This window comes from Piliocolobus tephrosceles, chromosome 9 (genome assembly GCF_002776525.5).
Source record: "Piliocolobus tephrosceles isolate RC106 chromosome 9, ASM277652v3, whole genome shotgun sequence".
Classification (NCBI taxonomy): Eukaryota; Metazoa; Chordata; class Mammalia; order Primates; family Cercopithecidae; genus Piliocolobus; species Piliocolobus tephrosceles.
In genome coordinates this window covers 119,574,715-119,646,123 of record NC_045442.1, presented here as the reverse complement: position 1 = coordinate 119,646,123, position 71,409 = coordinate 119,574,715, and the positions used below count along the sequence as shown (strand labels likewise).

The 71,409-nt window shown below is 46.6% G+C and overlaps 1 protein-coding gene across 1 annotated transcript; it reads left to right on the top strand.

Annotated features, from left to right (window-relative positions):
- Positions 1 to 20,513: 20,513 nt before the first annotated feature.
- On the top strand, positions 20,514 to 68,322 carry PROSER2 (proline and serine rich 2). The gene is made up of 4 exons (XM_023223256.2): positions 20,514 to 20,597; positions 49,051 to 49,269; positions 64,327 to 64,579; positions 66,947 to 68,322. Exons 2-4 carry the CDS (start codon positions 49,132 to 49,134, stop codon positions 67,861 to 67,863), a joined length of 1,308 nt encoding a protein of 435 aa, XP_023079024.2. The 5' UTR covers positions 20,514 to 20,597; positions 49,051 to 49,131; the 3' UTR covers positions 67,864 to 68,322.
- Positions 68,323 to 71,409: the final 3,087 nt, after the last annotated feature.

Sequence of the window (71,409 nt, the reverse complement as noted above, 5' to 3'; positions counted from 1 at the left end):
CTGCCCCCCGCAACACCCCACCCTGTTCCTCACCCACCACCCTCGACACTGGGCTTTTCTCAGAGTCCAGAAAGCGCAGGGCACCCTATGCACGCGATCACCTGCCCTTGGCGGCCGCCGCAAGCTGGAGTGTCCCTTCCCCCTTTTCCTCTCTGACGCCTGCAGAACCAGGAGGGAGCAGTTATCCAGGACGCCTTCTTCACATCGGGGCCCTCCTAAAAAACAGTTTCCACAGTTTCCCAGACACACCCTTTGCTAACCCATGCTCTCTCCCTTTCCCCATGCAAGAAAAGAATGAGACCTCCTTTTCTGGAAATTTCTAAAAATAAGTGAGAAGTGCATCTATTAGAGCTGGAGAACTGCCCAGAGAAACGTCTCCGCCAACCAGTGCTGTCCGCTGCCCCACTCAGTCCCGCGCTGAGTGGTCTGAGTGGCACTGGTCATCTCAACAGGGTGGACCGGCCACCAGCCATACCCCTAGGTCAGGACGGCCCTGGGCACTTTGACATTTTCCCCACCCCGCTAAAATTAAGATTGAGCTGCCCTGGGAATAGGGCCCATGTGCTGTGCTCGCAGGGACCCGTGGGTTGTGCTGTCTTCTCTGAGATGTGAATGCTCTGGGCCATCTGGAGTGTTCCTTGAGTTTCCGTGAGCCCCGTTGGGGAGCAACCTAGTCGGGCGTGGTGGTGCATGCCTGTCATCCCAGCTACTTGGGAGGCTGAGGCAGGAAGATCACTTGAGCCCAGGAGTTTGGGGCTGAAATAAGCTATGATCACACCACTACACTCCAGCCTGGGTGAAAGTGCGACCCTGTCTCAAATACAGGCATATATACCTACATGCATACATACATAGATAAGCAATACCAGCAGAGTGCAGGGGCGTGCGCTTGTCATCCCAGCTACTCAAGAGGCTGAAGCTGGAGGTTCACTTGAGCCCAGGAGGTCAAGGCTGCAGTGAGCTATGATCGCACCACTGCACTCCAGCCTGGGTGACAGCACAAGTCCCTGTCTTTAAAACCATTATTTTAAGAAAGAGAGAAAGAAGGAGGCATGAGAAATAGTTGGGGACACTTGAAAACCTTCATGAAAAAACTGAAGTTGAAGCTGAGCTTCAAGGACCAGCCAGATTTTTACCAGGGTAGGGGACAACCCAAGCAAAGATGCGGGACCGGGAAGTACAGAAAGTGTTCAGGAAACAACAGAACTGCAAATATTAAAGCAAGAGAAACAGCAAGGGACTAGGGGGCAGTGGTCATTTGGGGGCCAGGTAGAAGAATACAGCACTGGAGGGGCTGAATTTGGGAAGCCATTGAGTGTTTTTCAGTAGGACTTGACTGGGAGGGGTTTCTCAGGCACCCCAACACCTAGAAACGGGCTCAATTCCTACTTTCCCACTTACTAGCAACAAAGGAATGGAGTCATTATTACGGCTGCAACGTGTCCCTGAAATTCACATATGCCAAGCCTCCCAGACCTTTTCCACTAATGAAGGAAAAAGAACTCAACAGCCTCATCAGCAGTAATTGACTTCAGAGCCTTAATGTGAGCAGCATCAGAAGTTTCCACGTTGAGCCTCCCGCGAATAAAGCTTGACAAACTGCCCTCTTTCCTTCTCAAATGTGCTAAACAACAAATCAAACCTCGGGGTGAAGGACAGGTCACAGCTCTGCCCCTCTCTGAAATTCAGAAGCTGCTCCAGCAGGATTAAAGGAACCTGGGCTTCCCACTTCGACCTCTCAGCTTCTGCTCTCTCCCAGTGTGGCTTTTATTGTGAGAACTGGGTCATCACAAAACCATCTGGAAATGCCTGCCAAGAAGGCTCCTGCTCCAGAGTACCTGCAGCAAGCCCAGGTGAAATGAAGGCCTTGGAGATAGCACACAATGCGGTCTGCAGATAGTGATCAGACCCTGGAGAGGGTGGTCAGGCTAGTGCTGAAATGTCACACTGCCCTGGCGCATGCCCATCCTCCTGTTTCAGTTACGAGATACTTTTTCACTTATTTAAAGATATCTGGCCAATGCCACCCTACAACATCTCTTCGACGGGCAAGAAAAGGAAGCCTATAGGTTTACAAAATATATTTAAATATTTTCCCCCGATCCAATGTTGATGGCTTTTTTCAAATAACTGAAAACTATTTTGCTAAAAAAAAAAAAAAAAAAATCATAGTGTTATTCCACCAGTGCCTTGTTTTGTTTTGTTTTATTTGAGAAGGAGTCTCACTCTGCCACCCAGGCTGGAGTGCAATGGCATGATCTCAGCTCACTGACCTTCCACCACCTGGGGTCAAGCGATTCTCCTGCCTCAGCCTCCCAAGTAGCTGGGATTACAGGTGCCCGCCACCATGCCCAGCTAATTTTTGTATTTTTAGTAGAGACATGGTTTCACTGTGTTGGCCAGGTTGGTCTCGAACTCCTGACCTCAGATGATCTGCCTGCCTCAGCCTCCCAAAGTGCTGGGATTACAGGTGTGAGCACTGTGCCCAGCTGATTTTTCTAGGGGGGTGGGGGATGGAGTCTCGCTCTGTCGCCCAGGCTGGGGTGCAGTGGTGTGACCTCAGCTCACCGCAACCTCCACCTCCCAGGTTCAAGTGACTCTGCCTCAGCCTTCCAAGTAGCTGGGGTTTCAGGCACGCGCCACCACACCTGGATAATTTTGTATTTTTGGTAGAGACAGGGTCTCAGCATGTTGGCCAGGCTGGTCTCAAACTCCTGACCTCAGGTGATCTACCTGTCTTGGCCTCCCAAAGTGCTGAAATTACAGGCATGAGCCACCATGCCTGGCCTGTCTTATTTTGATAATACACTGCTTTCATAGCAACCCTACCTACCCTACCTGTCAGTACTGCTAAATGTGGAAAAGTCTTTATTTTTTCTTTTTTATAGACAGGGTCACGTTCTGTTGCCCAGGCTGGAGTGCACTGATGTGATTATAGCTCCCTGAAGCCCCCATCTACTAGGCTCAAGCCATTCTCCCACCTCAGCCTCCCAAGTAGCTGTGACTCCAGGGACATGCCATAACACCCAACTAATTTTTAAACTTTTTGTAAAGACTTCATCTCAATATGTTGCCCAGGTTGGTTTCAACCTCCCAGCCTCAAGCGATCCTCCTGCCCCAGCCTCCTGAAGTGCTGAATTACAGGCATGAGCCACTATACCTGGACTGAAAAGGTGTTTTATTGAAAAAAACTACAGACTAGGGGCCGGGCACAGTGGCTCACGCCTATAATCCCAACACCTTAGGAGGCCGAGGCGGGCAGATTACCTGAGGTCGGGAGTTCAAGACTAGCCTGACCAACATGGAGAAACCCCATCTCTACTAAAAATACATAAAATTAGCCAGGTGTGGTGGCGCATGCCTGTAATCCCAGCTACTTGGGAGGCTGAGGCAGGAGAATCGCTTGAACCTGGGCGGCGTAGGTTGTGGTGAGCCGAGATCATGCCATTGCACTCCAGCCTGGGCAACAAGAATGAAACTCCATCTCAAAAAGGAAAAAAAAAAAAAAAGCTACAGACTGGGATCAGGAACTTTCTCCTGAAGGTCAAAACCTTCTCCTGGTTCTCCTGGGTCTTTAGTTTCTCCTTTTGAAAGTGGGATATATAATGTTTTATTTTGAGACCCAAGTTTGAAAATACTCTAGATCCAGAGCTACAGATTATAGCTAATTTTGTTGTTGTTGTTGTTGTTGTTGTTGTTGTTGTTGTTGTTGTTGAGACAGGGTCTCATTCTGACCCTCAGGGTGGAGTGCAGTGGTGTGATCACAGCTCACTGCAACCTCACCCTTCTGGGCTCAAGTGATCCTCCCACCTCAGTCTCCCAAGTAGCTGGGACCACAGGCATGCACCACCACGCCCGACTAATTTTTTTTTTGTATTTTTTGGTAGAGATAGAGTTTTGCCGTGTTGTCTGGGCTGGTCTTGAACTCCTGGACTCAAGCCATCCTTCCACCTTGGCCACCCAAAGTGGTGGCATTACAGGTATGAGCCACCACACCCAGCCTAGAGCTACAGATTATAGCTAAGCTTAAACAACAGAAAGAAGCATTCCTTCAGAGTTGTGTGTAACCTGCATTTCCTTCTCCTCCTTCTCCTCCTCCTGGTCCTCTTCCTCCTCCTCCTCCTTCTCCTCCTTCTCCTTCTTCTCCTTCTTGACTGAGTTCGCTCTTGTCACCCAGGCTGGAGTGCAATGGCACAATCTCAGCTCACTGCAACCTCCACCTCCTAGATTCAAGCAATTCTCCTGCCTCAGCCTCTGAAGTAGCTGGGATTACAGGTGCCCGCCACCATGTCCAGCTAATTTTTGTAAATTTAGTAGAGACAGGGTTTCACTATGTTGGCCAGGCTGGTCTCAAACTCCTGACCTCAGGTGATTCACCTCCCTCGGCCTCCCAAATTGCTGTGATTACAGGCATGAGCCACCACGCCCAGCTGTAACCTGAATACCAAAGGAGCTCACTATTGAAAGATACCTTTTAGCAAATGCATTTATGAAATGAAGAATTATTTTGACCTCTTAGAAACACTTCAAACCTTTGTGTTTTCTTAGAACAACTTTTTTTTTTTTTGAGATGGAGTCTCGCTTTATTGCCCAGGCTGGAGTGCAGTGGCGTGATCTCGGCTCACTGCAAGCTCCACCTCCCAGGTTCACACCATTCTCCTGCCTCAGCCTCCAGAGTAGCTGGGACGACAGGCGCCCGCTGCCATGCCCGGCTAGTTTTTTGTATTTTTAGTAGAGACGGGGTTTCACTCTGTTAGCCAGGATGGTCTCGATCTCCTTGACCTCGTGGTCTGCCCACCTTGGCCTCCCAAAGTGCTGGGATTACAAGCGTGAGCCACCACGCCTGGCCAGAACAACTTTTAATGCAATGTAAGCTAGAATGACTTCTTCATTCTGTAATTCTACTTATTAAATTAGATGACTTCTTGCTCATATATCATAGTGTGTGTTAGCGTCAGATCTTAATTGCTTAGGCTGTTCAATTGCTGAATCTAACCAGACCTGTTCCTCTTTGGAGCTTGTAAACACTTCTTCCCAGGAGAGGAAGGAGAACAGAAAGTCAATGAAAATTAGAGTTAATTTTGTTATCATTAGTAGACTTGGGAAACAGACTGATGAAAGATGAAGCTCAAACCTATTATGGAATTATGTCTGTGTATCAATTATCCCTGCTCTCCTGACATAGTTGCTTGAAAATGGGCATATGGAAAAACCCCACTGACAATAATTATTCCCCCAGCATAATACACAGTTTACAAGGATGGCCCATCTGCTCTGCCTGGGGGTGTCAGAGAGAGGAGCAGCCTGTATCCTGTGGCCAGGTCGGCCTCTCACCTGTATGGCCTTGACTTTCCTCTTTGTCACTTCTGACAGTTCTAGCTAAAGGCTTCCAAAGAAGACGGAAGAACGACGTGACAATGTGCAAAATAACGACGTCTGTGTAGTATGAATCGCATGGTGTGATCTCTTTTTGGCTTCTGAGTTTTGCTTGGATGTAGGGCTTTTGTCTGTCTCTGGCAGAGATGATGCTTTAATCTATGTCCGCTGTGCCCGTGGCATTCTTCTGTTTGGGGTTTCGTTGATATATGGAAGCACCGAATCTTTTCATATGCCTAAAACAGCACTTTGTGGTTGGCATTTAGTAATTCTTTATGGGTACTTGAGAAAGATTTTGATGCATTCCATCAAACGCTTAATGGATTTTTATGAAGTTTTCAACCTTTTGCTAGGAAACACAGCTTCTATTTTGTTATTATTCTCCCTGTAGCCCTCCCTCTTCATATCTATCAGGTCTCTCTACTTAGATGAATATTTAATAAGGTGAGATTTCCACATTTCTAATGAGATTTCCACATTACTCATGTTTATTACAATTCCTTAAACTCTCATAAAGGTTGTGCTTTTCCCCAATACTAATTTAATAACCTTGAAAATGGTCAACAATGTGAGCACAAGTCCCTTAGTTGGCTTTATAGAGAGCAAATTCATGGAAGAGGTCCTGCTACACCAGGCAACCAGAAACTCGGGAACAGCAGCCCCAGTGAAAAGGAGACAGCAGTAGACCTAGAATGATCACTCTGCCACTTACTACATGAGTGAGATAGAGCAAAACATTGAATCCTTTTGAGCCTCAGTTTCCTCATCTGTGCAATGGGAATAACACCACAATGAAACGTGTGTGAATCAGTTTTGGAGGCTATGAAATGGTATACAGATATAAGATGATATTATTTATACACCTGAAATATGAGAAAGAGGGTGTCTAGGCTTTTTAAAGAGCTTAAGGAAGAGGACGGGGCAGAGGCTGAGACAGAAGATGATGAGTCAAAGGGAAGGTGAGGACCCAGCACTTTGTAATAGTAAACATATTTACCTGATGAGTTCTCTCACATATATGGAGACTGAGCACCTAATGCCACAGGGCAATGGCATGCACATGAATTTTTTTTTTTTTTTTTTTTTTTTTTTTGAGACTGAGTCTTGCTCTATCACCTAGGCTGGAGTACAGTGACATGATCTTGGCTCACTGCAACCTCCACCTCCTGGTTTCAAGTGATTCTCATGCCTCAGCCTCCCGAGTAGCTGGGATTACAGGCGCCCACCACCACGCCCACCTAATTTTGTATTTTTAGTAGAGATGGGTTTCACCATGTTAGCCGGGCTGGTCTCAAACTCCTGACCTCAAGTGATCCACCTGCCTTGGCCTCCCTAAGTGCTGAAATTACAGGCATGGACCACTGCACCCGGCCATGTACGTGAATATATAATTCAAGCATCTCCATGATCTCCAACTTTTTTTTTTCTTTTGAGATGGAGTGTTGCTCTGTCGCCCAGGCTGGAGTGCAGTGGCGCGATCTCAGCTCACTGCAAGCTCTGCCTCCCGGGTTTACGCCATTCTCCTGCCTCAGCCTCCTGAGCAGCTGCGACCACAGGCACCTGCCACCTCACCCGGCTAATTTTTTGTATTTTTAGTAGAGATGGGGTTTTACCGTGCTAGCCAGGATGGTCTTGATCTCCTGCCCTCATGATCTGCCCACCTCGGCCTCCCAAAGTACTGGGATTACAAGTGTGAGCCACCGTCCCCAGCTGATCTCCAACTTCTTGAGGTCACTATTTTATTTAACATCAAAATAAAATGCCTTAAGTAGTTATAATAGGAGTGTCTAGAACACTCACTCCTGTTTCTTTAACATATTCAAGAGCAAGGGGGTTTGCTTTGGTTGTTGTTGTTGTTGTTGTTGAGACAGGGTCTCCATCTGTCACCAAGGCTGGAGTGCAATGGCACAAACATGGCTCACTGCAGCCTCAACCTCCCAAGCTCAAGTGATCCTTCCACCTCAGCCTCCCAAGTAGCTGGGGCTACAGGTGCATGCCACCACGCCCAGCTTATTTTTGTAATTTTTGTTAGAGGCGAGGTTTCACCACATTGCCCAGGCTGGTCTCAAATTCCTGAGCTCATGCAATCCACCCACCTTGGCCTCTCAAGGTGCTGGGATTACAGGAATGAGCCACCACATCCAGTTGGCTTTGTTTTCTTACTCATAATCACCAACATCTTTGCATTCCTCCAAACCATCACACTCAGCTCTATTTCAGCCTCCACGTGCTTTCCTGGAAATGATAGGATGTGACCTACGACCTGCTAGCACCAGGCTGGTGTCAGTGAAGCTCTGGGAGTGCTGAGTGACCACACGATTTGAAAACACTTCAAAGTGAACGCCCGACATCATCACTCTGTTAACGTCCAGGTCATTTCCCACATAGAGAACGCTTTATTTCCACGTCTCTCCATACATAGATCCTGGTCTCCTATCACATTGCCACGTAGCCCTCCCTCCCCTTCCCCCCGTAGACCCTTCTGTTTCCGTCTTCAGGGCCCCAGTCCCCCTGTGAGACTCACGTGGATCACTCCTGTTTCTGCATCAGGCAGTGATTTACCTCCTTTTTTTGTTTATACTCTTCCCTCTCAAGCACTCCGAAAAGAGAACCTGGCCTTTCACAATCAAACAGAGGTGATGGATGGATGAATGCATTTAATAAGTGAGATGCCCAGCAGATGGTTTGAAACAAGGTTCCCGAGTGGAACCAGAGTCAGTGCTCAGCTTGTTAAACAAAACAAATGATGCCCAGTGGTGGTGATTTCTCAGGTCATCATCATCGAGGTAATATTTGAGGCCAGGGTGATGAATCTTTTGCCGAAGGAGAGCTGTCTGAACCCTGGGCTGAAGATTCAATTTTGGGAAAAATACTTACATTTAATGGATCGTCCAAAACAGCCAGATGCCTGAGAAGTGGATAAGATGTACGAGAATACAGCTTTAGAATCGTGGTGGGAATAGAACCAAGACACCAAGCGTTTAGAAAATAAATGAGAGATGAGATAGTGAAGGCAATAAATAGATTTGGCCGGCTACAATCTCATGTGAACCATTTTGAAAGTTAGTAAGCATTTTAAGAAAAGCCAAGGAGGAAAAAAAACTCTCTTTTACTTATTGCTTTATATTCCCGTAACTGGTTTATTCAGGACTCTCAACTTAATGGGGTATAAACATGAAATGGTTTTATTGCCGTCAGTATCTGTCCCCAGTGCTTCTTCGTTGCATTTCCATTTTCCACAGAGTGGCAGTACATCAGTGATCAGATGGGCCAGATTGAATAATTTTCCTAACATCTAACATTTTTTACTTAACAATCAAATTAAATTATACTAGCCTAATAACGAGTCTCATTTTTATAGCTAAGATTCAGTCCTTTTTTTTTTTTTTTTTTTTTTTGAGATGAAGTCTCACTCTGTCACTCAGGCTGAAGTGCATGGTGCAATCTTAGCTTACTGCAACCTCTGCCTCCCGGGTTCAAGCAATTCTCCTGCCTCAGCCTCCCCAGTAGCTGGGATTACAGGTGCCTGCCACCATGCCTAATTTTGTATTTTTAGTAGAAACGGAGTTTCACCATGTTGGTCAGGCTGGTCCTGACCTCAAGTGATCCACCTGCCTCAGCCTCCCAAAGTGCTGAGATTCCAGGCGTGAGTCAATGTGCCTGGCCCCTACTTATTTTTTTAAAAAAAGGAAAATAACAAATGTTGGCAAAGAAGTGGAGAAGCTGGGACCTTCATACATTGCTGGTGGGAATATCTATCAGATAGTACACCCACTGTGGAAGACAGTATGGTGGTTCCCAAAAAGTTCAACATAGAATTCTTACAGAATTAGCATTGAATTCAGCAATTCTGCTTCTGGGTGAATACCCCAAACCACTGAAAGCAGGGACTCAAACAGATATTTGCACACTTGTGTTCATAGCAGCATTATTCGCAATACCAAAAGGTGGCCACAACTGCAATGTCCATTGGCAGAAGAATGGATAAACAAAAGGAGATCTCTACAGACAGTGGGATCGTATTCAGCTTTAAAACATGAGATCCTGCTCCATGTTACAGTGTGAATGAACCTTGAAGACATTAGGCTAAGTGAAGAAGCCAGTCACAGGCCAGGTGCGGGAGCTCACGCCTGTAATCCCAGCACTTTGGGAGGCCAAGGCGGGCGGATCACCTGAGGTCGGGAGTTCAAGACCAGCCCGGCCAACATAGAGAAACCCCGTCTCTACTAAAAATACAAAAATCAGCAGGGCGTGGTGGCAGGCACCTGTAATCCCAGCTACTCGGGAGGCTGAGGCAGGAGAATTGCTTGAACCCAGGAGGCCCAGGTTGCAGTGAGCCAAAATTGTGCCACTGCACTCCAGTCTGGGGAACAGAGCGAGACTCTGTCTCAAAAAAGGAAAAAGGCAGAAGAAAAAGCAGCCAGTCACAAAAGGATAAGTTGCCTAAAATAGGCAAATTCATAGACAAAGTAGAATGGTGGATGTCAGGGGCTGTCAGAGGGGAGAATGGGGAGTTAGTGTTTAAGGGTGCAGAGCCTCAGCTGGGGAAGTTGGAAAAGTCCTAGTGGTGGCGATGGTCGCACACCATTGTGAATGCGCTCAATGCCACTGAATTGTATCCTGAAACGTGGGTAAAATAGTATATTCCATGTTATGTGTATTTTACCACAATAAAACAAATTTTAAAGATTCAGTCCTAGGCATTTGAGAGCTTCCATCTCAAACTCAACTGCCCGCCCATCAGCCCCTCACCTTCTCGCTCTGCCCCTCCCAACAGAACTTTCTGTGCTGTTCCATGTAGAGCCCTGGGAAGTGAAGGATCCCCTTCCGTTTCCTTGGAGAGACTTGGAGAACTGGGGTGGGTAGAGCTGTGCCATCCTCTTCCCAGACTCACTGAGCTTCCAGCCCTTCAGACCTCAAAGGAACAGATCACTCCGTGAACTTCACAGCCTGGAGACGGGCACAAGTCTTACAGGTCTGCCCCTAACCTCAGTGGGAGAGGGACAGAACCAGATATGGCACCATCTTCCTAGATCCCAGAGCATTCGCGCTGAACGTCTCTTACCAGGACCGGCTCTGTGTGACCTGGGAACATCTGTACCATCTGCATCTTAGCAAGAGTTCAGCTGGAGAGAGATGCTGGAGCCCCATCTTGCTGAACTCTTTGTGAGTTATTGTCTCAGGACACAGCTCCTTACCTAGATTCAGGGACTGAAGGGACCCCTTCTCCTTTGTGATAGGAAGAATTCTAAGAGAGTCTTCATGATCCCCACTCCCCACCCTGGTATAATCATATAATCCTTCCCCTTGAGTGTGGAAGGAGCCTGTGAATATCCGTAATGGATTTCACTTCCATGATAATATTACATCACCTGGCCAAGGAATAGCAAGGATGTGAAGTCCTATTCAGCTGACTGTGTGACCGTCAGAAGGGAGATTGCCCTGGGTAGATGGACAAGGAGGAATACCTCCTTCTCGGCTCCTGTCACCAGGAACACTGACTGGACCTCCACACGGCTTAGGACCCAAAAACCTCCTTAGTGTGGAAATGGGGGTGGGGTTGGGGTGTCATTGGTGGTAGAGTCAGTTCAGGCCTGTAGATCTCAGGAAGCCCTGAGATGCCATAAGCTCCTGGTGACATCTTGAACTTGGACTGTAAGAGCTAATGAGAACCTTTGGCCCTGAGGTTTGGACCTGTGTTGCAATTTTAGGACAACGGGAAAAATCCCACTTCACATTTTATGATAGACAGTGGATGGCAGAATTTGGTGTGTTTCTCCTTTCTTTTCCTGTTGTAGTTCTCTGTAGGAAGAGTTTTTTTGTTTTGTTTTTGTTTTTGTTTTTTAATCCTACTTACCAATTTAGAAATTGAAATAAAATATGTTAAGTGTTTCCAGGAATTGTCAGTGAGGGTCCTCCATCCTCCCCTCCACCAACATTGCAACCCGGAAATACAACGGAGACCGCGTGCCTGAGAGCCCGCTCAGTCTAAGGGCCCCTCCCCAGAACCCCGCGTTGGATCTGAAAGGCTCAGGGACACAGCTGGGTCTGCTGCCACACTAAGCGGGCAGCTCTCCTGCTGCTGACTCCTGTATCCTGTCCCTGCAAGTGGGATAAAGAGCTCAATTCAGAATTCAGAATTCAGAATTCAGAATTCAGGAAATGAACACCCTTCAGTTCAGGGGCAGATGGGAAAGGAAGTGATGAGTCACCACTGAATTCATCGCATGGGAAGATTAGAAATCTGGTATTATTAAACACCCGAACTGAAAAGGCTCGACAACAATCAACTTCACAGAAGGGTAACACCAGCTCCCAGCATGCACCAGGTCCTCTCCATACGGTGCCCATCTTCCCTGTCCAATGGGCGCCTCCTGTGTCGGTAACACGAACAGGACTGGGTCTCAGGGGGGATCCCTGCTGTTACCTGGCACTCACCTGAGGCCAATGTCACTCATATTCAAATCTCCTGAAAACAAAGTTCACCCGCAAAGCACTCAGGGGGAATGTAGGTTTTACTGGAGATTTGGCGGGAAGCTGGAGGTTAAAGGATGCCTTACCTAGGAAACTTCCTGAAGCTCTTCTTTAAAAGAAAGCCTCGGCCAAGCGCGGTGGCTCACGCCTGTAATCCCAGCAGTCTAGGAGGCTGAGGTGGGTGGATCACTTGAGGTCAGGAGTTCAAGACTAGCCTGGCCAACATGGTGAAACCTCGTCTCTACTAAAAATACAAAAATTAGCCAGGCATAGTAGTGCACGCCCATAACCCCAGCTACTCAGGAGGCTGAGGCAGGAGAATTGCTCCAACCCAGGAGGCAGAGGTTGCAGTGAGCCAAGATCGCACCACTGCACTCCAGCCTGGGGGACAGACTGAGACTCCATCTCAATCAACCAATCAATCAATAAAAGCAAGCCTCACTTTCAGCAGCTGCCTTACCTTGGTCTCCCCAGATACTGCAGGGTTCCCAAGCCAGTCTCAACATCCTGCCAGAGTGGCCTGCTCCATCTGCAAACCGAAAACTAGCCAGAGGTCAGCAGAAGCAAAACATGTTGTCCTCAGCAATATTTTAACTCCAGTCACTTCTCAGGTTTATCTTTAGGGAAATCATCTTACCTGTTGCTTCATTTGCAGAATCACTTACATTCTATCTGTGGATTAATTCATTGTTAGCCATGAATGGCTTCCCATCTGATTCTTGCCTGTACCCCCAACCCCTCCTGGACTATAAGTTCCATGCAGGCAAGAGAGTTTATCTCTGCTGCTCATGGTGGCATCTCTCGGACCTAACGCACAAATATCACAGAACAGACCGCAATTTTTTTTTTATTTTAAGAGTCTCACTCTTGTTATCTAGGCTCGGGTGCAGTGGCACGATCTTAGCTCACTGCAACCTCTGATTCCTGGGTTCAAGTGATTCTCCTGCCTCAGCCTCCCAAGTAGCTGGAATTACAGGCGTGCACCACCATGCCCAGCTTTTTTTTTTTTTTTTTTTTTAAATTACAGACAGGGTTTCACCACGTTGGCCAGGCTGATTTCGAACTCCTGGCCTCAAGTGATCCACCCACCTTGGCCTCCCAGAGTGCTAGATTACAGTCATGAGCCACCATGCCTGTCCTCACAAATCATTTTTGAATAAAGAATAAATGGGTGCCATATACCCTTGGTCCTGTCTGGATCTCAGTCACTTGCAGTTCCTGAAGTTTCCACAAACAACACTTGTTTCTTACCAGAGACCATTGGGAGACCCGCTTCTCTTTCAGAACCCTTATCATCGACCTTAGACATCACTCACTGTTTTCTCCCACAGTCAAACTAAACAAGAAATGTGTTTCTCTTTCAAAATATCGGCCTGGAATATGGACAAGGCGGCACATCACTCCTTTGTTGTGTGTGTGAAACTAGTTTATCTTTTCACAGCTTTTCTCTAAACTTGTCACCAAAAAGTCTCCAGGTCGTAATTTCCTCATCTGTAGAAATAGAATAACTTTTTAACTTTCTTTTTTTGGTTTGTTCTTTGAGACGGAGTCTTGCTCTGGCTCTGTCGCCCAGGCTGGAGTGCAGTGGCGCGATCTCGGCTCACTGCAACCTCCACCTCCTGGGTTCAAGTGACTCTTCTGCTTCAACCTCCAGAGTAGCTGGGATTATAGCGCCTGGCTGATTTTTGTATTTTTAGTAGGAATGGGGTTTCTCCATGTTGGCCAGGCTGGTCCCAAACTCCTGACCTCAGGTTATCCTCCTGCCTCGGCCTCCTAAAGTGCTAGGATTATAGGCGTGAACCACTTTACCTGGTTTTTTATTTTTATTTTTTTATCAGGAAACTTCACTAATGAGTTATCCCTGAGATGCATCAATCTCCTCTTCCTTCCATACACCTACTAAATATTTATTGAAAGTTTGTGGCTGGGCATGGTGCCACTTGCCTGTAATCCTAGCTGTTCAGGAGACTGAGGTGGGAGGACCACCTAAGCCCAGCGGACAGAGGCTGCAGTGAGCCATGATCCCCCCACTGTACTCCAGCTTGGGGCACAGAGTGAGACTTCGCCTAAAAAAAAACAAAAAAAAAGTTTGCTATAAGCCAGATTCTGTGTTGTGCACACTGGCATTTATTGTCTCATCTAAAAAAATGAAATATATTAGTGTTTGTTCATTATAAAAATAATATGAAGCTGGAGTGGTGGCTCACGCCTATAATCCCAGCACTTTGGGAGGCCAAGGTGGACGGATTGCCTGAGGTCAGGAGTTCAAGACTAGCTTGACTAACATGGTGAAACCCTGTCTCTACTAAACATACAAAATTAGCTGGGTGTGGTGGCGCATGCCTGTAATCCCAGCTACTTGGGAGGCTGAGGCAAGAGAATTGCTGGAATCCAGGGGGCAGAGGTTGCAGTGAGCTGAGATCACACCATTGCCAGCCAGCCTGGGCAACAAGAGCAGAACTGTGTCAAAAAACAAAAAAAGAATATGAAGTCACAATAGGAAGTCTGAAACATACACAATGCTATAAATAAGAATTACACATAATTACATCCAGAAAGAGTAACTGTTATCCTTGTAAGATATTTCTGTCTGGGCTTTCTGTATATACATGCGTTTTCCATAGCTGAAGTAATAATTTACATACAATTTTGTAATGTTCTTTTTTCTCTCTTAATAATACATTTAGGTTTTTTCCTGTAGTTCATAAAAAATTCCTTTTTTTTTTTTTTTTTTCCGACAGAGTTTCACTCTGTTGCCCAGGCTGGAGTGCAGTGGTGCAATCTCAGCTCACTGCAACCTCCTACCTCCCAGGTTCTAGAGTTTTTCCTGTCCTAGCCTCCTGAGTAACTGGGACTACAGGCACCTGCCACCATACCTGGCTAAATTTTGTATTTTTACCAGAGATGGGGTTTCACCATGTTGGCCAGGCTGGGCTTGAACTCCTGACCTCAGGTGATCTGCCCACCTCAGCCTCCCAAAGTGCTGGGATTACAGGCATGAGCCACCATGCCCAGCCAAAATTCCTCATTTTAACAGCTGCATAATATTTATTTAAACTTCTCCCTAATCTGGGATATTTTGGTTTGTCTCTAATTTCCTGACAGTATAGAAAATGGAGACAGTGTATATATATCTTTATGCATAAATCTTTGTGATCATTTTTTATTTTTTCCATAGAAGCCCTAGATATGGAATTATAGAGCCAAAACATAAACATTTTAAGCTCTTGAAATATTTTACAAAATTGCTTTTCAGTAAAGTTATATCAACTTATGTTCCCACTAATTGTATGTAAAATTACCCACTGGAGCCGGGCACGGTGGCTCATGCCTGTAATCCTAGCACTTTGGGAGGCCAAGGTGGGCGAATCACGAGGTCAGGAGATTGAAACCATCCTGGCTAACATGGTGAAACCCCGTCTCTACTAAAAATACAAAAAATTAGCCAGGCGTCGTGGCACGTGCCTGTAGTCCCAGCTACTCGGGAGGCTGAGGTAGGAGAATAGCTTGAACTTGAGAGGCGGAGGTTGCAGTGAGCCAAGATCATGCCACTGCACTCCAGCCTGGGCGACAGAGAAAGACTCCATCTAAAAATAAATAAATAAAAAGAAATAAAATTGCCCATTGGCTAGGCATTGTGGCTCACATCTGTAATCCTAGCACTTTGGGAGGCCGAGGCAGGCGAATCGCTTGAGGTTAGGAGTTCAAGACCAGCCTAGCCAACATGATGAAACCCCATCTCTACTAAAAATACAAAAAATTAGCCGGGCATGGTGGTGCATGCCTGTAGTCCCAGCTACTTGGGAAGGTGAGACAGAAGAATCACTTGAACCTGGGAGGCCGAGGTTGTAGTGAGCTGAGATGGCACTATTGCACTGCAGCCTTGGGCGACAGAGCAAGACTCCATCTCTAAATAAATAAATAAATAGAATTGCCCATTTCTTTGCACTCCTGCCAGCATTGAATATTAGAACCTAAAATATATTTTCTAATTTATAAGGTGAAAATATTGTATATTATTTAACATTTTTATTTTTGAAATTACTAGGTAACTGAAACCCCTTAAAATATAATAACCCACACTTACACAGATATACACATGGCTAATTACTAACCACTTTAATTTTCTCTTTGAGGAAATTTCCCCACAGAGTTATTAGGGTTTTCTTATCAATCTATGTGTGCTCCTGAAGATGAAAGTAACTCTTGGATTTATTATGCAGAGTTTTATCGTTTCAGATTTTTTTTGTCTTTTAGGATTCTGTTTGCAATATTTTTAGTTACCAAAATTTGTTAAATTTTATGCAACCCAGTCTAATGGTCATTCCCTTTCTTAGTATTCCATTTCTTTTCTTTGCTCACCTTGAGATCACATAAATATTTGCCTATATGTTCCCCTAACTTTAAAATTCTTTTTTTTGTTTGTTTGTTTGTTTGAGACAGAGTCTCTCTGTACGTCCAAGCTGGAGTGCAGTGGTGCGATCACAGCTCACTGCAGCCTCAACCCCCTCAGGCTTAGGTGATCATCCCATCTCAGCCTTGTGAGCTGCTGAGACTACAGGCATGCACTACCACACTGGCTAATTTTTGTATTTTTTGTAGAGACGGGGGTCTCACTATGTTGCCCAAGCTGGTCTTGAATTTCTGGGCTCAAGCAATCCTCCTGCCTCAGCCTCCCAAAGTGCTGGGATTACAGGCGCGAGACACCCCGCTCAACCTTAAAATTATTTAATGTAGCTAGAACATCTTTCAGCATATAATGATAGGTAAGGGCTTAACTTGATTATCTTTTCAAATTACTACATTTCTTACCTCCATTTATTGAGACTCCATCTCTTTTCCATTTATTTTTGATGACTTTTATCACATATGAAAATGTACACTAGCTTTTCCTGGGTTATATTGTTCTATTATGATACATTTCATCAGTATAGCCTTAGACTATGTTTCAATAATAAGTGAGTCAATTTCCCATATTTTTCTTCATTTTCTTAATTTTGTTAACTTTTCTCACCTATTATTTGTTCAATTTGTTCAGATACACTTTAAAATACTTTTATTTTGGTCTTATAGGGTAGGTGTTAATAGCCTCATTATATGGATGAGGAACTGAGGCTCAAAAAGGATAAACAGCTTAAGGTAATAACAAATCATGTCTTTTACATCTCCCTTGTCAGATCCAAACTGCTGTCGACTTTTTAGTAAAGTTACGAAATTTTCTTACTTTTCTTTTTCCTTTCCTGCCTGCCTCCCTCTAGTGGTCATGATATATATTACAATATATTACAGTTTCTGAAGTCAATTTTTTTTTTTTTTTTTGAGATGGAGTCTCGCTCTGTTGCCCAGGCTGGAGTGCAGTGGCACAATCTCTGCTCACTGCAAGCTCCGCCTCCCGGGTTCACGCCATTCTCCTGCCTCAGCCTCCGGAGTAGCTGGGACTACAGGTGCCCACCACCACGCCCGGCTAATTTTTTGTATTTTTAGTAGAGAAGGGGTTTCACCGTGTTAGCCAGGATGGTCTCGATCTCCTGACCTCGTGATCCGCCCGCTTGGGCCTCCCAAAGTGCTGGGATTATAGGCGTGAGCCACTGCGCCCGGCCCTGAAGTCAATTTTATACAGTAATTAATATACTCCTTTATAACATAAAAAGACCTAGCTTATTTTTTAGCTCACTTTAAAATTCTTAACCTACATAAAGTTCATTAATATTTCTTTCATATTTGGGGGTTATGTATTATCAGGATTTTCTGAGCAAAGACCAGCCTCAGAAAACATTTATGAAAAAGTCAAGTGACATTACAGTGAAATTTTAAAAATTTCATAGGTTTTAAAACTGTAACAGTACAAAGACCCTCCAGATATTTCTTTATTCATTTCTTTTCCTATGGACATTATCTAAGTACTTTCACAAATAACTATCTTTATTTAGTTATTTTTGAGACAGTCCCTGTCACCTAGTCTGGAGTGCAGTGGCGCAATCTCGGCTCACTGCAACCTCCACCTCCTGGGTTCAAGCAACTCTCCTAACTCAGCCTCCTGAGGAGCTGGTATTACAGGCATGTGCCACCATGCCCAGCTAATTTTTGTATTTTTGATAGAGATGGGATTTCGCCGTGTTGGCCAGGCTGGTCTCAAACTCCTGACCTCGGGCGATCCGCTTACCTTGGCCTCTCCAAAGTGATGGGATTACAGGCATGAGCCACCGTGCCTGGCCAAATAACCATCTTTAAATTTCCCCTGTAAACTATTTCTTTTCCTCTGACCTGGCTTCACTGTCCTTTCTCACTTTTTGTCCCTTTGTGCGTTCAGTTATCACAAAGGTGCCTAGGCCAGGGGAGCATCGGGGCGGTAGGGCAGCCTGAGTTAACTTTCTGGCCAGGTCTGTGCCAGGCCACCCGAGGGCCACCTGATCATGATTCCGACAAAGATTTAGGACATGCTAGCAGGGGCTGGCCTCACGTCCCTAACTGCCTGTTGGTTGAAGCCTTCTCAGTCTCATTTTCTTCCTTGTTCATTTTCTGCTATTTTTCTGCCTTTTTCTTTTCCCCTTCTTCCTTTCTAACCCCATCATCCTTCAATCTCATCCTTCTCATTTCTTTTTCACCTGTGAAAAAAGGCACCATAAAAGTTTAACCAAGCAAAAAGAATAATAAAAAAAAGAAAAATAATTATAGGAAGCATTTATCAACATTTATCATTTATCATTTACCATTTACCAAATTATCATTATTTATCATTTACCAAAACCAAGGGAAAAAAATTTTTTTTCTCTTGATCTGATTTCCTTAAAGGGCCAGGTGTGGTGGCTCATGCTTTTAATCCCAGCAGTTTGAGCAGCCCAGGGGAGAGGATCGCTTGAGCCCAGAAGTTTAAGACTACTGTGGGAGTGAGACCCTATCTCTACAAAAAGAAAAATAAAAAATCAGCCAGGCATAATGGTTCGTGCCTGTAGTCCCAGCTTGGGAGGCTGAGGCAGGAGAATCACTTCAGCCCAGGAGTTGGAGGCTGCAGTAAGCTACAATCTCGCCACTGCACTCTAGTCTGGGCAACAGAATAAGGCCCTGTCTCAAAAAGTAAAATAAAATAAATTCCTTAAAGACAGCAGCTGCCATATTACCTGTCACCTATAGGTGGGTGTTTAATATTACCATTTATTATGTCACTTCATGACGAATGCGTTCATATTTAACACAACATGAGACAAAAATGTGAGAAGGAAAATAGAAGAACATAACCAGAAAGCTTAGGTTTATTATTCACTGAGGATTAAGGACTGTCAGAGTTGATTGTCTCCTGGATTTTGTTCAGAAAGAGATGATAATAATACTGACCCAATTAAGTAGCATGTTGGGTAGATTAAAGTGCTTTGTAAACATTAATTAAAGATGCAGGGAGTTAGGTGAGGCCAATGTGTTATTAGAGGAAAAGTTTTCTTCCCTTTAATCAGGTATCTCTTTCTGGGGAGGGCAAAGAAATGACCTCAGGACTAAGGCATTGGGGCTCAACCCTGAGTGGGGCCAGTGACTCAGTCATTCTGTGCAACCACTTCCTTCTTAGTTTTCTGTAAAATGGGAGTCAACACAAACATTTTGGGAATCTAGATTGTTTTAACATTTGCCATTTGAGTATGTAACAAACCCTACAATTAATACAACCCCATAACCCTTGCTTTCTCCCTGCCTACTGAATTAAACCCAGTAACATTAACTTCCATCAACTTACAAAAGCCTTCCACAACCAGCTATTAACCTTGGGAGATATTTCCACGGTGATAGCCTGAAGAAGAAAATGCAATGAGCCATGGGGTCAAAAATTTTCCCATGAGTTTCTTCAGCTGTCTGAACCTCAGCTTTCCTGCTCTGTAAAATGGGGTTAAGAAACCAGAAAAACATTTTAAGGATTAGATGAAATAATGTATTTGGTGTATGCACATTAAATGCTGTGTCTGAGGCTACAGGTATGCAATAAATTGCATCAGCATTATTAAGTATAAAATAGCCTCTCCAAGCTGATGATAATAAAAAAGAAAAGAAAAAATTAAAGGCCAAGTGCAGTGGCTCAGGCCTGTAATCCCAGCACTTTGGGAGGCTGAAGTGAGAGGATCGCTTGAGCCCAGGAGTACGAGACCAGCCTGGGCAATATAATGAGACCCCCACCCATCTCTACAAAAAATTTTAAAATTAGCTGGGTGTGGTGGCGTGCACCTGTGCTACCAGCTACTTGGGAGGCTGAGCTGGGAGGATCACTTGAGCTTGGGAGGTTGAGGTTGCAGTAAGCCAAGATCGCACAACGTGCACTCCAGCCTGGGCAACACAGCAAGACCCTGTCTCAAGAAAAATTAGGTTAAATTAATGTCCCATCTCTTGCAAGTTTCAAACACACATCCCTATTGCTTTTCTCTGCCTGGGTCGCTCGGCGATGGGGTTGGGGATTTTCACGGTGATGTCCCCCAACTCTAACTTCACACCTTGACTGAGGGCACCCGGGAGGCGGCCGCGGGGTCCCGCAACGCAGCGGGGCCTGGCCCTTTAAGCGCCGCGGGGGCGCGCAGTGCGTGCCTGAGGCTCGCGAGTCCCTGCGGCGCGAGCGCGCGGTGGGCGGTGGAGCGCGCACGGGTGGGCGCGCACAGGGGAGAGCTGGCGGCGGGGCGGCCCGGGACAATCTGCGCCGGACGGGCGGCGGCGTGAGGGCTCCGGGTCGCTGGCGGCGTGGACACCTGAGTCCCGGAGTAGGGGTCTCCCACGAGGTGAGTGCGGCCCTAGGACTCCGGGCAGGGCTGGAGCGACGGGAGGGCGTCCTGGCGGCGGTGGCGGCGCTGGGGTCTGGCTGGGACGCCGGCGGGTCGGGCAGAGAGGGGGCGCCGGACCCTGCCTTGCGCGCTCCTCGCTCCTACTAGGGGAGCCTGGCGCCGCCGCAGAGGCCACCCGGTGCCCGAACCCTGACCCCGGGGCGTCGCTGCCTCCTCGGGGACCTCTGAGTCGGGGCGCGGCGGGGAGCGCGCTGGGTTCCGAGTCTGGGGCTGTCCTGGGGGCGCAGGGGTGGAGGCGGGTTTCCCAGCCTTGGGCGCAGAGCGTCCCCGCTGTCCCCAACGCCTGTCCCCCAGCCCGGGACCCCTGTCCCTTGCGCTGTGGGACCCCCGTGCGGCCTCGCGGAGAGGGTGCGGGTCCGACACGGCGGGCGGAGCCACCTGTTCCACCCGGGCCCCCAGGTCCTGGAATCACGCGGGAATGTGCAGGGTCTGCCCAACCCAGCCGGCGGGAGGGACTGAAATAGAGGAGAAAATGTGACCCGTGTGATGAAATTGAACAAAAGGCAATAAAATAAACTCCAGTATTTCTCCAAGGCTTTGAAAGTTTCCCAGTATTGTTTTACCGAGTCTAAATTTAAGCATCTAGTTGTTTCGTGTATTTTTTTTCCTTAACCGCAGGAACTAACCTCAGAAAACTTTTAACTCTTTACCAGAACCTAGTGCGTGCAGAGCAGAAAAGTTAAAAGTGAGTGAAGGAAAATGACTGTGCGTGTCTTTTTCCACCCTAAACAGAGTAAAACGTTCAGATCTGTAGGAATAAGGTTCTATCTGGCTCCAATTTTAACGGAGAACATTTTTAAAAATCTGTATTTCTGAAAGGTATCAAAAGACCAAACCAGGCATATGTGGAAACTTGAGGAAAATGCTCATAGGAGAAAACATTATTAAAAATACTTTTCTACGTTATTTTTAAAAAACACTACATAAAAGTGTCCCAGCATGCACTAAAAAGTTTGCCCTCCAAGTTCTGTGTCTGAATTTTACTGGTTGTTTTTCTAGGTGGAGGAGGTATTTTCGTTCATGAAGCCAATGTGGAAATACAAACAAATGCCCTATTGACTTGGGATTGGGTGGGAAGGATGGAAGTTGTCTAAAATCTTTCTTGCCAAAGTTGACAGCGTATGTATGGAATCTTGTGTGTTTTCTTGTCCAGACTAGTAATAGCCATTTTAATACGATTGGATTATATCCCTTGGTAACAGCACTTCAGATGAGCTTTCTTTGAAAATTTTAGATACTGATGACTTAAAAGTAACATATTTTCTCCATTACTAGAAATCAGAAATCCAAAATTAGAGTGATAGTGGAGCGAAAGCTGGAAAGAGGAGCGATGCTTTTAGGAAAGTTTGAGCGTGTTTGAATCTGTGGTTGCTGGGGGAGGGGGTGTCACGGTGGGGGGGATTTGCTCGTTAATTCATTCAAGAATATTTGTAGACTGACCACTTACAGCGCGCAGAGCCGTGACTGGTCATCCAGCATACAGTCATTTCTAGATAACAGCCACATGGCCCAAACTGATTAAAACCAGATCAAGCAAGCCTTCATCAGCAGCTGAAGAGATACCTGGCCTTGGTTCCAAAGTTCTCAGACACCTGAGGCGCCCAGAGTTGGCACTGTGTGTTGATTTGGAAGATCATCTCGGATAACTCCAGGAGTGGAGCCTGGAAACCTGAAGAGGGAGAGAGGAAGGGCCTGGGTAGAGCAGAGCTGAGAACAGGGGAGCCTCTAGAACTAGAAGTTCAAGTGCATCTTATCTGCAGTGTTGTGGGACAGCTGCCAGTGGCACAGAGGCCGTTCGGGAGGTGCCAGGGGAATCCTAGGAGCATCCCAGAACCCGAGCTCTTTCCTTTGACGGTGAAGGCCATCACTGCGTGTCACCTTCCTTTGCACTTGGTGGCTTCCTAGCTGCCTATGTGCTCTGAGAAGAGGGCCTTGCAACTCCGCCCCTGATAGACTGCAGCCATCCCCGCTCCACTCTGAGGGGTCTCCTGGCCACCATAGGAAAGCCTGTGTTCACGGAGGCGCTGCCCTCTGCACGGGTTATGTCCAACCAGTGGCAACAACAGCCTCTGTCTGCGGAACCCACAGTGAAGCTGCCCCTGTGCATGATGCCCTTGTCCCCTTTCTAGACTGGCAGCATTCATCTTGAAAACCAAGAGTCTTTTAAGAAAGTTGGTGCTGGGCTTCTAATCTGTGCATTCGGGATGGGCAGGAAAGGATCATGTGGGGAGAGCATTCTGCCTTGTTAGACGCGGATGGGAGAGCTCTTCGTGAACGTGTGTCTTCGGACTGGGTATTGCCAGAGACTCTAGCACTGTGAAGACTTGATGCTGTTTGTCTTTTTTATTATAGTCAAATACATAGAACATAAAAGTTACCACTTTAAAGTGCACAAATCATTGGCATTAAGTACATTCCATTCCCAGTGTTAGGCAATCATCACCACTGTTGAGTTCCAGAACTTTCTCATCCCTCCAAAAGGAAACACATTAAGCAGACGATTCCCATTCCCTCTCCCAACCCCTGGCAACCACTGATCTCCTTCTGTCTTGGTAGACTTGCACCTTCTGGATGTTTATACACGTGGAATCTTAAAATCTGTGGCCTCTTGTGTCTGGTGTCTTTGACTTAGCACAATGTTTTCAAGGTCCGTCCATGTCGGGGCGTGCACCGTTGCTTCCCTCCTTTTGATGGCTGAATAATGTTCCATTGTGTGGACAGATCGCATTCTATTCGCCCATTCGTCAGATGAATGACTTTGGGTTCTTCCCACCTTTTGGCTATTGTGAATAGTACTGCTATGAACCGTTGTGTACAAGTTTCTGTTTGAACACCTGTTGTCAATTCTTTTGGGTCTATATCTGAAAGTAGAATTCCCCGGGTCATATGGTAATTCTGTGATTCACTTGCTGAGGAGCTGCCAACTGTCTTCGATAGCAGCTGTGCCATTTTGTGTCCCCACTAGCAATGTGTGAAGGTTCCAGTTTCTCGACATCCTTGTCAACCGCTTGTTATTTCCCCCCACCTTTTTATTTTTTTATTTATTTATTTTTATTTTTATTTATTTATTTATTTTTGAGACGGAGTGTCACTCTGTCACCCAGGCTGGAGTGCAGTGGTGCGATCTCGGCTCACTGCAAGCTCCACCTCCCAGGTTCACGCCATTCTCCCGCTTCAGCCTCCATAGCTGGGTTCATAGCTGGGACCACAGACACCCGCCACCACGCCCGGCTAATATTTTGTATTTTTAGTTAGAGACAGGGTTTCACCGTGTTAGCCAGGATGGTCTGGATCTCCTGACCTTGTGATCCACCTGCCTTGGCCTCCCAAAGTGCTGGGATTATAGGCATGAGCCACCACGCCCGGCCTTTTTTTTTTTTTTTTTCCTGAGACAGGATTTCACTCTCTTGCCCAGGCTGGAGTGCAATGGCATGATCTCAGCTCACTGCAGCCTCGACCTTCCAAGCTCAAGTGATCCTCCCACCTCAGCCTCCAAGGTAGGTAGGACTACAGGCATGTGCCACCACGTCCAGCTGTGTTTTTGTGTTTTTTGTAGAGACTGGGTTTTGCCATGTTACCCAGGCTAGTCTCAAACTCCTGGGCTCAAGCAATCTGCCCACATCTGCCTTCCAAAGTGCTGGGATTACAGGCATGAGTGACCACGCTTGGCCTTCCTTTACTAAAAAAAAAAAAAGAAAAGAAAAAAATCCCGGTCCCCCTAGTGGGTATGAAGTAGTATCTCACGGTGGTTTTGGTGCATTTCCTGAACGACTTCAATGCTGGACATCTCTTCAGATGCTTATTGGCCACATCTTTAGAGAAATCTCCGGCGAGAACTTGATTCTCTTTTTGTGTTATTTTTTGTATCGTGAAATTTTGCATGTGCGTAAGTGTGGTTATTTGTATAGGGCTTGGTTTGTATATTTAGGTTCCTTCCCAATGCTTCATTCTGTTGTGGGTTTTTTCCTGCTTTTGCTTTGTCTTTCAAGCTGCTTCTCCTTCTCCTGGGAAGCCAGTTGTCTGACTTGTACCTTGACATTTTTAATCTTCTGCCTGTGGTAGTTCTTGCCCCCAAGCCTGGCGTATTGATCAGTTTGTCTGGCAGTACAGTATTTCTGGACTGATCCTGTACAATGTGCCAAGCTGTTGGGCTGGTCATTGTGCACACAAACATGGAAGTCCTCTTTTTTTTTTTTTTTTTTTTGAGACATGGTCTCACTCTGTCACCCAGACTGGAGTGCAGTGACACAATCACAGCTCACTGCAGCCTCAACCTCCCAGGCTCAGATGATCCTCCCACCTCAGCCTCCAAAGTAGCTGGGACTACGGGTGCATGCCACCATGCCTGGCTAATTTTTGTATTTTTGATAGAGATGGGTCTTGCTGTGTTGCACAGGATGGTCTTGAACTCCTGGGTTCAAGCAGTCCCCCAACCTTAGCCCCCTAAAATGCTGGGATTACAGGCATGAGCCACCTTCTCTTTTTGATATATGTCTTTTTGTGATGTACACAGATTACATTTTATTTTTTAAAATTAGGTTAATGGGCATATAGGGGAAAAGAACGGTACTACACTGGAATTTAGGGCGATCTGCATCAGGTTTCAGCCCCCGATAGCTGTGTGGCCTCAAGGTTCACCCTTCTCCCTTCTGGAACTCGGTCTCCTGGTCTGCAAAATTTGGGGTAAGACTGAATGACTTCTCAGGCCCTTCTCAGACCTTGAAACTGGAGATTCACCATAGCTTTCCTTTACACTGATTCTGAGCGTATTTCAAACCATTTAGTTTGCACATATTACTTAAAGGAACCCTCTGTGTGAAAAAAATATATATATCATATACATCTATACTCTTTTGTACTAGACTATAAACAGTTGAGTTGGGTCTGATGCTGCCTCTAAAAATGGTGCATTTGGCATTTTCTATAAATATTCAGAGCATTTTGGCCAGGCACGGTGGCTCACACCTGTAATCCCAGCACTTTGGGAGGCCAAGGCGAGTGGATCACCTGAGGTCAGGAGTTCTAGACCATCCTGGTCAACATGGTGAAACCCCATCTCTACTAAAAATACAAAAAATTAGCTGGGCACAGTGGTGCGTGCCTGTAATTCCAGCTACCTGGGAGGCTGAAGCAGGTGAATCACTTGAACTCGGGAGGCGGAGGTTGCAGTGAGCTGAGAGTGCACCACTGCACTCCAGCCTGGACAACACAGCGAGACTCTGTCTCCAAAATAAACAAACAAACATGCAGAGAATGTTAAGAGTTGTAGTGAAGATTTGAGTTCCTAACACGCTGGGAATACGGTGGTGACTAAGGCAGCGTGGACCCTGCTCCCATGAAGCTTTGCTTGGGTAAAGGAGACATTCACTGTCCAATGTGAATTGATAACAGAGACCCACAGGTGTTCTGGGAGCAGAGCACAGAGAGTCTTTCTGTCAGGGGTGTCGGAACCACCAGCTGGAGAATGTAGCATTTGAGCTGGGCCGACAAGGGTAGCATAGGGGAAAATTTAGGCCGACACGGTAGAATTGAGGAGTCAGTGATTACGCTAAAAGGGATTAGCCTTCCAGCTGGGGGCATGGGCCAGCAAAGGTTTCTGAGTAGGTTGCAGTGGTAGATCTTGTTTCTCGGCTCTCCCGTGGAGGAGACATTTACACATGGAGGGATTAACTTGAAGTTGAACAGGATATTAGGGACTGAGGCAGGCAGCATAGAAATAGGAAGGTATAAGATGGTATGAACAAGGGGAAGACACCAGGGATGTCAGTTGTCGAATTGAATTTTAGGTGCAAAAAAAAAGTTTTTTAAAAGTATTACATACCCAGGCATGCTAGATCATGCCTGTAATCCCAACACTTTGGGAGGCCAAGGTGGGAGGATTGCTTGAACCCAGGAGTTTGAGACCAGCCTGGGCAACATAGGGAGACCCCCATCTACAAAAAATGTAAGAATTAGCCAGGTGTGGTAGTATGTACCTGTAGACCCAGCTATGCGGGAGGCTGAGGCAGGAGAATTGCTTGAGCCCAGGAGGTTGAGGCTGCAGTGAGCAGAGATAGTGCCGCACACTCTAGCCTAGAAGACAGACCGAGACTCTGTCTCAAAAATAAATAAATAAATAAAGTATTGTGCTAGAGTAGAAAACTAGAACCAGCTCTGTCAGACTTGCCAAACTGACTTAGAGGTGCTGTACCTCAGTTTCTTCATATGCCACAAATTGCCCTCCATCTACACTAGGTAACCAATGAATTTGTTGCATGAGCTCCTGCTAATGCCAGCAATATTACTTTAAGAATGAGGTGGCACCAAAATGTACATGAGGTGAGTCTGCTCTGTTAATTTTCTTTATTTTTCTTGACTCCTGATTTTTTTTTTTTTTTTTTAACCGAGTCTCGCTCTGTCACCCGGCTGGAGTGCAGTGGCGTGATCTTGGCTCACTGCAGCCTTCACCTCCTGGGCTCAAGCAGTTCTCCCACCTCAGCCTCTGGAGTATCTGGGACTACAGGCATGTGCCTCCATGCCTGGCTAATTTTTGCATTTTAGTAGAGACAAGGTTTTGCCATGTTGGCCTCGAACTCCTGAGCTCAAGCAATCCCCCTACCTCAGCCTCCCAAAGTGCTGGGATTACAGATGTGAGCCACTGTGCCAGCCGCAATAGGCAGTTTTTCAGCCCTCCTATCCCCTCTCCATGGACCTTCGCACCTGTTGGAGTCTCCCGTGTCCATTATTTCACTCTGGGCATTTATGTTCCCACTTGTGAGACCCATCATTTAGTTCCCACTTGTGAGAACATGCAGCATTTGACTTTCAGAGTTAGACTTTCACTTAGGATAATGCCTTCAGTTCCATCCATGTTGCTGCAAAAGACATGATTGCATTCATTTTTATGGCTGAGTAGTCATCCGTGGTGTTTATATATCACATTTCCTTTATCCTGTCATCTCTCGATGGACTGCTAGATTGATTCCGTGATGGTTACTGTGAACAGCGCTGCGGTAAAGGTGCAAGTGCGAGCAGCGCCACGGTAGAGGTGCAGGTGCGAGCAGCGCCACGGTAGAGGTGCAGGTGCGAGCAGGGCCACGGTAGAGGTGCAAATGCAGGTGTCTTTTGATGTAATCATTTCTCTCCCTGTAGGTAGATAACCAGCAGTGAGATTGCTGGGTCCAGTGGTAGTTCTAGGTTTAGAAATCTCCATTTGTTTTCCATAGCTGACTCTACTATTTAGTCCCTGAGACATCTCCATCTGTCTTCCATAGCAGACGCTACCCTTGAGCTACTTAAAGGCGTCCTGATTTCTCTGAGAGAGGTTCATAGGCATTCCTTGGACTTCTGAAAAGAGTAACATGGAAACTGTGAGTTGGAGTCTTCTAGGTTTTTCAACAAACATTTGGTGGTCCCCATTGCTTAAAAATGTGCTAAAAACCCCTTGTTTCTCCCCGCCCTGTTAAAACTGGGAAATGCCTTTGTGCCCAGACTTGGATTGACTTGAGGAATTTGCGAGCAGGTTCCCCGGAGGTGTAGGAAGAGCAGGAGGAGAAGCAGCCTCTAGCTCCTTCACAGGGAGGAGGTTGTTACTCGCCTTACCTTACTGACATCATCCATCATCCGGCTCGCAAAGGGACTTTGGAAGATGAGGTTAAAAGTTTCATGCGTTGGATTCCCAGCAGGAGGTCTTGTGTGAGCTTGTTCCACCCTGTTGTAGATTTAAATCTGTTCAACTTGAGATAAGATATGTAAATCAGACCCCGGCTGCCAGTCTAACCAGGTGTTATAAATACCAGTGCTAAATGAACATGCTGTAAGCCAGCTTTCTTTTCACTGGGAGCATGGATGAAAAATTCAGCCAAGAATTTTGAGCTTCTTGGGGTGGGGGTGTTGGGAGAGCACTATAGAACCCTGTAAAACAATAAGGTGTAACAATTCCTTCCTAGCAAGAAGGACTACATTTATCTCATTAGTGAAGCACATGTTGGGTGCTCGGTAATATTTGCTAAGCAAATAAAGACAAAGCACACAAGCTTGTGTCACAAAAGAAGAATCACTTCAACTGGAATTTTCTTCTATCCATAAATAATTTGCTCAGGAATCCAGAAACGTAATAGACACGCCAACTGTCCATTTTTCAAAAGTGAACTGAGTAAAAATGTGCAGTGTCTATCTTCACAAACATTTTTTTCAGTTTTCATTATTTTCCAAAACCTTGGAGATGGATACCGGTTTGCAAACATTGCGTCAGCTAGAACTGTTCCCCCAGCTAGACTTTGCTCTGGTTGACCTCCCCTCGCCTGCGTTCTGGGTCATTCCTTTTTGTTACTAGGACCCAATCAGACATCTGGTCAAGATTGTGTTCAGGTGAGATTTTACTGGAGGAGAATCTGGTTTGGTATCTTCTTCAGCGATGGTGAACTGGCAGTAGGAAGCGTCTTCCCTCAGGGCCTGTTAACCCAGCCTCTCTAGGTAAGGCGACCTGGTGAACTTGTTTGCTTTAAGTGTGGGCGAATCAATTACTTCCACGTGATGTGTGGCTGGGAGTAAATCACTGCTCCTATTAACACAGCTGAAACTATTCACAACAGAGACAGTTTGAAATCAACCTTGTTTCTGTACATTGTTCAGAAAGAACTTTTTTTTTTTTTAAAAAAAAGAAAAACTAAGTGAAAGCATGATTATTCTTCCAGGAAGTACAATTACTAGCCTTTTAAAATCTGTGTTTAAGGTTCTAAGTTCTTACGTAAGGCATTTCAGAAGTAAGGGAAATCCCAGTTCGGAGGAAAAGCAGAGTCATATGAAAAGGGTGCTAAACCGTGACCGCGTCGACGTTTTCAAACTCCAAAACAAAACTGCCTACACTCCCAGCAGCCAGCTTCCACCTGGATCTTTCTTTGATCTTCAGTGCTGGGATACAGTCCTAGTTTACTTAGGGAGAATTTTTGGAAGCATTCTTTTCTTTCCAAGGTTTTTTTCTTGAAATTGAGAAGCAGTGCAGACTAAAGAGTAGTTGCTTCCTCATGTGCTTCATATTTATTTTACTGCAGCCTCTGTATTTCCGTGGAGGCCCATTTTTAAGATTAATTTTGGTCATGGATTACACTCGTAGATGCATACACGTTCATATTGACATGGATTACCTGTTAGTATTGGGAGGTGTTACTGGGTTAGCGTGTGTAATGTGTATTGATGTCAGCTTTTTAATACATCGTTATTTATGAAGCTGGGTTGAGCATCCTTTCTACTGCTGTGTTTAAAGTCACTCCCCTCATCTGCCCCATTTCCCGATGTAAATGTACAGATTGGATGAGATTAATTTCTCTTAAACTGGAAGGATTTGATCTATAAATATGGTGGAGGGGGAAGGATGATAACCACACCGATGTTAGTATGTTTGAAACTACTCAAGTATTTAAGCTTTTCTTTTAGGTCCAAGGTCTGTTTTTAGGGTACTCTATCTTTTTTTTTTAATAAGATGGTTTTAGAGTTTTGTTTTGTTTTTGAGACAGGGTGTCACTCTGTCACCCAGGCTGGAGTGCAGTGGCTGGGTCTTTGCTTAGGGCATCCTCTACCTCCCGGGTTCAAGTGATTCTCCTGCCTCAGCCTCCTGAGTAGCTGGGATTACAGGCACACGCCACCATACCCGGCTAATTTTTGTATTTTTTGGTAGAAACAGGGTTTCACGATGTTGGCCAGGGTGGTCTCAAACTCCTGACCTCAAGTGATCCGCCCACCTCAGCCTCCCAAAGTGCCTGGCTGGTTTTAGAGTTTTTAAATACGAGTTTTGGTTAAATAATAAATAGTGATTTAAGTCTGTATTTTGTGTGACAAGTATTATACAAAATGTTGTGGCTTTTCTTTTTTTTTTAAGTCTTTGCTGGGTACAGTGGCTCACACCTGTAGTCCCAACTCAGGAGGCTGAGGCAGGAGGATTGTTTGAGTCCAGGTGGTCCAGGCCAGCCTGGGTGACATAGTGAGACCCCATCTCCAAAAAAAAATTTTTTAATTAAAAAAGCTTTGCTGGCTGGGTGCGGTGGCTCATGCCTGTAATCCCAGCACTTTGGGAGGCCAAGATCAGGAATTCGAGACCAGCCTGGCCAACGTGGTGAAATCCCATCTCTACTCAAAATACAAAAATTAGCCAGGTGTGGTGGCTGGCGTCTATAATCCCAGTTACTCTGGAGGCTGAGGCAGGAGAATCGCTTGAACCCGGGAGGCGGAGGTTGTAGTGAGCCGAGATCATGCCACTGCACTCCAGCCTGGGTGACAAGAGTGAGACTCCATCTCAAAAAAAAAAAGCTTTGCCTACAAGGAGTGTATCATCTAATGGAGGAAAATAAGAATTAGATACAGAAACCTTATGGGATCAATTGTATCCAAATGGGAAAAATGGCACACAGAGTGAACCCGCGGCAGGTATCAACAGCAGGCAGGAGAGACCAGTGATGAGGGAGTCACGAAGGCTTGACTGGGTTCGGTAGCACTTTTGAGCTAAGCTTTGAAGCCTGGGAGGAGGGCAGCAGGGAGGCAGTGGGAAGGGGTTCCCAAGTGAGTAGCATTTTGTTTTTTGTTTTTTTGAGACAGAGTCTCACTCTGTCTCCCAGGCTGGAGTGCAGTGGTGCGATCTCAGCTCACTGCAACCTCTGCTTCTCGGGTTCAAGCGATTCTCCTGCCTCAGGCTCCCAAGTAGCTGGGATTACAGGCACCCGCCACCATGCCCAGCTAATTTTTGTATTTTTAGTAGAGACGGGATTTCACCATGTTAGCCAGAATGATTTAGATCTCTTGACCTCATGACCCACCCATCTCAGCATCCCAAAGTGCTGGGATTACAGGCGTGAGCCACCACACCCGGCCATGAATAGCACTTTCGTAGGAGACCTGGTTCAAATTGTGGAAAGGAAGGTGGAAGAGACAAGGCTAGGCCAGATTCTAGAGAGATACTTTTTAAAGCCTCACCTTACAGATCGGCTCCTTGGCGGTACAGATTAGGATAATGAAACCTCGGCCACCCGGCAGGGCGCGGTGGCTCACGTCTGTAATCTCAGCACTTTGGGAGGCTGATGAGGCTGGTGGATCACCTGAGGTTAGGAGTTCGAGACCAGCCTGGCCAACCTGGTGAAACCCCATCTCTACTAAAAATACCAAAATTAGCTGGGCGTGGTGGCGGGTACCTGTAATCCCAGCTACTCAAGAAGCTGAGGCAGGAGAATCACTTGAACCCGGGTGGTAGAGATTGCAGTGACCCGAGATCACACCATTGCACTCCAGTCTAGGTGACAGAGCAAGATTTCTTCTCAAAAAAAATATAAATAACACTCGGCCACCTTGCCTGGCCTGTGGTATCAAGAGTAAACTGGGATTTTAGAAATGTTAGTTATCGAGGCTGGATGCAGTGGCTTACTCCTATAATCAATCCCAGCACTTTGTGAAGCCGAGGTGGGAGGATCACCTGCGGTCGGGAGTTCAAGACCAGCCTGGCCAACATGGTGAAACCCTGTCTCTACTAAAAATACAAAAATTAGCTGGGCATGGTGGTGGGCGCCTGTAGTCTCAGCTACTTTGGAGGCTGAGGCAGGAGAATCGTTTGAACCCGGGAGGCAGAAGTTGCAGTGAGCTGAGATGGTGCCACTGCACTCCAGCCTGGGCAACAGAGTGAGAATCTGTCTTAAAAAAAAAAAAAAAAAAAAAGGAAGAAAGAAAGAAAAGAAAAGAAATGTTAGTTACAGGTGAATGTGATATGAGTGTTGGTTTCTTTTGACCTTGGAGGAAGAAAACGCTGTAGGAGCCCCTTTTCCTCTTACCTCTGCGTGAGGTCGGCTCTGCTCACTTGTGTTTGAATGTGCAGCTTTGGTGCGGCAGGACAGGGATGACATGGACACTGGGCTTGGTGTGTGAACGTAGAGAAGGAACCAGGCCTGTGCTCAGAGCTCTCTGGTGTGTCACGATAACTGGGGTAAAATCCTATTTTTACGAAAGTAGTCTATACATTATTTTCAGAGTGAAAAGGAAATGGTTACTTTAGTCTAAGAGTTTGTTTTTTAAAGCCCTACTTAAGTTGAATAATAGAAAATAGAATGTATGGACTCAGTTTCCTTTAATTTATGAATTGAGTTTAAAAAACTATAGAAGAGTCTTGACATCATTCATTGCTTCCTCTTCTAGTACGTTTCTTATTATAAAACTCATTTTTGTTAATACACGATTACATAAAAATAGGAAGTAACACAGAACCAGATAGAAACGATGAAAAAGCAGGACTCTCTTCTTCGTTTGAGTAAAATCAAAGCAAAGTGCCTGTCACATAAAAGACACTGATGCCTGTTCACATGGATGAGTGTTGTCAAGAGCCACTAGCATTAGGGCCAACAATGGCTGTTTTGTGTTTACGATCTTTATTTTCACCCACCACTTACCCGTATGAAGAAGCCCACTCATGGTGATGAGCGGGGTGGTTCAGAAAGACTTCCCACTGTGACACGCTCTCATTCATGGTGCTCTTGAAGGTCAAGGAAAACACAGCTTTTTGAAAAGGGCTTGGCTGTTAAGTCACCATATAGGGATTTTTTAGGGATGTGGCTTTATTTATTTATTTATTTATTTAGAGATGGAGTCTCACTCTGTCGCCCAGGCTGCAGTGCAGTAGCACGATCTTGGCTCACTGCAACCTCTGCCTTCCGGGTTCAAGCGATTCTCCTGCCTCAGTCTCCTGAGTAGCTGGGATTATCGGCGTCCACCACTATGCCCGGCTAATTTTTTTTGTTTATTTTTTTTGAGACAGTCTCGCTCTGTTGGCCAGGCTGGTGTACAGTGGTGTGATCTCCGCTCACTGCAGCCTCCACCTTCCAGGTTCAAGTGATTCTCCCATCTCAGCTTCCCCAGTAGTTGGGATTACAGGCTCATACCACCATGTCTGGCGAATTTTTGTATTTTTGGTAGAGACGGGGTTTCACCATGTTAGCCAGGCTGGTCTCGAACTCCTGGCCTCAGGTGATCCTTCCACCTCGGCCTCCCCAAGTGCTGGGATTATAGGCGTGAGCCACTGCGCCTGGCCAGGATATAGCTTTAAAGACAATTTCTTGCCTAAGATATGTTTATTCTCTATTTTGGAACAAATCTTTACATAACTCATGGTGTGCACGCCAGCCCCTTCCTAGCATGTAGATGTGCACTTCAACCCTGCTGTAGTGTGTAAGTGTGCTCACTGACCTCTGCCCTACTGCATATCCTGACACAGGAAGGGGGACGTCTTTTAGAAGCTCATTTCTACCTCTTTCCCAGCTCACCTGTGCTTGTCTTGACTGTATCTTGAAAGTGCTGGTTAATGGTGGGTGTCTGGACAAGGTAGGAGAGTCTATAAACCTATACCAAAGTCGTCCTCTCTTACACACGGTTTTGCTTTCCATGGTTTCAGTTACTTGCAGTCAACCGTGGTACAGAAATATTCGATGGAAAATTCCAGAAATAAATCCTTCATAAGTTTTAAATCGTCCACCATTCTGAGTAGTGGGATGAAATGTCGTTCCAGTCCATCGCCTCCTGCATGCGAATCCTCTTTTGCCGGGCGTCCTCACCTGCCCATCACTTACTTAGTAGCCACCTCAGGTCTCAGGTCAGCTCTCTGTGTCACAGTGCTTATGTTCAAGTCACTTTTATTGAGTAATGGCCCTGAAGCGGAAGAGGCATGATGCTGGCTGGCAACTTGTATATGCTGTAAAGAAGCTACCCAGTGCTTCCTTTAACTGAAAAGGGTGAGAGTTCTCAACTTAGAGAAGAAAAAAAAATCAAATGCTGAGGTCGCTAAGACCTACTGTAAGAACACATCATCTTCTATCTGTGAAGTTGTGCAGAAGGAAAAAGAAATTTATATTAGTTCTGCTGTCACACTTCATACTGTACAAGTTATGGCCACTGTGTGACAAGTGCTCAGTTACCTTTGTAGGTAGAAGACATGAACACAAACAAGCTCCAGTTGCTGGCAGATGGGTTGGGATTGGCGCTGTCTGCAATTTCAAGCATCCACTATTGCTCTTGGAACATACCCCCTCAGATAAAGGAGAACTGCAGCAATACAGGCGCATGGGGTTGAGTCTTCAGACCCAGCCTGGACCTGTTTTTGTGAAGTGTTTGCAATGGCAATGAGCTGGGACAGTTCTCTTAACACAGACAGTCTCTGTAACATAGACTTGCTAAGCAAGATTGGTTCTACATGACTTGACTAAGGAGAATGCTTTTTCCATTCACGTTCAGAACTACCAGAGACAGTAATTACCTTGTGATTTGGTTGAAGCTGTCTGGATGGAATCCAAGTCTTACAAGACACGATTTCCTTCCCCCACATTTACTCGGTGCAAAACCTGATAGTAGAATGTGGGAAACTTCATGTTATTTGTTCCAGCTTATTTTCTTCAGTAAAGTGCATCGGGTTAACCTTTCCCTGGTTGGTTGTGAGCTGAACTGTGGTGTTAGAAAAGGTTACCTTCGGGGTTTTTCCTCTTCTCTTACTACACCCTTGCCGTCTTTGGGCTTCCCTCCTGAATTGCCCTGGGGTTTCTAGGCGATCCGTGTCCTTTCTTCCCTCATTAAATCATAACTTATCTGCCTGTATCATCTCCTGACATACTGGGTCTTTCAAAGGCTCCAATGTGCTAAAAGCATCTGATAAATCATTTCTTTAGCCTCCAGGAAACCTTCCTTTTCTGTGTTGGTGGCAGCCAGACTCAGGTGCCCTCTGGTGAGTGAGGCGGGCAGGTGTCTGTTTTGGAACAATCAGGTCTTCCCCCCGACACACTCACCCCCCAGACTCACCACTGGCATGCGAGCCTGGATATGCGTGTGAAACACAGCGCTGGGTTTTAAATGTACATGAATAGAATTGTGCTAAGAATCTAACTCTGAGTTTTCCTTGAATGCTTTGAAGGTCTGTACGTGGCCTCATCCCGCTGATCTAACTGATGTGCAGGATTCCATAGTAAGCATTTACCACGTCTCTACTTATAGAAAGTTCATAGTAGGCGAAGAACCTGGACTGCCACCAACTCTTCTCAACAGCAAGCAACACTGTATACCCATCCCGGCAAGTGTTTCCATGTGTTCCTAGTAGAGAGCTCCCCTGGAGTGAAAGCTGAGCAGTGGGATGTGTGGCTCATAGGACACACTTAGTTTCTCTAAGTACTGCCCAGTTGCCCTACAGAACGGTTGTGTGAATTCACTCCCAGCAGGTTCACAAAGGTTGCCCCACGTTCTTGCTGACACTTGTTATTGTTTGTCTAATTTTTGCTACTCCAGTAGGTATGAAAAAATGAATTGTAGTTTTCGCTTAAATTTTGCACTTTTTTTGTTCACTAGTGAGGTTGAACATCGGTCTGGTACTTCGTAATCATCTGGTTTTCTCTTTTGTACACTGTCTAATCATATTCCTTGTTCATTATTTTTTTCTGAGTTTCTTATTAATTTAGAAGATTTTCTTACATTCTAGCTATCAGTTCCTTACGCGTATTAGACATGGTACATATCTTCTACCAGCTGGCCGCTTTTCTCTTAATGTTGTCTATGGCGTCCTTAATTTTTATGTAGACAGATGCATTGAAATTTTCGTCTTATAACTTGTATTTTTTGAGTGCTAATGAATAGAAAGATTAATAGAGCAAAATAGGAAATTCAGAAGTAGAACCAAAATCATGTAAACATTTAGTACAAATAACATTAGTATTTCAAAATAGTGGTAAGAGATGGATCCTTCAGTACTTGGCACTGGAGCTGTCGGGTAACCTTGGCTTGAGGGCCAGGAACAGGTCTCTACTCCACACATGACACTGACATAAATCCAAGGCAGATCAGATATTTAAATATGAAAAATGAAACCATAAAAATGCTAGTAGAAATTCGAGAGGTATATTCTATATTCTTAGAATAGGAAAGGCCTAAATTTGCAAAAACACGAGCTATAAACAAAAAGATTGATACATTCAGCTACATAAAAATAAATTCTTTAGGTCGTATTACAAATTAAAAAAAAATACTTGCAATTTATATCAAACGATTTCTGTAGGATAGAAATAAAACTTTCCAGTCTGTTTCATTGCTCTGTCTATCCTAGTACCAGTGCCTTGTGTTTTACTTACTACTACTTTATATTAACTCCTTGACTGGGTGTGGTGGCTCATGCCTGTAATCCCAGCACTTTGAGAGGCCAAGGTGAGCGGATCGTGAGGTCAGAAGTTCAAGACCAGCCTGGGCAACATGGTGAAACCCCATCTCTACTAAAAACACAAAAATTAGCTAGGTGTGGGGGGTGGGGGGCACCTGTAATCCCAGCTACTTGGGAGGCTGAGGCAGAAGAATCACTTGAACCTGGGAGGCAGAGGTTGCAGTGAGCTGAGATCATGCCACTGCACTCCAGCCTGGGCGACAGAGTGAGACTCTGTCTCAAAAAAAAAAAAAGACTTAAAATACAATATGCAATAGCAGTGGTGAAAACAGAAATGGTTTTTAATATTTTCCATTAAGTATGGTGTTAGCTGTCATTTATTTTTATTTTCATTTTATTTGTTTGTTTGTTTATTTATTTATTTATTTATTTATTTATTTATTTATTTATTTATTTATGTTGAGGCAAGGTCTAGCTCTGTCGCCCAGGCTGGAGTACAGTGGCCACAATCTCAGCTCACTGCAACCTCTGCCTCCCAGTCTCAAGCAACTCTCCTGCTTCAGCCTCCCGAGTAGCTGGGACTATAGGCACACTCCTACATGCCTGGCTAATTTTTGTATTTTTAGTAGAGATGGGGTTTCGCCATGTTTGCCAGGCTGGTTTCAAAAGCCTGTCCTCAGGTGATCCTCCTGTCTTGGCCTCCCAGAGTGCTGGGATTATAGGTGTGAGCCACTACACCCATCATCATTTGCTGTCATTAGAAAAAAATTCTATTTAGTTAACAAAAAAAAAATTCCTCCTAATTTGTGAAGTTTTAAACACATTTCTGCATAATTTTAAGTTTCTCAAATGCTTCTTTCATCATCTTTTGAGATGATTGAATGGCTTTTCTCATTTAACCTGTTAATGTCGTATATCACATTGGAAAATTAATGTGATGCCAGCCTTACAATCTTGGAATTAACTCTTCTTTGTCATTATTTGGTTTATAGACCCAGTTTACTAATAATTTTATTTGGGACTTTTTGCATCTGCATTCTGAAATGACTGGCTTGTCATTTTTTCTTTCTCATATGTTCTTTGGGTTTTGGTGTCAAGGTTTTAGTAGCCTCAAAATTAGATAGCGGGGGCGGGGTGTGGTGGTTCACGCCTATAATCCTAGCACTTTGGGAGGCCAAGGCGGGTGGATCACCGTGAGGTCAGGGGTTTGAGACCAGCCTGGCCAACATGGCGAAACCTGTCTCTACTAAAAATACAAAAATTAGCCAGGCGCGGTGGCTCACACCTGTAATCCCAGCTACTTGGGAGGCTGAGGCAGGAGAATCGCTTGAACCTGGGAGGCGGACGTTACAGTGAGCCAAGATTGTACCACTGCACTCCAGCCTGGGCATCAGAGTGAGACTGCCTTAAAAAAAAAAAAAAAAAAATATATATATATATATACACACACACACACACACACACACACACACACACATATGATGGTGGGGGTTGTTTCTTCTTTTTCTCTTCTCTGGAAAAGTTTGTGTAAGGTTGGAGTTATTTGTTCCTTGAATGTTTGGTAGAACTCTCCAGCAAAACTTTCTGATTAGCTCTTCACTGTTGAAAGATTTTTATCTGCCGATTCATTTTCATTAGTGGTTATAAGACTTCAGATTTAGGCCGGGCGCAGTGGCTCAAGCCTGTAATCCCAGCACTTTGGGAGGCCGAGACGGGCGGATTACAAGGTCAGGAGATCGAGACCATCCTGGCTAACACGGTGAAACCCCGTCTCTACTAAAAAAATACAAAAAACTAGCCGGGCATGGTGGCCGGCGCCTGTAGTCCCAGCTACTCGGGAGGCTGAGGCAGGAGAATGGCGTGAACCCGGGAGGCGGAGCTTGCAGTGAGCTGAGATCCAGCCACTGCACTCCAGCCCGGGCGACAGAGCAAGACTCCATCTCAAAAAAAAAAAAAAAAGACTTCAGATTTTTTTATTTTATTCTTGATTAAGCTTTAACGAGATATTCTTCCAGGAATTTGTCCATTTTATCCATGCTTTCAAATTTGCTGGCATAAAATTGTTCATGAAAACCTTTTCAACATCTATGGCACCTATAGTTATGTCCCCACTTTTTATTCTGATATTGTTCATCTATTTTTTTCCCTCAATTCTGTTGAAAGTTTGTCAATTTTATTAATATTTTCAAAAAACAATTTTTTGTTTTTCTCTGTGTTCTGTTTATTTAATTATATGGTCTTTGTTTTCTTGTTGATTTTGCATTTATTCTCTTGGGTTTTTCCTAACTTAAGTTAGACGCTTGGTTCATTAAATTTCAGCCTTCTTGCCTCATGTCACAGGCATTTCAGTGATGTTTCAGCTGCATCCCACAGGTTTCGATATGTAGCATTTCTATTATTTACTTATAGTATTTCTCAATTCCCAATGTTGTTTCTGAGAGTTATTTAGAAGTATAAATTCCTAGTGCCTACACACGTGGGTTCTTCCAGTTATCTTTAGTACATTGATTTCTAATTTAATTGCTCTGTAATAAACGAATGTATATTTGATACCAGCCTCTTAAAATTTGCCAAGACTTGCTTTCTGGCCCCACGTCATCAGTTCTCCTACGTATTCTGCATGAGTCTGAAAGAATGTGTATTGTGAAGCTGTTGCATATAATGTGTTTTAAATGTTAATGAGGTCAGCTGGGCAGGGTGGCTCACGCCTGTAATCCCAGCACTTTGGGAGGCCGAGGTGGGCGGATCACAAGGTCAGGAGATCCAGACCGTCCTGGCTAACAGGTGAAACCCTGTCTCTACTAAAAATACAAAAAATCAGCCGGGCGTGGTGGCGACGCCTGTAGTCCCAGCTCCTTGGTAGGCTGAGGCAGGAGAATCCCTTGAACCCGGGAGGCAGAGCTTGCAGTGAGCCAAGATGGCGCCACTGCAGTTCAGCCTGCGCCACAGAGCGAGACTCCCGTCTCAAAAAAAAAAATGTTGATTAGATCAAACTTACCATTGTATTGTTCAAGTCCTCTATATTCTCATGCTTGATATATCAGTTGCCAAGAAAGGTGTGCTAAAGGCTGGGCATGGTGGCTCACGCCTGTAATCCCAGCATTTTGGGACGCCGTGGTAGGTGGATTGCCTGAGCTCAGGAGTTCGAGACCAACCTGGGCAACACGTGAAACCCCGTCTCTACTAAAATACAAAAAATTAGCCAGGTGTGGTGACGTGAGCCTGTAGTCCCAGCTACTTGGGAGGCTAACGCAAGAGAATCACTTGAACCCGGGAGGCGGAGGTTGCAGTGAGTTGAAATCATGCCACTGCACTCCAGCCTGGCGACAGAGCAAGACTCCATTTGGAAAAAAAAAAAAAAAAAAATCCAGTGTGACAATGTTTTTCTTTTAATTGGATCATTTTCCATTAAATGTAATTATGCAAATATTTAGATTTTTATCATAATTTGTGCTTTGTATTTGTCCTCTTGTTTTTTTCTTTTATCCTTGCCTTCTTTTGGAATATTTTTTAATCAAAATTTCATTTATCACCTCCTGTAATTTAGATGATAAATATTCTGGGTTTTTTTTAGTGGTTTCTCTAGAAATTTTAACATGAATGCTTATACAATTTTAAAGTTGGTCAATATTTTAACTTCCTTCAGAACTCTGATCCCCTCCCTCCCGTGTGTGCTGTCACTGTGGCGTGTTTCAGCTCTGCCTTGTCGTAGAAAACAGGACTGTTTGATACACTCAGTGTTTGTTGACATTTACTCGCCTATTTAGTCCACATCTTTCCTCCCTGAAATAGAGCCTTTTTAAAACTCTGTTTTTATTTATATAGAAATTTATGACATTTTCCCTTGGTCTTTTTTTCCACAAACATTTTTTTAATCTGAGGTACAGGTTTTCAGCAGTTAAAACTTTCAGCAATTTTTCATGAATATATGTTTGTATACATATACGTATATGTGTGTCAATGTGTGTGTTTTTCAGCCTGTCTTGGTTTCAGATGAAATGGAACTTCTAGAAATTTGCATTTTCTATACTATTTTGCCATTGTTCTTGAAAGAGTATTTTTATAGGCCAGGTGCAGTGGCTCATGCCTGTAATCCCAGCACGTCGGGAGGCGGAGGTGGGCAGATCACCTGAGGTCAGGAGTTCGAGACCAGCCTGGCCAACATGGTGAAACCCCATCTCTACTAAAGATACAAAAATTAGCTGGGCATGGTAGCACATGCCTGTAGTCCCAGCTACTCGGGAGGCTGAGGCATGAGAATCACTTGAACCGGGGAGGCAGAGATTGCAGTGAGCCGAGATCACACCACCGCACTCCAGCCTGGGCAACACAGTGAGATTCTGTCTCAAAAAAAAAAAAAAAAAATTTAAAAAATTAGCCCGCTACGGTGGTGGCTCCTGTAATCCCAGCTACTCAGGAGGCCGAGGCAGGGGAATCACTTGAACCTGGGAGGCAGAGGTTGCAGTGAGCCAAGATCATGCCACTGCACTCCAGCCTGGGTGACAAAGTAAGACTCTGTCTCAAAAAAAAGAATGTTTTTATAGTACATATAGGTTTAGGTTGAGGGTTTTTTTTTTTTTTTCCGCAATATTATTGTTTCCATTGCTGCTGTTTCAATAAGTCAGTCTAATTATCACTTCTTTGAAAATAATCTGTCTTTTCTTTGAGTGCATTTGATTGTTTGAGACAGGGTCTTTGCCCTGCCACCCAGGCTGGAGTCCAGTGGCATGATCACAGCTCACTGCCACCTCCAACTCCTGGGCTCAAGTGATCCTCCCACCGCAGCCTCCCCAGCAGCTAGGACTACAGGCATGTGCCGCCATGCCTGGCTATTTTTAAAATTTCTTATAGAGATAAGGTCTCACTGTGCTGCCCAGGCTGGTCTTCAACTCCCAACCTCAAGAAATGCTCCCACCTCAGCCTCCCAAAGCACCGGGATTACAGGTATGAGCCACTGCACCCAGCCACTTTGCATATTTTTATAATATCTTTTAAGTTTTTCAAAAGGTAATACATTCATATGGCTAAAAAAGAAAAGGATATTATATTTCTAAAACCTCTCCATTTAACTCTTGTCCTTAATTCACTTCTACCCCTCACACCCAACAATTGTTGTTGACTTGTATATCCTTCCAAAGTTTCTTATGCATATAATAACAAATACAAATATACATTCTTAATCTGTAATCTCTTGGTTTTACACAATGCATAGTATTTTATATATAGTCCTAGACTTTCCATTTTTTTGCTCAGTAATATACCCAGAGATCTTTACTCTCAGTACATGGAGAGCTTCCTCATTTTTTTTTTTTTTTTTTTTTTTTTGAGACGCAGTCTCGCTCTGTCACCCAGGCTGCAGTGCAGTGGCATGATCTCAGCTCACTGCATCCTCTGCCTCCCGGGTTCAAGCGATTCTCCCACCCCTCCTCTCCTGTAGCTGGGATTACAGGCATGAGCCACCACGTCCAGCTAATACTTGTGTTTTTACTAGAGACAGGATTTCACCATGTTGGCCAGGCTGGTCTCAAACTCCTGACCTCAAGTGATCCACCCACCTTGGCCTCCCAAAGTGCTGGGATTACAGGCGTGAGCTACCACGCCCAACCTTCCCTGCTCTTCATACAGCTGATTAGTATTCAGTTACATAGATGTACTCTGTTTAACCAGCCCCTTATGTTAGACACGTAGGTTATTTTGGGGATTTTTGTTATTACAGACAGTTCTACAGTGAGTAACGTTATAAGGCTGGTGCAAAAGTAATCATGACTTTTGCCATTGAAAATAACAGAAAAAAACCTGATTACTTTTGTAGCAACCTAATACATATGTCCGTGTGTGTGCAATTTCTCAGTAGGATAAATTTCCCCAAATGGACTTGCTAGGTGCGTGGGAATATGTTTTACATTTTGATAGATACTGTGCCGTTGCCCCCGGAGGGGTTCTGCCAGTTTACACTCCCACCAGCGGAGCCTCAGAGCACCTTGTTTCCCCACAGCCTTGTAACTGCTGTTTCGAGACTGCTTTCGAGATTTGTAGCTGCTTTTAGCTTTTTCTTGTTTTCGGTGTTCTGTTGTCTAATTGTGATTGTCTAATAGTACATTTCAAATTTTTATTCTGTGTGGGATTCATGACAATTCCTCTGTCTGTGGATTGATGTCTTTGTCAGTCAGCGGGATACAGAGGATACACACAGAAATGAGTAATTTAGGAAAGTTTAATTAATAGATTATTTACAAAAAATATAGGCAGGGTTAGGGAAAGCAACAGAGGATGGTTCGGTACCTAGAGGACAGCGACACTCAGTAGCTGTTAGCACCCCTGGGGCCCTGGGGAAAAGGGAGGGAGCCGTGGAACCTGGGGAGGGAGCTGAGAGGAAGAGCAGAGGCTGGGGTCCTCGGCAGGACCCACCGGCCTGCAGGGAGCTGGCAGCCTGCCTTTCATGCCGGGGTCTCATTGGCTGGACTGAACCAGCAGCCCCACAACAAGGGTGCCCATCTGATACCTTCCTGCTCCTGAGCCAGGAGAGTGAGGCTAGAGAAAGATGAAGAGTGAGGCTAGAGAAAGATGGAGAATGGTTCTGATGGGGGGACTCTCAGACTGAAGCTGTACCACAGTGTCTTTCATCCGTTGCAAAACACGCTTAGCCGTTGTCTCCTTGAACATTACCTCATTCATTCATTCATTCATTCATTCATTCATTCTGAAGTTGGAGTCTCACTCTGTTGCCCAGGCTGGACCGCAGGGGCACGATCTCAGCTCACTGCATCCTCCACCTCCAGGGTTCAAGCGACTCTCCTGCCTCAACCTCCCAAGTAGCTGGGATTACAGGCGTGCCTACGCCTGGCTAATTTTTGTCTTTTTAGGAGAGACGGGGTTTTACCATGTTGGCCAGGTGGTCTCGAAATCCTGACCTCAAGTGATTCGCCTGCCTCGGCCTCCCAAAGTGCTGGCATTACAGGCGTGAGCCACGGCACCTGGCCTCGAGCATTACTTCCGCCCCATCTGGTCTCCTCCCCTCTGAGAAACTCCAGTTAAACACAAACCTTAGACGTAGACATAACCCTTCTCAACCTGTGCTGGGTTTCTTAACCTCTCATTGGTTTTCACATCTCTCTGTGCTACAGTCTGGACCAATGATAGGTTTCTTCAGATCACTTTTCTTTCTTACATTCTCTGTCTAGCTATATTTGAATATTTGATCTTCTGTTTACCCCATCTGTCAAGTTTAATTATCAATTTTTTCTTCCTAAAAAGTTGTATTTGGTTGGTTTCCACATTACTCTGGTTATTTTTTAGGATGATAGCATTTACTCCTGCCTGTCCCGGGACGTGGGCAGTCACGGGTGTTTTATATTTCATCCAGCACTGGAACAGCTTTGAACAGTTAGATAGACTCCGGCCAGGCCATGGAGTCTAGCTAACTGCCAGAGAGGAAGGTTTCTGGGATTTGATTTTGTTTTGTTTTAGAGATAGCCAGCTGTGTCACGCAGGCCGGAGTGCAGTTGTGTAATCATAGCTCACTACAGCCTCAGATTCCTGGGCTCGAGCCATCCACCCACCTCACATGAATACAGGCACGCACCACCACGCCTGGCTAATTTTGCTATTTTTGGTAGAGTTGGGGTTGAGGGGGGTACCTCTGTGTTGCCCAGGCTGGTCTCAAACTCCTGGCCTGAAGCAATCCTCCCACATCGGCCTCCCAAAGTGTTGGGGTTACAGGCATGAGCCACCACTCCCAGCCTTTCCAGGGTTTTACTTTCTCTTGTCCCCTACGTTTTCCTGTAGCTCATGACTAGGCTTAAGTGTCTCCTATTCTTAGAAAAAAAAAAAAAAAAAAATATATATATATATATATATATATATGCTCCAAAATGCTTTTCTTTAACCCCATTTTCCTCTACAGCTATTGCCTGGTCTCTTTTCTGTTTCTCTTTTCAACCCAAATTCAGAAACCACTAATCATCTGCTTCCAGGATTGCTGTTCCCGGCACAGCCCACTGTATTGTGATTTCTAACCCACCTTCACAAGGTCACCTTAGTCGATGGAGTCAGTGGCTGGTTTTTAGTCTGTTTTTGTTGTTATTGTTGTTGTTGTTTTGAGCCGGAGTCTTGCTCGATCTCGGCTCACTGCAACCTCTGCCTCCCACATTCAAGCGATTCTCCTGCCTCAGCCTCCCAAATAACTGGGATTACAGGTGCCTGCCACCACACCCGGCTAATTTTTTGTGTTTTTAGTAGAGACAGGGTTTCACCGTGTTGGCCAGGCTGGTCTCAAACTCCTGATGTCAAGTGATCCGCCCGCCTCGGCCTCCCAGAGTGCTGGGGTTACAGGCGTGAGCCACCGTGCCCGGCCCCCCACTCCGTTCTTTCCCTTGCTTTTTTCCACTCACAGAATGTCATGGAGATGGAGGGGCCACCTCATTCTTTTTTAAACAGTATGTGGTGTTCAGTTAGCCTCACTGCTTTCAGGGCCTTCTCCTGGTTCTGCCCACGCTTCAGACCATGGTCAGAGTCGCCCTTCTAAACTGTAAGTGGATTCTGCCCCTCTGCGGGGTGTAAAACTCCCTTGGTGCCCCCCACCTGTAGGCAAAGTTCAGAAATCAAAGCTGCATTTGCTGGGGTCCAGTTGACCTCATCCCCCCAGTTTGCACCTCTCTCTACCTGTTTTGCAACCCGTGTTGTATCTTGAGCTTGAGCTGAGTTCACTGCTTTATCCTGAGCACTCACCATTTTTCAAACAGGCGTATATTTCCACATCTTTGTTGATTCTTTTTTCTCTGTTAGGAATGCCCATAGGAGTGGGCGATGTCAAAGTGTTGTTTCAAGAGTTTGTTTAATGGGCCAGGCGCAGTGGCTCACGCCTATAATCGCAGCACTTTGGGAGGCTGAGGCGGGTGGATCACCTGAGGTCAGGAGTTTGAGACCAGCCTGACCAACATGGTGACACCCCGTCTCTGCTAAAAAATGCAAATATTCGGCTGGGCACGGTGGCTCACACCTGTAATCCCAGCACTTAGGGAAGCCGAGGCAGGTGGATCACAAGGTCAAGAGATCAAGACCATCCTGGCCAGCATGGTGAAACCCCATCTCTCCTGAAGATTAAAAAAATTAGCTGAGAGTGGTGGCGCACGCCTGTAGTCCCAGCTACTTGGGAGGCTGAGGCAGGAGGATCGCTTGAACCTGGGAGGTAGAGGTTGCAGTGAGCCAAGATCGCGCCACTGCACTCCAGCCTGGCAACAGAGCGAGACTCCGTCTCAAAAAAAAAAAAAAAAAAATACAAAAATTAGCCGGGCGTGGTGGCAGGCACCTATAATCCCAGCTACTCGGGAGGCTGAGGCAGGAGAATCACTTGAACCCAGGAGGCAGAGCTTGTAGTAAGCCAAGATTGCACCATTGCACTTCAGCCTGGACGACACAGCACAACTCTGTCTCAAAAAAAAAAAAAAGTTTAGCTGTCTCCTTAAATCTTAGGGCTTGGCTGAGTTGTCACCTTTGCTGTGAAGTCTCTGAACCCTCCCTGGAGCCATGGGCACTCCTTCCTCGGCACTCCTGGACCCCCTGTAATGGCACCGAACATTGTTACGTATCTGTCTTCCCTTAGAGTTGGTGCTATGTGGCAGAATCACTTGTGGAACTCCTTAAACACACACTCCCAGCCTTTACCCCCATAAATGTGTTCTGTAGGTCTGGGTCTGAGTCCCAAAGAGCTTCTGATCCATTGCCTGGGTGAAGCATCAGTGCATAGATGGGCTCCTCTATCAGGAAGGGAAGCCTGATTCATCTGCCTTTCTCTAGTACCTGGAATCTCCCCAAGGTGAGGTAGGAAAACAGCATCAAAGAATATGCTTAGGCTAGAAAGGAAAATAGGGTTCAGATTGAAGCAGGTGATGACTGATAGGCTGAAACTTTGGTTCTCAGGCCTGTTGGGAATGGGTTAAAGTTCACTGCTTTTGGGGGAGAGGTAACAATTAAGTGGTGTTTCAAGATTAATCCAACTGGAGAATCCGGCAGAAGTGTAGAGAAGAGGGAGAAGGTGAGGAGGACAGCAGGTGGCAGCTGTAGTTGGAACGTGTATCCCAAAGCTCACGTGTTGGAAACTTAATCCCCAGCATGGCCATGTTGAGCGGCGGGGACAGGAAGAGGTGATGAACATTTTCACGTTGTTATTGCAGGAGCGAGTTCACTGTAAAAGCCAGTTTGGCCCTTTCTTGTGCTCTCTCTCCAGTGACGCCTTCCGTTATGTGAGGGTACAGCAGGACCCATAGCAGGAAGGCCTTCAGCAGATGTGGCCCTGGATCTTGGATTTCCCAACCTCCCAAACCACAAGCCAAATACGTTTGTTTCTTGTACAGCAGCACAAAACAGATGAAGACAATGGCTGTGGCAATAACGTAGGCGTGTGCCAAAATGGTCCTGAACTTGGATGTGCGACCAGAGGGGAAGTGGGTACAACTGACGTTGTGAAGGAAGAGTCTGCAGGGCTCGGCGGCTGGGCGCCTGTGAGTGGCAGGGAGGGGAGACGTCGGAGACATCTCCATGGCTCATTTGTGTGACGAGGCTGCAAGCCCCTGTGTCTAGGGATGGGCGCTGATTAACGTAATGTGGCTCTGGCGTTTGGCAAGACCGGCCCTTTCAGGGGAATGGCGGAAAGACCTGGTTACTTGAGCTGCTCTGTACACCCGAGTGTGGCCATTTGCTCCCATCCCAGTGGTGGGACGGGGAAAGGAGGGCTTTGTGTGCGACACCATCTAGGTCATTCCAGGGCCTCTGGGAGTGTACGGAGAAGATGAAGGAAGGGAGCTGCTGGCTTTCTCTCCTGGCTCCATAGCCCACCAGCTCTCCTAGGACCATTGATTGTGTCTTTTTTTTTTTTTTACTATTTGGAGTAGTGGCAAATTTATGTATATGCATATCATGGTTTCCTAGCCTTGCTCTTAACTGCCATTTGATGTGTACCAACTGAGCAGAAATGTGTTTCTTTTTTCATGTTTTACAGAGTTGTCTGTAAGGTTTCTCAGAGGTTTTCATGGTAATGCTTGAGGTCTTAAATGACAGGGTTCCCCTGAAGGTGTTCAATGCAGATTGCACTTTCTCCACAAATGGCCATGTTTCCATTAATCAGCAAGAGGCTTATTCCTATGAGTCTTCTTTGCTCTTCTAGAAGGTTCTGTTGAACTGTCTGAACACGCCATTCAGGGGCTGGGCTGGATTTCCTGCTAAAAGGGTCAGAGGACCAGGCGTGGTGGCTCACGCCTGTATGAGGCCAAGGCAGGTGGATCACTTGAGCTCAGGAGTTCAAAACCAACCTGGGTAACATGACGAAACCCTGTCTCTACAAAAAAATAAGCTGGCTGTGGTCATGCATGCCTGTAGTCCCAGCTACCCAGGAGGCTGAGGTGGGAAGACTGCTTGAGCCCATGAGGTCAAGGCTGCAGTGTGTTGTGATTTTACCACTGCACTCCAGCCTGGTTGGCAGAGTGAGACTTTATCTCAAAAAAAAGGTAGCTGAGGTTGGGGAACGGTCAGAGGACTATATGAAATTAAGCGGCTTACAGGGGACAGTTTCAGTGTCTTTGCTCCTGGAAGTAAAGATGTGAATTCCTCACAGTATTAACCTGGGGTACTCTACTTATTCTGAAAACATTGCAATAGCATGAGGTTTCTGTAGAGTCTTCAGTTTCAGAGATGTCAGCCAGGCTCCCAGTGGTAACACATTAGCTCTTGTCACCTCCTCTCAAGTCTGAACTGTCACAGAGCTGGAGACGCAACCACAGTTTATGGCGTCTGAGACAGAAGCCAGGGAGAGCCTGAGTGTGAAAGAGCTTGGAAGTGCAGAGGAAGATGCCGCATTATTCTGTCATATTTCCAGCAGCAAAGTCATCTTGAATATACCCATCTTTCCTTCAGATTATTCCGGCTGGGCATGGTGACTTGTGCCTGTAATCCCAGCTACTCAGGAGGCCAAGGCAGGAGGATCATTGGAGCCCAGGAGTTCAATGCCAGCCTGGACAACATGGCAAGACTATCTCTGAAAAAAATTTTTTTTAAAATTATTCTTGTGTCTTCAGAATGGTTAATATAAAAGAGAAGTGGCAGTCAGCATCCTCAAACCGGTTGACTTAGCGTTTCCCAATCCCCTTTACCCTAATGGTTGAGTCTGAGGGTGGAGATGCATCTAAGCCATGGTTTTGAGGGATGGAGGCGTTTTCCAGTCTAGGCTCACTGACCATCGTCATTCGTGTTTGGTGTCTCTAGGAGTGAGCTGTTGCCGCAGAACGGGCTGCTGGCTCCTGCCCTGCTTCCTGTGATCGAGCCAGCCCTGATGACTCTGTGGAGATGCCTGTAACCCACCAGAAATCAGACGCATCTGACATGAACTCGGACACGTCCCCCAACTGCAGGCTCCGAGCCTTCAGCAGAGGCGGCAGCCTGGAGAGTCGAAGCAGCAGCTCTCGCTCCAGAAGCTTCACTTTGGTGAGTGACAGTTTTTTTTTCATGCTTTCTTGCGCCTCGGTTGGTGGATTTTGCCTCAGTCCCTCTCCCTTGAGGGAATATCTTACCAGATCTTTTTGGGTCAATAGCTTGATGTTTGGGAATACTTCTTTGTGAAATGGTTATTTTTAATCATCTTAAATTTTGCACAAATACAGAGCATTACCAGTAGTCATGGGGCAAATCCCTCGCTATGGCCAGTAACTCATGGCTGCTTAGACCTAGGCAGGACCAGGCCCCGGGCAGAAACCAGCCCAGGCAGGAGTGCTGCTCAAGAGCTCACAAGATAAACACAGTTCCCTCTTGGTTTGTTTGAGACAGAGTCTCGCTCTGTTGTCCAGTGGCACGATCTTGGCTCACTGCAACCTCTGCTTCACCCAGTTCAAGCAATTCTCCTGCCTCAGCCTCCCGAGTAGCTGGGATTACAGGCACGTGCCACCACACCTGGCTAATTTTTTTTTTTTTTTTGTATGTTTAGTAGAGGCAGGGTTTTGCCATGTTGGCCAGGCTGATCTTGAACTCCTGACCTCAGGTGATCTGCCCGCCTTGGCTTCTCAAAGTGCTGGGATTACAGGCGTGAGCCACCACGCCCCGCCCGCTCAAGCAGATGTTTCACTTCTGTGCAAGTAAAGATGCTTTTGTATCCTTCTCAGAATCCAGACCCTTGCATAGCTTTGGGAACTTTACAAAAAGAGTTTGTAAAGTTGAGAGGATCTCGTACTTTCCCTGGTGAGGACATTCATCTTTCAGGAGAGGAGAGACCATGACACTCACTCCTAGAGGGAGGAACACAGGAGAGAATCGACCCCCCGGGCCTCACTAGGAACCACTGGGGACGCCTCTGGGGTCCTCTCCTCCAGTGGGAGCACCAGTTTCCCTCAGATACACTGTGCCATAAAATTAGCCCCAGTTATGCTGAAGCTAGATATACTTGGTATGGGGTAGTTACTAGTAATGACGGAATTTTCTAGACCCCCACTTACATATTTTCTTTTTTAAAACCATTATGGTCATATGCGATAAATATTATTTGATTGGCCAGGCACGGTGGCTCACGCCTGTAATCCCAGCACTTTGGGAGGCCAAGGCGGGTGGATCACCTGAGGTCAGGAGTTGGAGACCAGCCCAGCCAACATGGCAAAACCCCATCTCTACTAAAAATACAGAAATTAGCTGGGCATGGTGGTGCGTGCCTGTAATCCCAGCTACTCAGGAGGCTGAGGCAGGAGAATCAGTTGAACCAGGAAGTGGAGGTTGTAGTGAGCTGAGATCGCACCATCGGACTCCGGCTTGAGTGACAGAACAAGACTCCGTCTCAAAGAAATGCCCAGCACCAGAGCAGCGCTGGTGTCGGCTTCTCCTTCCCTGGTGTCCTGTTAGTGTCCATGGGAGGCGCCATTCCCCTTCATCCTGCCACCCCATCCTGTTTGGATCCATGCTCCTCCTTCCGCCTCCTTCTCTTCTTTGTAGAGGTTCTTTGATCGCTAAAGGTGAGGTGTTAAAAGGGAACATTCCTCCTCTGTATTGCATACATTTCTTAATTCTGTCAGTTTTATGGGCATGAGTTTGGTTTTAAATTAAAGGATTCCTGTTCTACCCAGTTCTTTCCTATCCGTTAAATCATCCAGTAGCACTCCTGTGGTATATGTGATGTTCTGTTCCCCGCCGTGCTCTGTCTGTTCCCTGCTGTGCCTGTCCCTGTATATCATAGGGTAGAATAATGGAAACAGCATTGTAAAGCCCACTCATAATGAAGTTACGTCTGCATGGTGTGTGTTTGGGATCACACAGTTCTGCCGTATTCTGCCTTAGACCTGTTCTCCTCCGGATGTTGGAGGAATGTTCTGGTCGTGTTTCCTTGCCTTCCCCTCAGGCCTGTTAACTGTTTTCAGGCATTTTCCTCCAGGGACAGTTATTGAGCTGGAGAATTTGAGCTGGAGAAATAAGAAATTTGTCATTTCACAGTTGTGCACTTTCCTTTAGAACTAGCAAAATGAGAGAATATGGCATTTAACTTTAAATGACAACTAAAGTGGATTTTTGTTTTTGTTTAAGACAAGGTCTTGCTCTGTTACCCAGGTGGGAGTGCAGTGGCACGATCATAGCTCACTGTGGCCGTGACCTCCTAGGCTCAAGTGAGCCTCCTGCCTCAGCCTCCCAAGTAGCTGGGATAACGGGTGCGGCAGCACCGCACCTGGCTAATTTTTAAAATTTTTTTGTAGAGATGAGGTCTTGCTATGTTGAACAGGCTCTTTTAGAATTCCTGACCTCAAGCAGTCCTCCTGCCTCAGCCTTCCCAAGTGCTGGGATTATAGGCATGAGCCACCACGCCCAGCCTACTAAAAGTTTTTTTTTCAACCTCTGCCTCCCCGGTTCAAGCGATTCTCCCGCCTCAGCCACCAAGTAGCTGGGATTACAGGCATGTGCCACCATCCCCAACTAATTTTTGTGTTTTTCCTACTAAAGTTTTTTAAACAGTCACATGACACTTTTCACAGAGCCGCACTTAGCAGCCAGTCCCTATCACAGCATCACAGCGTCTTTAAATGTCATACTCCACTTTTTTGGAAGTGTAAATTCTAAGAGGAGCTATAAGTTTTATTCTAACTCATCGGGTCTTTTTTTCTAATGTGACTTTTCTCTTTAAAACAAAAATCAACCATAGCGGTTTCTTAATTAAGCGGTGTCCTTTAATTTCCAAGGTCATGAAAGATTAGTCAGTCAACAGCGTTTTTAGGCCTCTAGGCTGTACGACATGTAAATGCACCTCTTAAAGGGCTCTTTAAGTAAAACATAACCTAGTTAGTCCGTGGGTTTCTTAAGAAAGAAAGAAAGAAAACCTCGTTCTCATTTATAGAGGTTTTTTTTTTTTTAAGCAAACGTTATTCTTAAAAGAAGATAAAAGATGAACGCCTGATTTGAATTGAGAGTACCCTGAAGTTTTCAGTGCTAGTTGGAGTGTCACCTGGTATATAACAGATCTTTGCTTATTAGAAACTTTTCTCCTGAGACAGTGCAAGTTAAAAATTTAAAACGCATCCAGGTTTGGTGATGTACAACTGTAGTCCTAGCTACTTGGGAGGCCTGAGGCAGGAGGATCTCTTCAGCCCAGGAGTTGAAGGCCAGCCTGGGCAACATAGCAAGACCCCTATTTCTACACAAAACAAAGAAATTCTAGAAGATGATCTCGAATATTTTTTAGAGTTAAAATAGCCACTTAAATAGGATTGTGGAGGCTATCCGTATGCCACAGTTACGACCGAGGCTGCTGTAAGAGGGCAGTGAACATGAAGTCCTCATTTCTCAAGAGGCTGGTTGTGTGCGTGCATTTTTTTGGTGAAGAATCCTGCCTGTGAACTTTTGTTAATGAAAGGTATAGGTAGAACTAGAATTAGTTGTCCAAATCCTACAATATGTGGCTACGAATGTGTCCCTTGAATTCTGTCTTTTCCTTTGAAACGTAAGAGGGTGTCTTTGATGTGTGTGCAAGGCGGTGCTTCCTAACAACGTCGGGAGCATGCTTGTGGAGATTCCTACCTGGAGAGGTGATGCAGGCACAAAATAAAAGGCCTGAGAAGGGCTGGAGACGTCCGTATGTGGCAGCTCTCCTCTCCATGGCTCCTGTAGGCGGCCCTGGGTGTTTGGTTACCAGCGTCACCCTCTAAGGCCAGTGTCTCCAGGGCTCACCTCATCTCACAAAACCCCCTGGGTGCACGGCGAGGGCACGGTGCTGCCTCACACCAGTGTTCCCAGGCTCTCGCTCTGAATGAGGTCCTGAAGTCGGGTCTGCCTTCACACAATCCCGAAGCTTCCTCTAGAAGAAAATAGGATTTGGCTGCTCGGAAAGGGCGGAGAGCTCTCCATTGGCACCATTCCCAAGGAGCGGAGCTCCAACACCATGGTTGCTTTTGTGAGGGTGGCTGGGGATCCCAAGTCTGCCTCTTACTCGTTTTTACCTCTGGCTTGGGCAAAAACAATGATCCAAATTTATGAGCGAGTTTTTAGGATTTAATATTTGATGAACTGTCTTGAATCCCCCTCTCCCTACACCCACAAGTGCTGTGGCGCTGAAGTCACACAGCAGTCTGTGACCAGGCATCTGCCGGCAGCTTCTGAGCCACCCTGTTCCTCCACAGCACTTGACACCTTTGGCCCCACAAATGGCTCATGGGCTAAGAAGGCGCGGCAAACACTAGGGGACTTCCCAGATGGCCGGGCTGGAGCAAAGTCTGAGGAGTGCACTAGAAATCCAGTGTGCTGTTTGCTCTGTGACTTCAGGAGGGGACACTAAACCAGAGGAGCACAGGAGGGAGAAGCCGCCCGGTCAGCGATAATCCCGCCCTTTCATCCTGCCGTCTCACCCAGCTGGAATCCAAATGATCCTGGTCAAACAACTGCTTTAAAACATAACTCAGTAGCTTTTCTAAAAGGCCAATTCAGTCAACGTGTCATAAATGCCTGCTGCATATAAGAACTGAGAGGTGATGGGATAAGACTCAGTTCGCCCCCTTTCAGGAACTCACAATATAGTGGCGAGGCAGCCATGGAGGACCCAAGCTCATGAGGCTCTCAGAGCGCCTCAACTGCCGCACACTTGGGGTGTATCTGTCTCAGTCAAGATCTCTCTATGAGAGAGAGGAGAGCAAGATCTGTATTACCAGTTTAAAGACATGTAAGGTGGCCCAGGAGCCCAGCTGTCACCTTTTGAAGCCATTATTCTTTGGTTTTATAGTCAGAGCTGGACATGCATCTCATTCTTCATGGATTTGTGTCTCTTTCCTGCCAGAAGTACAGGTTTAAGTGAGCCATCTTGAAACATGACAACAGGGTCTAGCTAGAAATAACCATAATTGGCCAGGTGTGGTGGCTCACGCCTGTCATCCCAGCACTTTGGGAGGCTAAGGTGGGTGGATCACCTGAGGTCAGGATTTGGAGACCAGCCTGGCCAACTTGGTAAAACCCTGTCTCTACGAAAAATACAAAAATTAGCCAGGCATGGTGACGCGTGCCTATAATCCCAGCTGCTCCAGAGGCTGAGGCAGGAAAATCACTTGAACCCGGGAGGCGGAAGTTGCAGTGAGCCAAGATCGCACCACTGTACACCAGCCTGGGCGACAGAGGGAGACTCCATCTAAAAAAAAAAACAAAAAAACAAAAAAAAACCCACACACAATAAAACCTTTGTCCCAAAACCGTGGGACGCTCCACCTGCACTTCCAGTCTCTCTTCCGAGGTTGCCGAAGCGGGCGCAGCACTCAAAGCCGCGCAGGAGGCAGCTGCCTGCATTTTCTTCTCTCTGTCCCTATTCTGTTTCACCTCCGAGGGGGTCTCTCATCAGGCTGGATTATTAAATCAATAAAGTATTGCTCGAGTGTCAGAGCCAACTGTAGGGTTTATAAGAAGACATCAGATCACAGTCTGCCCAATACCCTAGTACCAGCTAGCCCAGACTGCTGACCGAGGACATGGGGGGTTCAGAGACGCCTGGCTCATCTCCAGACATTTTCTTAGCCATCAGCAGCTTTTTTATCGTTTTTTTTTTTTTTGGTCTAGACTCGAGATGAGTTCTGCTGCTTCACTTTTTTTAATCCCTCACAAAGCGTCGCCACAATTGTCTTAGTCTGCAGTTAAACCAAATTTTTCTTTTTTTCTTTTTAGATGGAGTTTCGCTCTTGTTGCCTAGGCTGGAGTGCAGTGGTGCTCACTGCAACCTCCGCCTCCCAGGTTCAAAGCAGTTCTCCTGCCTCAGCCTCCCGAGTAGCTGAGATTACAGGCATGCACCACCATGCCCGGCTAATTTTGTATTTTTAGTAGAGACGGGGTTTCTCCATGTTGAGGCTGGTCTCAAACTCCTGACCTCAGGTGATCCACCTGCCTCGGCCTCCCAGAGTGCTGGGATTACAGGCGTGAGCCCTGCGCCCGGCAATTTTTTCTTCCCCTAGGACAGAGTCTTGCTTTGTTACCCAGAGCTAGAGTGCAATGGTACAATCTCAGCTCAGTGCAACCTCTGCCTCCTGGGTTCCAGCAGTTATCCTGCCCCAGACTCCGGAGTAGCTGGGATCACAGGTGCATGCCATCATGCCTGGCTAATATTTTTGTATTTTTAGTAGAAACGGGGTTTCGCCATGTTGGCCAGGCTGGTCTCAAACTCTTGGCCTCAAGTAATTTGGCCTCTCAAAGTGCTGGGATTACAGGCATGCGCCACCACGCCCGGCCAATTCAGCTGTTTTTTAGGTAGAAATTACTTCAGTACACGTATTTTAAGCCTTCTCAGCATTTTTGTTCAACCAACCAAAGATTTTATTCTACCGTTTCTCTAAAAACAAAACTCCTGTCCCAAATCTGAGCTGGCATAGGAATAGCTAGGATTGTTGACTTTTGGACCTGTTGCTAGCAGTTTTTTTAAAAGTTATCATCTAGCTTTTTATTGGGCTGCTGCCCTCAGAGGTTGAATGGAGCTTGGATAGACCTTTTTTCTGTTATCTCTGTGCAGGAGTCAACAGAGATCAGCTAGACTGGGACTTTGTTCTCTTCGTGGGGGCTTGTTCTGGTGCATTATAATTACCTTAGTATGTTCCGCATTTTGAATTTTCTGGTTTGAATGTGCTAGAAATTATCTCTTCAAAATCATAACATACATATTAGGGTAAAAATACATTGTTCACATTCTCGAAGCAAAGCAATATTTCCTTCAGAGACTTGTCATTTCTTGAAGTCAGCATGGTAGGATAGAATATGTGAGGAATGGGCCGGGCGCGGTGGCTCACGCCTATTAATCCCAGCACTTTGGGAGGCCGAGGCAGGCAGATCACAAGTTCAGGAGTTCAAGACCAGCCTGGCCAATGTGGTGAAACGCCATCTCTACTAAAAAAAGTTAGCCGGGAATGTTGGCAGGCGCCTATAGTCTCAGCTACTCAGGAAGCTGAGGCAGGAGAATCGCTTGAACCCGGGAAGTGGAGGTTGGAGTGAGCCAAGATTGCACCACTGCGCTCCAGCCTGGGCAACAGAGTGAGACTCCGTCTCAAAAAAAAAATGTGAGGGATGATTTTCTAGCCTGTTCTTTTAACATCTGAAGATTTGTAGCCTTAAAGAACTGCCATTTACTCCACAGCCCAGACCAGTACATTAAAAACATTGTTTGGGCCAAGCATGGTGGCTCATGCCTGTAATCCCAGTACTCTGGGAGGCTGAGGCGGGCGGACCATCTGAGGTCAGGAGCTTGAAACCAGCTTGGCCAACACGGTGAAACCCCATCTCTGCTAAAAATACCAAAAAAATAAAAAATAAAAAAAAACGCCGAGTGTGGTGGTGCAACCTGTAATCCCAGCGACTTGGGAGGCTGAGGTAGGAGAATCGCATGAACCAGGAGGCGGAGGTTGCAGTGAGCCAAGATCACACCACTGCACTCCAACCTGGGCTACATAGTGAGACTATGTCTCAAAAAAAAAAAATTTTTTTTTTTTGAGAAGGGAATTTTCTTTTCTGCTCTCAGCCTTCTTCTACCTTTCCAACTAATAGGGACAAACTTAGGCTTTCTCCAACTCACTCTTGCCCAAGAAAGCGGCTATTTTTGCTTTTCCTCATTTCCTATCTATGTAGTTCTTAGGGACCTGAGTCATTAGGAAACGCCTCTTCCAGCAGCACCCAGTCCTGCCGGAGCCTTCACTGCGGGCTGCAGCTCTCTGCCACCTCCGCAGACCACCAGGCGATGCCTTGTGCTTTGGGATTTTTTACTATAACAGCTTTATCGGGATACAAGTCACATAGCATACAGTTCACCCATTTAAAGTATATATTCAATGGCATATAGTGTATTAACATCAGCACAGTCAATTTTAGAATGTTTTCACCTCCTGAAAAGAAATCCTCACCCATTTGCAGTCACCGCCCATCCCTGCCCCGGCACTCGCGGCTGTGACCTGCTCCCCCAGGCCATCTCTTTCTTCCAGGCATCTCCCTGCCAAGGGCCACGAGCCTCTTTTCTGACCCTGAGGCCCTGATCCCTTCCCCACCAGCTCGGTCTGCTTCTGCCTCTCCTCTCCTCCCCTCCCAGGGAAGGCAGATCCGGGTTCACCGTGGAGGGAGCTTTGTGTCCCCCAGGATTAGGCAGCAGACGGAGCCCACAGCATGGCTGGCTCTGCCTCAGGACTCAGGGCACCAGGCCAGGCTGACCACAGAGAAGGTGCTTGGGATACACGCCAGGTGCCCAGCCCTCACTCCAGCCCTCACCCTAGAGGGGCTCGGGTAGGTTGAGGATGTGAGAATCTCAGCCTCCCAGGACCTGGGAAGCTGCTCACCAACTGGCTCGGTGAAAATGGATTTTTGGGCCGGGCGCGGTGGCTCACACCTGTAATCCCAGCACTTTGGGAGGGCAAGGTGGGTGGATCACAAGGTCAGGAGTTCGAGACCAGCCTGGCCAACATGGTGAAACCCCACCTCTACTAAAAATACAAAAATTAGCCAGGTGTGGTGGCGGACGCCTGTAATCCCAGCTACTTGGGATCCTGAGGCAGAGAATTGCTCAAACCCGGGAGGTGGAGATTGCAGTGAGCCAAGATCATGCCACTGCACTCCAGCCTGGGGGACAGAGTGAGACTCCGTCGCAAAAAAAAAAAAAAAAAGAAAATGGATTTTTGTCTCGTTTTATACAAATAATAAGCAGAGGCAGAAAGAACCCTGAGGTGAGACTGTGAGCGGAGGAACTCCGGGATGAAATGTATGAGGCCTGCGTGGGGAACCAAGCAAGGGTCCACTGATGCGTGTTAGTGTGTGATGGGAAACAACAGAACAAAACCAAAAGCAAGTATGCGGCTGGGTTGAGGCCAGGCACAGTGGCTCATGCTTATAATCCCAGCACTTTGGGAGGCCAAGGTGGGTGAATCACTTGAGGTCAGGAGTTCGAGACCAGGCTGGCCAACATGGCAAAATCCCATCTCTACTAAAAATACAAAAATTAGCCGGGCATGGTGGCGTGTACCTGTAGTACAAAAAATATATATGTATTAGCTGGGCATGGCAGTGTTTGCCTGTAGTTCCAGCTACTGTAGTTCCAGCTACTGAGGTGGGAGGATCAGTTGAGCTGGGGAGACCGAGGCTGTAGTGAGCCATGACCATGCCACTGCACTGTAGCCCGGGCAACAGAGCAAAACGTGGTCTCCAAAAAATCAACAAAAAGCTACCCCAGAGGCTGAGGCAGGAGAACTGCTTGAACCTGGGAGGCAGAGGCTGCAGTGAACTGAGATCATGCCACTGTACTCCAGCCTGGGCAACAGAGCGAGACTCCTAAAAAAATAATAAATTCTTTCCCATATTCAGTATTTTCTGCACTATAACCAACATGATCTTTCCAAAATGCTGCGTGGATGACTGTGCCTTGTTCCTTCTTGCTTAACTGTCATCCAGTTCTTCCAGGTTATTGACTGACGTGTCATTTCCTCTCTGAAGTTTTTCCTCCACAGACCCCTTTCCCCGGAAGTGTGGCTTGGTAACCATGCACGCTGTGTTTCCATCACACCCCAGGCTTACCTTGTCATAGGAGTTCCGCACTCTAGGGCAGTTGCTGATGTTCTTACCTGAAGCCCTCGTTGGGTGGTAAGCTGTAGACAGCAGGAGCATGATTTATACTGTCATATTGGATTGTGTGCTTAGCAGGTGCGTGTGTGTGGCTGTGATTCAGGGGATGCCGTGGGGGTGCGCTGAGGTTTGAAATCCAGCCGTGAAAGTAGGTGAGATGCAGCCGTGCACAGATGGGCGTCCCTGCCTTAGAAGCTGACCTAGGAAGAGCCAGTGATGGACCTGAGCAGGGAGCAAGAAGCGACAAACCATAGCCTGTGGCCCATAGCTGCCCCCACTCCTTGCTTTTATAAATAAAGTTCAATGTAACAAAAGCGAGGCTCATTCCTTACCTTGGTAGAGTTGAGTAGTTGCTACCCTAAAGCCTGCACAGCCCAGAATATTTATTACCTGACCCTTTACCAAAGAGTTGGCCATGCCTCCCGAGGAATATAAAGGAGAGAATGGTGGAAAGTTAACTGTGAAGGGTAGGCGGAGCCACAGCAAATACCTAGGAAGACACAGGGCAGAAAACGTGCAAGATGTCCACGCTGGAAACTATGAGAAATCATTGAGAGAAATTAAAGGGCCAGATCTGTGCATCTGAAACGTCAGCGCATCAGACTCCCAGGAGGCTGCGTCCAACACAGACTGACAGGCCCAGTGCCTGAGGGTTCCTAATGCAGCAGGTCTGGGATTGGACCCAAGAATGTTTCTGACAAGTTCACAGATGCTGCTGCTGGTCCAAAGACCACACGCTGAGAACCACACATCTAAATAAATGAAGCCATGTGCCATATTCATGGATCAAGAAAAGACTGCAAAGACATCAGTTCTCTCCAATTTGAGAAACTTCTATGCAAATCCCAATTAAAGTCATAACAGGGGTATGTGTGTGTTTATGTGAATATGGAAACTGACAAGCTGATACTAAAATTTATAGGGAAATAAAAAAGGACTAAGAAAGCTGAACAGACTTAAAGAAGGAAGACTTTAAGAACTCCAACAAAACTGGAGGACTTTGCCAGATATCAAGACTTATTATAGACTGGGCACAGTGGCTTATGCCTACAATAACACCACTTTGGGAAGCTGAGACCAGAGGATCGCCTGAGCCCAGGAGTTCAAGACCAGCCTGGGCAATAGTGCGAGACTTTGTCTCTACAAAAAATATATATGTATTAGCTGGGCATAGCAGTGTTTGCCTGTAGTTCCAGCTACTGGGGAGGCTGAGGTGGGAGGATCAGTTGAGCTGGGGAGACCGAGGCTGCAGTGAGCCATGACCATGCCACTGCACTGTAGCCCGGGCAACAGAGCAAAACGTGGTCTCCAAAAAATCAACAAAAGGCATATGTGAAACATAAATATTTCATTATGTATATGCAAATATTTCAAAATGTGAAAAAATCCAGAACACTTCTTATCCCAAGCATTTTAGAGGAGGAGTACTCACCTGTATTATGGAGAAAAAAAAATTCAACATCATTAGTCTTCATGGAAATGACATTGAAAATCACAGTGAAATATGACTGCATTTCTCTCCTTTGGGGCGCTGGAGCAACCAGCCCTGCTGAAAGCAAGTGTCAGTCAGTACAACCACTTCGGAAAGCTGTGTCCGCCCACCCAGGCAGACACACGTCTTCAGACCCAGCGATTGTGCGTAGGTTTATATCCAACAGGTGCGCATTGCTTATCCTCCCTAGCAGTGTTCTGCCTGCCTGCCGTGCCTAGGTATCTCTCCTTTTCCTGAGCCATCCTTCTCTCAGGATTAAGCTAATAAGACTAGGCTAGCTTGAGAAATTTGCATGTGTTCTTGTGTTTTCATCCCCAAAACAACAGTATACTATGCCTTCAACTACAGCCTCTGAAATTGTATGGACCACAGGCTCTGTATGGGCCTGGGAGTTAGATGCTTTGGGTAGGTGGGCATTTGAGTATCTCGCAGATCACAGTAAGCATCAGTCTACACCACATAGATCAGCTCTTAATCATTTTTGATAAGACAAAAAAATACATTAGTAGGGCACAGACAGACGTGCACCTGTAGTCCCGGCTACTCAGGAGGCTGAGGCAGGAGAATCGCTTGAGCCCTGGGGGCAGAGGTTGCAGTGAGTCAAGATCGCGCCACTGCACTCAACAGCCTGGCAACAGGAGTGAAACCATCCACCTACAAAAACAAAACAAAACAAAAAACACAGCAGAAGCAGAGTCCACGCTCATAGTATTATAGAGTCAAATAGTCTCTAAGGTTTATAAAAGCATCAGTCCACATGTACCACCTCCGTTTCATACTCACGGGAGGCAACAACTCTTAACTCTACCTATTTGTTATTTAACTCCACTATTGACATATTGCTGTATATCCTTTCAGTTTTCTTTCCCGTGTGTATTAAGTATGCATAATTTCAATCTGAGACAACTCGGTTATGGTATAGGTGTGTATATTGCTGTACATAGATGATAATGCTTTCTCTCACATGAGTTTTTCTGTGGTTGATCGTGGTTTCAGTTTTCTTTGCTTGGGTGGTTTCCTGTGTTGCCCTCAGGCTTGCTGTGAACTGGACTACTCGCTGAGTGCACAGGTGGCTTCCCAGGGAGCCCCCATTATTCTGGGATTCCCTGCGGCTTTCTCATGTGGATGCTCCTGTTAGCTGGCTCTGTGACTTCTGTCTGGGTTTACTCTGTGTTGAGAGGAGCAGCTACCCTTCCTGACTACCCTGCAGTGTCTTCCTCAGAAAGGCTGGCATGGGAGATCTGATTATAGACCTTGCATGTGTTTTTTTTTTTTTCTTTTTCTTTTTGAGATGGGGTCTCGCTCTGCCACCCAGGCTGGAGTGCAGTGGCGCAATCTCACTGCAAGCTCTGCCTCCCGGGTTCACCCCATTCTCCTGCCTCAGCCTCCCGAGTAGCTGGGACTACAGGCGCCGCCACCTCGGCCGGCTAATTTTTTTTGTATTTGTAGTAGAGACAAGGTTTCACCATGTTAGCCAGGATGGTTTCAATCTCCTGACCTCATGATCCACCTGCCTCGGCCTCCCAAAGTGCTGGGATTACAGGCGTGAGCCACCGTGCCCGGCCTGACTGTGTGTGTCTTAAAAACACCTTTATTCTTCCATAGTTCTAATTAATAATACAATTATGTATAGGATTCTAGTTGAGAATTTAGCTGGGTTTTTAGCCCTCATTGTCTCCCAGCTTCTGGTGTTGCTGCTGAGAAGTCTGTTGCAGTTTTCTGTTTCCTGATCTTTTGTTTGTTTAAATTGTTTGGAAGTTATTTCAAACTTAATGAAGTTGTGAGAATAGTGCAGAGAACTCCCACATACCGTTTAATTAGATTCACCAATTTTTAAATTTTTTCCACATTTTAACATGCGCTCTTTCCACATACACACACATTTTTTCTGAACCATTTGAATGTAGTTGCTACATAATGCTCCCCTCAATACTGAAGTACATTTTAAAAACAAGGATATTCTCTTACATAACTTACACAGGGAGTTATCAAATTCTGATTTCTGATTTTTTTTTTTTTCTTTTTTTTGAGACAGAGTCTTGCTCTGTCACTCAGGCTGGAGTGCAGTGGTGCGATCTTGGCTCCCTGCAACCTCTGCCTCCCAGGTTCTAGTGATTCTCCCGCCTCAGCCTCCTGAGTCGCTGGGATTACGGGTGCATGCCACCATGCCCAGCTAATTTTTGTATTTTTAGTAGAGACCGGGTTTCACCATGTTGGCCAGCCTGGTCTTGAACTCCTGAGCTCGAGTGATCCACCCACCTCAGCATCCCACAGTACGGGGATTACAGGTGTGAGCCACCGCACCTGGCCTCTGATTTCTGATCTTCTGTATGTGACCTGCTTTTTCACTCTGGGAAGCTTTCCAGATCTTTTCTTGGCTTTCAATATTCTGAAATGTCACAATGATGCATACCTCAGCGTGGGTCTGTTTGATTTTATTCGTTAGTTTGTACACTAAGGACCCCTTTCAATTTGGAAACTCGTGTGCTCCTGTTTAGGGGCATTTCCCTGAATTGTTTTGTTTATTTTATAATTTCTTCCTCTTATTTTCTCTGATTTCTCTTTCTGGAATTCTCATTATTCACATAGTGGCCCTCCCAGATCTATCCGTTGATTTTCTTACCCTTTCTTTTCGTAGTTTTCTGATTTCACAACTTTATCTTTTAGGCTTTTATTTAGTTTTTCATTTTTCTCTGCTGTTAGTATTTTTTTTAATTTCTAACAGTCTTCTTTTGTCCTGTAAAGAAAACATCATGCTGTGTATGGAATCAGTATCCCCTCTTACCTGACAACTGATGACGATAGCCTTTTTGAAGTTTTCCATCCCTCCACATAGTTCGTTTCCTGTAAGTTGCTTTTTTGTCCTTTGGTTTTGATAGCTCTTTCACGGTCACAGTTTTCCTCAGATGCTCGGTGGTTATTAGATATCTGCACATACTCCAGAGTAGGACAGTCAGAAACTGCTGCACAGTTTTCTACACGGGGATTCGTTGACTGTAGTCTTTACCTGTGGATTGACCTTGCTAGGGAACCCTTGGGATCAGCCTTTTTTGGCTCTTGGATTCCTCAGGTTCCCCAGAGATGCTGTGCACAGTCCTCCGTCTGGAGGGTGGTCGCCTGGCTGCACCCATGGCCCACACTGTTAACACGGCGTTGCACCGTCAGCTTTGCTCCATGGCCCCACTTCAGGGTTCCTCTGTCACCTTTTTCGAGAGTAAGTGGCTAGTTTTGTGCCAGGATGAGCTCGCTGCTTCTGAAAGAGACTCTCAAACAGTTGGGCTGTCTTCACCATCACCTTGCCCACACTTCCAGAGCTGCTCAGCACCTCCAGGACCCGAGCTTCTGGGCAGTTCTGTGGGACACAGCAGGCTCACTGGCTTTCCTGGGCCTTCTCAGTTTCCACCTGTCCTGCCCTCCACCTGCTCTGCTTTTGGCTCTTGAATTCTTCAGATTCCCCAAAGATGACGCGGGCTCCACCATCTGTCTCTCTTCCTGTTATTTTGTCGTTGTGATTTGTGCCTTTAAAAATCCCTCTGTTTTAGTAAGGTTTCTGGTGAGAACGGAGATAAATATGCGAGTTCAGTCCACCATGTTTAAGCAGAGGTTTCCCGTGTTATGGAAAAGCAAGCGTGTGGGATAGCAGTAGGCAGACAGCAGCTCTCCAGTGTGCCCCGAACGGCTGCTTTTTGTCATTGACTTGCTAGGAACCGCAAGGCGAGGGCCCGTTCTAACAGCTTTGAGGCGTTGTTATTTGCTCTGCCTTTCGGAGCGCGTTCTCTTCCGTCTGGGCGATGGAGAGGCACACGCGGGCACTGTGTGGCAGGGGCACCCCGCATGGCAGGGCATTCTCAGGACACAGTGAGTTCCACCCTGGGCTGCGGACCGATCCCAACTTTGCTTCGGCTTTTGTCTCTTCAGTGAAGCCACTGTTTGTTTTCTCTCTTCTGTTCCCAATCCCCAAACCTGTACTCTAGGATGATGAGAGCCTGAAGTACCTCACCCACGAGGAAAAGGACGTCCTCCTGTTTTTTGAGGAGACAATTGACTCCCTGGACGAGGACTTTGAGGAGCCAGTGCTGTGTGATGGGGGAGTGTGCTGCCTCTGCTCCCCATCTCTGGAGGAGAGCACCTCCAGTCCCTCCGAGCCCGAAGATGTCATCGACTTAGTGCAGCCAGCACCTGGCGCCGGGGAAGCCAAGGGCCTCCCAGAGGAGACGCAGGCAGCAGGTGAGGGGGAAGCACAGGCCAGCCCTGGAACATGGTTTGCTGGTGTCTGTGAGACCCAGAGATACTTCTTTTGTGTTCCCTTGTGCTTGCCAGTAGAAGCTGTTGAGTCTTACCAGATTCTTATAGGGGAAAAGAATCCTCGGCAGTTTCGTTGTCCAGCAAAGGGAAATGCCAGAAGGACTAGAATAAAGAATGGAATGAACTGGGCACATAAGCGGAGTTTACTTTTTTTTAATACACAATGCATACACACGCACAGAAAGAAGGAAAACTGGAAATGGCTTCCAGGTAATTAGTCTATTTTACAGGCTGGGCACCGGGGATCACTTGAGGCCAGGAATTCAAGACCAGCCTGGCCAACATGGTGAAACCTCATCTCTACTAAAAACAGAAAAGTCCACTGGGCGTGGTGGCGCCCGCCTGTAGTCCCAGCTGGTCTGGAGGCTGAGGCACGAGAATTGCTTGAACCAGGAAGCAGAGGTTGCAGTGAGCCGAGACTGTGCCACTGCACTCCAGCCTGGGTGGCAGAGCAAGACCCTGTCTCAAAAACAGAAAGAGATTCTAGTACCACTGCTGACGTGGCAGGAGGTGGAGCTTGGTAATGCGAGCCATGGGTAGTGGCTCTAAATACAAATGAAGCTTCGCTCGCTCACTGCTCACATCCTGCTGTGCGCCCCAGTTCCTAACAGGCCACAGACCAGGACCAGGGGTGTTGGGGATCCCTGAGCTGCAGGGAAATGGGCAGAGAAAAATATCTTCCAGTTTTTTTTCCCTGATTGGAAAGGATACTGGAAACAAATGTGGCCAAGAGGTTAACGTTGGAAGGGATGAGGAAAAAATTATTTTTGCTCTGGTAAGGGTAAAATACTGTCGTTTGTCTTAAGCCACTAGAAATAAATTGTGTGCACATGTGTACCCATACGTCTTTTAAGCAAGGCTATGTATTACTCAGAACTTCATATACTACAGTTATGGATTCCATGTAAATATGAAGCTTGGTTTGCAGCCATCTCTTCAGAGAAGAGCAGTAATGTACTGTACATTTTTACTGTATAAAATGTGAGATCACATAGTCATGCCACTGAAAACACTCTTTGAAAAGTCAGCTACACCTATCCATCGGTTCTCTAACATTTTATTTTCATAACAATTTTTCTTTTGTTTTTGTGAGACAGGAACTCACTCTGTCACCCAGGCTGGAGTGCAATGGCACAGTCCTGGCTCTCCGCACCCTCCAACTCCTGGGTTCAGATGATCCTCCCACCTCAGCCTCCCAAGTAGCTGGCACTACAGGTGTGTGCCACCATGCCTGGCTAAATTTTTTTTATAGTGATGGGGTCTCACTATCCAGCCCAGGCTGGTCTCGAACTCTTGGGCTCAAGTGATCCTCCCACCTCAGACTCCCAGATCGCTGGGATTACAGGTGTGAGCCACCTCACCTGGCATATTCATAACAATTGTAAGTGCCCACAGAGTATACATTGTGAGATTCTGAAGATATGAACATAACAAGTTATGAATTTCAGGGTGTTTTTTTGTTTTTTTCCTGAGACAGAGTCTCACCGTGTTGCTCAGGCTAGAGTTCAGTGGTGCCATCTCAGCTCACTGCAGCCTCCACCTCCCAGGTTCAAGTGATTCTCCTGCCTCAGCCCCCAGAGTAGCTGGGACTATAGGCACACACTACCACGCCCCGCTAATTGTTGTATTTATAGTAGAGACAGGGTTTCACCACATTGGCCAGGATGGTCTTGAACTTCTGGCCTCAAGTGATGCACCTGCCTCGGCCTCCCAAAGTGCTAGGATTACAGGTATGAGCCACTGCACCCGGCCCAGTGTTGTATTGGGAGGTGTGTAAGTACGGCAGTGCCAGGTGATCTGTGATTGATACATGCTATGTAAGGACTCAGAGGCAGGCCTGCTAAGTTCTCTGTCGTAGAGGAAAGTGACACAACTACATGTCCTTCATCCAGAAAGACCTGCTGGTGTCAGTGTGTGCCACACACTTTCTAGCCTCAGCTTCCCCCTTTGTAAACTCCCCTGATGAGTTGGTCACTACTTGGGTCCTGTCCTCGCCTCAGGGGCTGGAGCCTCAGCAGCCCACATGGAGGGGGTGTCTCCTAGGTGCCGACTGTCTGACTTGCAGGGCTCTCGTGATTTGTCCCTTCTCAGAGCGAGGTCATGCGCATGACATACCACCTTCTGCTTCCCTAGTCCCGGGAACAGGGAGAGAGGAGCTGACTCACAGGCAGCTCTGGGGAAGCTGGTGTCAGGTCCAGGTTGAAGCTCTTTTCAGTTCAGCAAGGGGGAACTTCATGCATTTACTTTCACGTGGGCTGGTGGCTCACAGACTCCTCCCTCGTCTTCCAGGACCTGCACCTGCCGGGAAGGAGCACAGGAAACAAGATTCTGAGACTCCTCCACCTCCGGACCCCCCAGCTCCTGAGACCCTTCCTGCACCACCGCCCGTGCCCAGCATCCCTGACCCCCCCAGGAGGGAGCTGCGCGCCCCTTCCCCGCCAGCGGAGCACCCCAGACTCCTGCGCTCCGTTCCCACGCCCCTCGTTATTGCGCAGAAGATTTCCGAGAGGTTGGGGGGAAACGAAGCCCTGTCGCCCACCTCCCCATCCAGGGAGGGCCGGCCCGAGGAGTGGAGGACACCGGCCGCCTGGGGGCCCCGCAGCAGAGACCCCGGCCCGGGGCCCAGTCGCCCGGCGCAGCCCAAGGCCCCCCGCTTCCCCAGCAACATCATCGTCACCAACGGCGCGGCCCGGGAGCCCCGCAGGACCCTGTCCAGGGCGGCCGTCAGCGTGCAGGAGCGCAGGGCGCAGGTGCTGGCCACCATCCACGGCCACGCTGGCGCCTTCCCCGCCACAGGGGATGTGGGCGAGGGGGCCCCGGGGGGCGGCTCCTCCCCGGAGCAGGTGGCACGTGGCCAGGGCCTGCCGGGGCCCGCTGAGAGTCTCCGGGCAGCGGGTCAGGCTCCGCGGGGCCCGGCGCTGGCCAACGGCTTCCCGAGTGCGCACGAGGCCCTGAAGAGCGCACCCAGCGCCTTCGCGCCCACCGGGAAGTCCCTCTGCTTCCGCCCCGGCCCGGCCCTGCCCAGCGCGCGGGCCCGCCAGAGCCTCCCCGGGCCCCGGCAGCCCGACGGTGTCCCGGACTGGCGCCTCGCAGACTCCCTGCCCCGGCCGCAGGGCGTCACCGTGCAGTTCGCAGGCCGCGGCTCCTCGGAGGAGGCGCGCAGGGAGGCCCTGCGGAAGCTGGGGCTGCTCAGGGAGAGCTCCTGAGGGCCGCGCGGGCTCCGGTCCACCCTGTTTCTCCCCACCCTGAAGAGAGGGTGAGAGTCGCTGCACGAAGGAGCTGTTCGGCCTAAAACGGAAGTGACGGGACCCCCTGCCCTCTGCGGCGCATCAGAGTCTGGAGGTGCCAGGCTGGGGCCTCCGGGCTGAGCCCGCACCACCCGCTCCAGCCACCGGAACAGAGGACTCTTCCTGAAGGAATCCGGCCGGGGGCTTGTCTCCCTTTTCCCAAGAACTGAGAACCCAGGAACCTTAGACCCATGGGTTTCCGTGATGTGTAAATGCCGTCTTTTGGGGGTTGGGAGGAGCAGGACTGGTCTGATCATTCTTGAGTCTCATCTACTCTTTACTCGAAGTACATGACGTGAAAGTCAGTTCAGATCCCTTCCACTCAGGATTCTCCCCGCCTTTTCTAAGAAAATAATTTTTAAAAATGCTTGTTACATTTTGTAATGTCTTAATATATTTGCTTTTGTTTTCGAAGGGTGAGGCATCATGGTACTTTTTGTTTCCTGACGTAGTCTGCCCAGTTTTGTTTTTTACTGAGAGCTGCAATGAAACCTTTAGAGTTTGGGGAGTGAAATAGAACGATAATTTTGAGAAAGCAAGTCTTATCAGACTCTGCGGTCTGGGACATGTTTGCCCCAGCCTGTGTTTGTGTGTATATGTTTTTAGATACATATGTGTCAACATATACATGCATAGGTATCCTGTGTGTCCACATGCATCATTATTAAATAGAAACTTCTGAACACCCTTCTAAGTCACTACAGGATGCCAGCGCTTCCTATTCTTGGGCAGACACAGCCACCTCAGCATCCTGACTGATGATACAAGAAACTGTTACTTCCTGGTATGGAAATGCGTTAAGGGCACGTCTCCATGATATTTTGGGGAACCCAAAGTGCTTTTTCCTAAACAAAATGTTCCTCTGTTCCCAATTAAAGTAATATTCCCTGCTTCCAAGTAAGCAAGACTGTTCACTAAAGATGGAACTTTTTAGAAAACTAATCTCCTTTATCATCTAATTTTAGTTTTGCAAGTTCTGAGGTCAACAGAAGGAAGGAAAAGATTCTTCGAGATCCACCCGACTGTCATGTTCCACAAGCAAGACCTCAGAATTAATAGGGAAAAACCAGTGACGGAGGTTAGCAGGAAAAGAACCGGTTTCCTCCCAGACTGTGTCTTACACGCTGAGTTATGCCACAAGCGTTATTATCAAAACTATTTAAGGCTGGAGTCCTAGACCTCTAAAAATAGACAGGACGGGCTGCCCTGAGCAGTCACACCCTTGTGTTTTTATGTCTCTGCCAGCACCGTAACAGCGCCTGTTTCTTTCCCATTGAGTATTACTTAAGACTTAAATGCGCTGTGGAGGGCATTTTTCATAGTATTCCATTTGCCTTGTAAATTACATAAAGTGCATGATTATAATTTTTTCCTTAGAAATGCAATAGTCTCATCCAGCTCTTATTCTCATAAATAATAACCTCATAGATGCGGCTGGGTGCGGTGGCTCAAGCCTGTAATCCCAGCACTTTGGGAGGCCGAGACGGGCGGATCACGAGGTCAGGAGATCGAGACCATCCTGGCTAACACAGTGAAACCCCGTCTCTACTGAAAAAATACAAAAAACTAGGTGGGTGCCTGAAGTCCCAGCTACTCGGGAGGCTGAGGCAGGAGAATGGCGTGAACCAGGGAGGCGGAGCTTGCAGTGAGCCAAGATCATGCCACTGCACTCCGGGCGACAGAGCGAGACCCCGTCTCAAAAAAAATAAATAAATAGATTGTCGATGATCTTAATTTAAATAGGTGCTTTAATTTTACAACTTTCAAAAGTAGTTACTGTAAATTTTACTCCTGTTAATGCTGGGTTGGTTTAAAGGATTTATAAGGGCTGTGTTTCCTCTTTACAAAGCAAGATGCCATACAGTGTTCAGTAACAGAAGGTCCTGATACATCCGGCATTTTAAATACTCTATAGATGAGGACGGTGTATTTTTCACTGACCCCATGATTTCACTGTGAGTAGGGTGAACTGGACTGCATATTAGTTTATTCGTTGCCATAATCACATTTTTGAAAAATAAATTCAAGAGTTTTTTCTTAAGCTTGTTTTTGCATTGCATGCTATATTCTCAGTTACTTTCTTTTAAATGGTTATACCCTTTCCTTCTATTTATTCATAATTTCTTCTGTTTGCTCATGGTTACACTGACTGTCACTCTGGTCATTTCTTGTGTCTAAAACCCTACTAATTAAAGCCATATGTTTTGTACAAAGTTCAAATTGTAGCTGCTGCTAAACTAACCCGTAGGTGTACTTACGTTGGCAAACCCAGTTTGTGGAGAGGCATTAGTTTCCTTGCCGTAATTATATGATGTGATTTCTTAAAGGTCATCTGGTTCACGGTAATTTGAAGGACCAAACATATCTCAAAGCAAAATCGTAATGGAAAGATGAATCCTAAATGCCCAACTTTTTCCCCCAAGTGATGCTTGTAAATCATTCTCCACTTTTACAAAACTCTTTATCTTAATGCTTAAATGCGAAAAAAAAAATTATCCTTTTCTTTTCTTTTTGAGACAGTCTTGTCTCCCTTTTCCCAAGAACTGAGAGAGAGAATAACCTTTGCCCAGGCTGGAATGCAGTGGCGTGATCTCCACTCACTGCAACCTCCGCCTCCCGAGTAGCTGGGATTAAAGGAACGCACCACCACGCCGGGCTAATTTTTGTATTTTTAGTAGAGATGGGGTTTCACTATGTTAGCCAGGCTGGTCTCGAACTCCTGACCTCCTGTGATCCACCCGCCTCAGCCTCCCAAAGTGCTGGGATTACAGGCGTGAGCCATTGCCCCAGTCATATCCTTTGCATTCCAAAAGCTGTGTGCAAATGACCAAACCAGAGTCCTGTGGGCGGATGGCAACACCAAACACAGGATCACAGCATCTGCTGCAGTCCTCTCCTCCTCCTCCTCCCCTTTCTGATACTTGGTTCCTAGCATGCATACCCAACTTCATGAGATTGGCAGAAATGTTGATCTTTGCTTCTCCCCTGCCCGCATTCTCCTATAAGGCTGGCTGAGGAGAGAAGGGACAGGAAAGACAGAGACACCGATCCTGGGATGCTTTCATCAAGAATTCGGAGGACGACTTCTCCACATGTTTAATGATAGAGCCCTCGGCTTCATGCATTTTGACCAAACTCACAGGCATCTGAGGGCGGCCCCAGGCACAGGGCTCACAGCCTACACTGCCTGCCTGCTCTTCAGCCCCTCCTGGGCTATACAAGCTCTTTTCTGAATCTGGGATCCCTCACTCAAAATTCCTGGTGCAGAGTTCCACTGTAGGATGCCCATTTGAAACTAGCTATTGTAAAGAGCTGAGCAGAGGTGATGAGCAAGGCCTTACGGAAACCTTAGGACTGACTGTTTTATTAAAAACCAAAAAATCGGAAATATATTCTCTTGGCTGGTGGCTCATGCCAGAACTTTGGGAAGTCAAGGTGGGGGGATCGATTGAGCCCAGGAGCTCC

Excerpts from the sequence above, each read along its gene's own strand:
- PROSER2 (XM_023223256.2), top strand. The coding sequence starts at position 49,132 with ATGCCTGTAACCCACCAGAAATCAGACGCATCTGACATGAACTCGGAC. Across the intron at positions 49,270-64,326 it reads GCTCCAGAAGCTTCACTTTG|GATGATGAGAGCCTGAAGTA; the intron begins GTGAGTGACAGT and ends CCTGTACTCTAG. Across the intron at positions 64,580-66,946 it reads AGAGGAGACGCAGGCAGCAG|GACCTGCACCTGCCGGGAAG; the intron begins GTGAGGGGGAAG and ends CTCGTCTTCCAG.